At 42.3% G+C, this 72089-nt stretch overlaps 1 protein-coding gene and 1 long non-coding RNA gene across 3 annotated transcripts; both read right to left on the reverse strand.

Moving 5' to 3' along the window:
- Positions 1-5666: 5666 nt before the first annotated feature.
- pcdh10b (protocadherin 10b) lies at positions 5667-58209 on the reverse strand. 2 transcript variants are annotated; one of them, XM_071204673.1, is made up of 5 exons: positions 55254-58209; positions 54525-54583; positions 54129-54235; positions 22258-22415; positions 5667-6943 (listed from the first exon to the last, which is right to left on the reverse strand). In XM_071204673.1, exons 1-5 carry the CDS (start codon positions 57765-57767, stop codon positions 6890-6892), a joined length of 2892 nt encoding a protein of 963 aa, XP_071060774.1. In that variant the 5' UTR covers positions 57768-58209; the 3' UTR covers positions 5667-6889. The 2 variants fall into 2 exon arrangements, with proteins under 2 accessions (XP_071060774.1, XP_033949258.1); XM_034093367.1 differs by having other exon boundaries at positions 54108-54235.
- On the reverse strand, positions 29709-30984 carry LOC139434631 (uncharacterized). Its single transcript, XR_011643966.1, has 2 exons — positions 30543-30984; positions 29709-30297 (listed from the first exon to the last, which is right to left on the reverse strand). It is a non-coding gene; the product is annotated as an uncharacterized lncRNA (long non-coding RNA).
- Positions 58210-72089: the final 13880 nt, after the last annotated feature.

The following is a 72089-nucleotide window of genomic DNA, read 5'->3' on the forward strand; positions in this document are numbered from 1 at the left end:
GCCTCGGAAAACGAAGATTGGTGGAACAGGCTAACAGGTGTGCAGGTGTGCGTCATATGCCTTAAATGGAGTGCGATTTCCGCCAAAGGTTTTGGAAATTGTTCCGTGCGCAAAGCATTGCGGGGATTTTAAGACCGCAGAGGATACCATGTGCAGCCTCGAAAATTATTTTTAAATAATAATTATTAACATTAATTATTAGATATATGTTTGAAAATAACACATAATCCAAAGAAATCAATTTCAAAATGAATATATTTACCCTACACTTAAAAAATAGAAAGCAGGTGGGGGCAAGGTCAGCCTTCCTCACACTCATGGCGCTCATCAATTAAGTCTTCAGCACCAAATCGGATAATCAATCATCTCTGTCCAGTGCATTGTTCCTTACTCCAAGTACCAGTCCACGCTCCATTTTTCGTTCTGTTCGGGGACTTGAACCAGCGACCCTACGGCTTCCAGTCCAAGCCCCTACTGACTGAGACCCTGCCGGACAGGATGTTCAGAACGTATTCTGCTCTGTTGCAGGGATGTCTTCTAACTCACTGTTTGACTGCCTTGTGATTTGATACATATGATAATGTGTACGTTCTCCATTTTCTCTGCTCCTCATTCGGACATTTCACTCATTTTCTTTGCACCTTTGCACATCCTGATCATGTATGTGCAAAATTGATAAAACATAGTGTAACCATTGTAATTGATTGTAGTTTTTATCTTTTGTGTGTGTGTTGCATTTATTTTTTGTAAGTCAATGACAGTGGATTTCAGGAGGAACTGTATATTGTATTTCCCAAAGTCCTATATTTTTCCAGAATGTGCCATTATAGCAGCATCACAGTTTACTACTCTGTGTCCCTCCTGACCTGTTTTTCTTTGAGATTTGTTCAAAGGCCATCTCCCATTCATCCACATCTGAGGAGCCCATAATCAACCTTCATGCGGACCATGCACCCGCCTGAGGCTTTATTTCCCTCCACACTGACCGAGGGGAATTCATCGCCATGACTCTTTGTGTGTCTGACGGCATCTGCAAAAGAGGAGAGCTCCGACATGAAAAAGTTTAGCCTCCTATAATCCGCTTTGCCTTTGTCAAGTGAGTGACTTTGAAACTCGCTATCACATTTACCCCCCCCCCCCCCCCCCCCCACTCAGTCTTACCCAACTCACCGGAAATAGAAAGAGAAACGGTCTCCTTTACTGTCCGTCTCTCTCCAATTCCTGCTGTTTGTTTAGGGAATTGTAAGTCTCTTTTTTTGTTCTTAAATAATTTTTCATTATCCTCCATTGCAGGGGTATTCAGCTAAAATTCAACGAAGTCCAGTTAGAAAAAATCTCCCCATGCAAAGGTCCGGAGCTTCAAAATGTCTAACTTGCTTTATGAATTAGTGTGATATATATTGAAGTAGCCTGTAGTTTTATCAACGTCTGCATGTATTCAACAACTGACTGCCAAATAAAGAAAGTACAATTCATAAACAACAATATTTATATTTATTTTATCAATTAACATTGAACTACACAGATATACAGTAAAATACTGTGGATATGTGTAATGTTCCTCTCTGGCTGCATTTAAAAATGAAATAGAGAAAATAAATAAAATAGCTTTTGAAAATGTGTGCATCTCAAGAGTGCTTAATTTGAGATAAATAAAATAAAGTGTAGCAGCAGCTTGAGTTTCTCTTTTTCTTTGTTAACCGTTTCACATCATGACTTAACAGTTTCAGACGATTATAGAACAATATCAGTCTTTACACATTATAACAATTGAACAGTTTTAAAGTTTCTCTTTATTTCCCTCTTATATTGCAGTCCCTCACTCACTTTTTTGTATCCAGTGCGAGAATTGAGCTGGAGCTTGTCCTGCCAGGAGTTTAAATCTGGGCTGAAATGGTGTCAGGGCCATTCTCATACACACATGCAGGTGCTCATTGGTTAGCCTGCGCTGGAACGATATTTAATTTGTGTGACCTCAGTTCTGACTTGAGAGGGAATGTTTGGTCAAACAGTTTGTGTTTTGTCTCATAGTGGCGTTTTGGCACTTTTAATGAGCGCCACGGTCTCTGAACAAATGAGACACACTGGTTCTGTGCTCCCAGTGGGCAGGATGAACATGAAGAGTCCGTCCACTCAGCTCTGTTCTCACTATCCACTTTCCTCTTCTTGGAGAGCGCCATGTGTAATTATTTGTCTCTCCCTGTCTGTCGCTAAAACGCCGGTTCACTCTCCTCTCCGCTTCTCTCCCTGTATCGCTAATTATTCTCTTCACACTTTCCTCTCCGCTTCTCTCTGCCGCACTCTCGTCTCTTCTTCTGAGTTTCTCTCTCTGTATCGCTCACTCGTCTCTTTCGCCCTCTGTCGGCGGCGGTTAAAATAGAATCGCCCCGTCAAAATTGAAATCCCCTATTAATGTATTGATTATAGGTCAGGGTCCGTATAGGTCGGCGTCCGGATCCGGACCGTGGTCCACCTGTTGCCGACCCCTGCTCTATTGGTTTTCCTCATTTGGAGCCATCCTGGTGTGCATAAATGCATGTGGAAATTAAAACTTTTTGGTTTATGAAAGAGATTAGTGTCCAGTGGAGGTCAAATATAATAGCTTTCATTTAGCAGGAAAATAGATATGATTATATGCATGCTCTCCGCTCAACTTTTGTCCTCAATCTAAACGGCGCTGCTCCGATAGCTGTGGCCTCGTTACGCAGCAACAAAAGGGCCCACAGTTCACCCTGCCACTGTTCACTTCCTATATTTAACATCACAGTGGGATTCTCTATGAACAGACATGCTTTTTACTCCCCTTCCTTTCTGTTTGCTGGTAATATTTATAGTGTGAAACCATCAAAGGCTTTATCAGACAAGCAAATCGATGAATATTCAGTGTGCACTGGAAGATTAGACAGGTCTACAGATGATTAAGCATGTGTTTCTGAACTAGTGTTGCACGGTGTACCGATACTTGAAAGGTACCGCGATACCCTGCCGTTAAAAACGGTACGATTCCTCCGTTTCATTAGTATCGGTACTTTAAGAATGACGGGGGAAAGTACTCCCGTGAAAAAACGCCGTTTAATAAGAGCCGTGTGTGTTCAGCGCTCTGCTTCCACTCCCTGCACTGCAGCCGTGCCTGCAGTCCCGCCCCTCTCAAGCAGCTCTAAGTGCCTCCCCTCTCTCGTGCACGCGGCCACGCGCTAGCTGCCAGAGCATGTGAGAAAACGAGAAGCATGGCTGCAAGTGGGAGTGCAACTGCCGCTGCGCCTCGGCTTGTTGACAAAAAAGACGCCAGAAGTCTGTGAACGGGCCGTTCAGGTGTTCAGAGCAGAGCTTCCTGTCGGAGCAGCAGAGCGTGATCTGCACTGAAAAGTTTTTCTGTCGCAATATTATCGTTGAGCAAACTTAACTAGCAAACTAGCATCACTATCTGCTAACGTTAGCTTTAGCCTTCGTTTTCTATTAGTTTTTTTCATAGGCTATAAACGGAGGTGGTATAAGTAGCCTATATATCTTGTACTTGAGTAAAAGTAGAAGTACCCAGGTCTTGTACTTGAGTTAAAGTAGAAGTACCAGAATGTAGGAACAATCCTGCAATTAAAATGTTCCTCAAGTAAAAGTATTAAAGTAGCGACAGTAAAAGTAGTCATTGTGCAGATTGGTCCATTTCAGAATAATATATATGATATGTTTTATAATGATTGATCATGAAAGTGTTCTCAAAGCTGGTAAATGTGCAGCTAGTCTGAAGTACTTTGTAGACTGCAGGGTAGCTGGTGGATTTACTCCAGGTGGAACTAAAGTCTGATTTAACACTTGATTATATTTCACATCATTCATCCAGATCTGTGAAGTAACTAAAGGGATTAAATACATGTAGTGGAGGAAAAGTACACCATTATTTCTGAACTGTAGTGGATTAGAAGTACAAAGTAGCAAAAGAAACATTGAAATACTTAAATAAAGTACAAGTATCTCAAAATTGTACCCAAGTAGTACTTGAGTTTATGAATTTAGTTACTTTACACCAGTGGCTATAAAGATAGAAAGACTAAGCCTTGCACAGAGGCATGAAAATACATTTTCAAAATGCTCAACAGTGCTGCCAAATTGTTAAACTCACTGCTACACAATTAAAATAATGTGACTCTTTGGCGTTTCTGTTCTTAGTAACACTGCTGCTTTAGTTGTTCTGCTAAAATCATCTGTTATTCCTAATTTTAAAGCCGATATTCCGTGTTTCCCTTTTTTTAAGAAAAGTATCGAAAAAGAATCGGAATCGCAATTCTTGACTTGGTATCGGTATCGAAACCAAAATGTTGGTATCGTGACAACACTATTCTGAACTCCAATGTGGTATTGGTTCATCACCATCTGTAGATACCATAATCTACCTCGGATTACAGGCTGATAAAAACACACAACAACAACATCTCTAAATCTCCACGGCTGCTGTAAAAAGGACTGAGTGGATTACAGATTGTGTGCACTGGACAGAGGAGACAGTGAAGGACAACAAAGATTATTTTCTTCTTGAATTGTAATTAAATTCTGAACACATTGGGGTCATGTTTTAGAGGAAGTAATCACAAGTGCTCATTTCATGCTGACACTAATCTGCGGAAAGGCTTTCATCACTTAGCTTAATCAATACACGTTGGTGCCACTGATGGAGATAATTAAGAGTTTTTATTTATGCTACCTTGTACGGAAAACTAAAACCTGCTGCAAGGTTACAAATAAAATATCAATTTGTTTAAAGGTTTAAAGCATTGAAAGCTTTGCCGGCCATAACCCGAAAGACTGTCTGGGCCTGTAATAAATAAAAGTCTGCCATATGTGTGTCTCTGTAGAGAGGTAAACGCTGCAGAGCACTGCAACATCACCCGGTGGTTTGTCATGCGCACAATATGCCTCATATCTACCGACTGTACCCATTCGGTAGGTGGTTTTGGTGCAGTTGTTAGAGGGTTGATCATCAGATCGAGGGGCGTTAGTGAACTAGTTCGAAACCCGCCACTGCGTCAGGCCGTTGTGTCCTTGGGTAATGTCCACAATAATGACTCTTACATGTGTAATTGTAAAGCGCTTTGAGCACCTGTAAAAGCGCTCTAATAAAAAATGTAATGCATTATTATTATGTATTATTATTATTCCTGCACAGATTTAATTGTTGAGAGTTAATCAGTGCAAGCATTTGAGAGAAACTTAACATGTCTGCATACGTCTTTCACCTCTAGTTATCTGAAAATTGATTAGCAGCTCATTTAAATCCCTATAAACACATTTGGTAATGTGCCAAGAGCACAAGCTGCATTATGTGCATGTATTGTTTCTGTTGCCCTTCATGTTCTTTCGAGTGCTACAGTGGTCCAGAGAACTACTTTGTCATTTTTTACATTTTAAAGCAGGAGTGGCATACAATCAGCTTTTGATGACCTGTCCTTGTTGGTACACTAATTACATTTCCCAGAGGAATTACCAAGTAATCAGTTCACTTAAAGCAAATTGTGACACTGAATCTAAAGCTTTGGGTTTAAACCCCCCGTTTGTTCGGGGGTATAAGGCCATGCATGTTGACCCATGAACAATACAAGAAAATAGAATTCCAATAACCAGGTCAACTCAGTCTTTCTCTAATACCAAAATAAAAACACATACGACGGTCCTTTTCACAATTGTTCTGTTTATTGTTGGCATATTGGTGTTTTTGTGAGAAAAAAGTGTGTGTATACTCGAGTCCACTGAATTGTGGACAACAACTTTTGCATCTGGCCCTGTTTTTGTTGTGTTTCTTTATAAATGGACTCTTAACGTTTTGGTTACAATGACACAAAATTACCATGGTTTTCAATCTAAATTATTACCTCATTTTTATTTATAGACATGATCTGTATCAATATCCCAAAGTGGAAAACAGAAATGAAATAAGTCAAACAATGAGAACTTGAGCTTACATCTGCTAAGGCTATTCTGTGTCTCTGCAACCTCCCCCCCCCCTCCGGTAAAACAAGAAGAGTCAGACCTGAACCAGAATGTGGAACCCAGCAAATGGATAGCACGCCTTCAGAACAAGAAGATATAGAGAGAATTATATATAGAGTTGTATATTCAGCTTGAAACTTTGAAAGAGTACAGTAAACACTTCTCACACATGATAGAAACTACTTGACGCCTCAGAATCAGAAAAGTGTAGGAACTTTGTCCAAGCCTACAATGTGAAGGAAAAAACAAAGCCAAAAAGTGAAAAGGACAGAAAAAAGAAACACAAATCAAAAGATATCCTGCCCACAATCTTTTCTTACAAAGTTTTAAGTAGATCTGAATAGAGACACCTGACCACATGAACAGAATAGAAAAATCTAAAACAGTGGTATTGCATTTTGAAATGCACAACGATTCTCCTGTACAATTTGGCGTCACTCTTTGAGTACAAACGCCTAAAGGGCTCAGTGGCGGTTTTCTGAGTGGCTCTCCTTTGATTAGTCTGTCAGTACACATGTTATCTTGGAGTGGTTCTATTTTTCTCATAGATGTATACATCAGTGCTGTAAACAGGCACACGCAGATTGGAAAAGGATGGAGAGATCAGAGTCCAGTTTTATCTCTCCGCCATCGCTGTCCTTCCTCCTCTGTCCGTTTCTCAGTCCCGCTGAGACATTAGGCTCCTCCATGTAAGGCTATCAGCACCCCTCCCCATGGACCACCGTCTCCTAAACCCTGGAGTAGGGTGCTCCAAAGCCCGGCATTGCTCTTAGGAATTCCAGCAGGGTGTTGGTTTCTCATTTTGTGTGAAGTCGAGTGTGATTTTCAATGTTCGCTGCAGGGTGAGGAGGGCGAAATGGGTTTAACACTTTTACTGTAGCCTCAGTCACCGGGGAGTGATTGTGCAAAGTCACGCGGTCTCCGGTATGTCCACACGAAAGGAGCTAGCAAACTCTTTTCCGCGCTGAAAGAGAATAACACAAAGCCTGGTTAAATTAAAGATTTAAGATTCAAAGGCTTCATTGTCATTAGCACAGTAGCTACACTGTAGATATGGCAATGGAAATCTGAAGTCCCAGGCTCCTCCAACAATGCAACATAAATATATATAACACATACAACAATTAAACCAATTTAAAGCAATAATAGGAGTGCTAAATGAAACAGAAATTAAATTGTACAGATTATGTGGCAGAAACTAAATACATGTAGAATAAAATCCAATAAGCTAAATGTTAGTCAATGCAGGAGTCTATGTACATGTAAATAAGTGTGTTTGTGTAGGGGAGTATTCAGGTTTGTCTGAGAGGGATGACAGAAAACAGAAAGAAAAGCAGCACTTTAATGGCCTCATTCACATATAATGAGGGGGTACACACACACACACACACACACACACACACACACACACACACACACACACACACACACACACACACACAGGAAGTCTCACATCCCTCGGCTTGATTCAGTTATGTGAAATGACTCATGGATAATGTGTGTGTGCGACCATGTGTGATAGGGGGGTGGGTGGTGGGGCAGTCATGAGAATAGTGACACTGTGTGTGTGTGTGTGTGTGTGTGTGTGTGTGTGTGTGTGTGTGTGTGTGTGTGTGTGTGTGTGTGTGTGTGTGTGTGTGTGTGTGTGTGTGTGTGTGTCCACATGTCAAAAACTATGCCCTGTGAAGGTTTCAGGGTTGTCCCCAAAAATCACTTGGACAGTGTGTATAAGTGTGCTAACAGGAGGTAACTCAGTATCGGCCTCTACTGGTCAAAGCAGGTACAGCATCCCACACATTCCATTCTCCATACACACTTGGCTGAACTGCACATGTGAAAGCAGCCATCTTCCAAGGGGACTAGCTGTTTGATTAGCTCCTTAGCTTAGTGTCTTTAATGAAATACAGAATTAAAAACACAAATGTATACATTTTTGGTGAGTTTGACTCGTGTTGTCACAATAACAAGCAATGAATCATTAATAATTAATTAGATGGATGACATAAATATAAAAAGATTTGTGAGATTACAGTGCATTACATACTACAGATAATTTAACATTGAAAACGCCATAGAGAGGCTAACAGTTAGCAAAATGCTAACCTAACATTGAAAAATCCACAGACAAGATAATTGGATTAGCATTGCGATTATTTTACAGCTTTCTATTCCTAACTATTCCAGGTAAGTATTTAAATCAAATATAACCAATTACTCACAAAAATGTGTTATTGAAGGTTCAACAGAGTAAAAAAGGGAAACACTGCTGATTTGCTTCTTAGACTTTTCCATTTAAATGAAGCTACAGCAAATCTACATGGACAAACAGTGCTGCACAGCCAACACTCTTATTCCCTTAAAGGGGCAGCACACCTTATTTAAATCCAAAGAAAAACTTTAAACTTTTGATTTTATGTTAAATGCAGAGACTATTAATCACTATCAACAATGAATAATAGGCAAACGTAGTTTTATTCAAGCTTTCTTTCTTTGCAATATGCACATTAAATGGAATACTTTGTACTGTAATGTTTTGAAGTATGAGAAGGTGTTATTGACAGATGTATATAAATAGATGTATGAGCATGTATATTTAAACAGATACATAGAAAGTATGGACATGTTTTTCCCGGGTCGCCGAGGGTGCTGGCGTTGTTTGTTCGCCGCTCCTCCGCCCCAAATATTGTTCTTTAGTCCAGATCAGAACCTCTCCTGTCTGGCTCTCTACTTTTGAAACGTCAGTCATCAGCAAAAATAGCAGCATCTCTATATCGAATCGACACAGATCTTTGTGTTGTCATCTCCTACCTGCTGGCTCTTTCCTGCTCACCGGTCCCTAGCCCGCTAGCTAGCTAGCATTATCGGACCTAGCAGGCTGCTACCGAGATGCTCCTCGGCTCCCTGAAGTCTGCTGAGCTAACATTTCTGTCTCCACCCCAACTCCACCCTAACTCTGCGGCTCATGTGGGTCTTCCCATCCCACTGCGATCAGCCGGCTTCCCCGCTGACATCGTCTCTCCCTGCCGCCTACAGCCGGTGGCTATCAAGCTAGCTAACCAGCTAGTAGGCTGGTCACCCGGCTCCCACTCTGCACCAGGCTGTCAGCCCCTCCTACGATTCTCCTCTGGAAACCACTGGAATTATTCTCCTGATATGCTGTGGATTATAATTCTCATTTTATCTGGACTCACACCGCTCCTTCTTCCACGGTCATCCGGCTCCTGGTCTCTGCTGCCCGGGTCCACAGCATTAGCTAGCTCCGTGCTAGCGCCACTTCACCGGATCATGCCGCCGCTCTACTCCCTGTCAGATCTCCACTCCTTTAATAACCGCCTGCGTCCGGACTGCATGGACATCCTCGCAGATAATGAAATACTCCGCAAACGCCGTCCTCCACACAGACGCTCTGGCCGTAAGTTTTTATTTCATTCCACATCTCCACACTCCATCCCATCCATTCGGTCCTGTCACACGCCCACACTACGCCATCACAATAAACAACACGTGAATCTGACCAATCTCCTTCCACTCCCCCGGTCCACACAACCCCCCCCAATGCAACGTCACCTCAGAGCAGCCCTGCTCAACACACGCTCCATCCACAAAAAAAAGCCACATTCTAAATGAATTTATTAAAGACAATATCCTGGACTTTCTGTATCTGACCGAAACATGGCAAAAACCCCTGGACTATTTTTCTTTAAATCAAATCACCCCAGCAGGATTCACATACATTGACAAACCTCGCCCACAAGGGCGGGGTGGTGGTATAGCTGCTATTATCAGAAAGGAAATAAAAGCTACCATAATCCCCATCCCTGATGTTTCTTCATTTGAACACCTGATCTTTAAACTCTCTGGTCCCACTCCCCTGGTCACAGCCATCATCTACCGTCCCCCGAAGCCAAACCCCTCCTTTCTCTCCGACCTCTCTGACATTCTCACTCAGCTTTCTGCCATATCCCCATCTGTTCTCCTCTTAGGTGATTTTAACATTCATGTTGACGACCCGACCTGCAAATATGCCTCTAAATTTAAGGAAACCCTTCACTACTGCAACTTCTCTCAACACATCAACTTCCCAACACACAGCCGTGGTCACATCCTGGACTTGGTCTGCTCCACTGGTCTCTCATCATCTGTCCAGCCTCAATCTCCACATCTCTGATCACCTGGCCATCATCATGGACATCAACATCCCCATCCCCGCCCAAAAGCAAAAACGCACAATAACCTACAGAAATCTCAAATCCATCTCACCTTCAGCAATCACTGCCTCCATTACCTGCAAGATGTCTGTCTCCCCCCCCCCACTTTCTGAAAACCCATCTGAACTTGTGGACTATTATAACAGGACCCTCTCCTTCTGTCTCAATGAACTGGCCCCCACAAAAACAAAAAATGTCTCTTTCATACACTCCGCCCTCTAGTATACCCCCGAACTCCGCCAAATGAAATCACGGAAACGTTAACTTGAACGCCAACACAAGAAAACCACACTAACAGTCCATCTTCAAATCTACAAAGACTATCTCCAGCAGTACAGTAACGCACTCAAAGCAGCCCGGTCTAATTACTACTCACAACTCATTCAGTCTGGCTCCAGCAACCCCAAGCGTCTGTTCTCCACCATCAGCAAAGTTCTCTAACCCTGTGACAACGCCACCTCATCCTTCACCACCGAACAGTGCAACTCCTTCCTCTCGTTTTTCCAAACCAAAATCAGCAACATTTACAGCAATCTGACACCCTCATCAGCACCCCCCACCTCCCCTCCTGGCTCCCCCCCTTCACCTCACAGCCCCTGTCCCACTTCTCCCCTGTGACCCCCATTCAACTGTCCGACTTCATGACTGGAATTAACTCCACCTGCACACTTGACCCAATGCCCTCCAAATTTGTTAAAGAGAGCCTCCCTGCCATCTCCCAACTCATCGCCACCATCATTAACTCCTCCCTCAGATCTGGATCAGTTCCCCCCTCTCTCAAACTGGCTGCTGTCACACCCATTCTCAAAAGACCTGGACTCACACCTTGAACATACTTGAACGTGTCGTTGCCTCACAACTTAAAGCCCACCTCAGCTCCAATGATCTCTTTGAGCCATTTCAATCCGGTTTCCGATCAAAACACAGCACCGAAACAGCTCTTCTCAAAATCACAAACGACCTCCTCCTCTCCTCTGACTCCGGCAACCTGAACATCTTCATCCTTCTCGACCTCACCGCAACATTCGACACCATCAACCACGCCATCCTGCTGTCCCTCCTCGAATCATCACTCAACATCACCGACACTGCACTCTCCTGGCTGAAATCCTACCTCACCGACAGACATCAGTTTATCAACATCAACAACTGCACCTCCTCCACTGCTCCTCTGTCCCAAGGCGTCCCCCAGGGTTCGGTGCTTGGCCCCCTCCTCTTCATCCTCTACATGCTCCCCCTTGGCAAAATAATTCGTCGCCACAACCTTCAATTTCACTGCTATGCCGATGACATCCAACTTTATATCTCAACAAAAACCATCACCCCCACAACACACTCCACTTTCACCAACTGTCTCTCAGAAATAAAAGCATGGATGCAAACAAACTATCTCCAACTGAACAGTGCCAAATCAGACATCATCATCATCGGCCCCCCATCCCGTATCAAAGACATCCAGAATTTTAACTTCACCATTGACAGCCACACTCTATCTCCCCCCCTCACATCCGCAACCTCGGAGTCATCTTCGACAGTCAACTCAAATTCAACCACCACATAAATCACATCACCAGGACCGCCTTTTTCCACCTCAAAAACATTGCCTGTCTCCGCCCATCACTCTCCTCCTCTGCTGCTGCTGAAACCCTGATTCATGCATTCATCACTTCACGACTCGACTACTGCAATAGCATCCCAGGGGTGCCCAACCAGTCGATCTGGGAATCTCCCAGACTCCCAGCCGGCTCGGGTCCGCGGACGAGCCGTTTTTCTTTTTTTTTTGCGGAGGGATCTAGATCGGCATGAAGCAATGTGCACATTATCCCGCTTATTACATGGCCACATTCTCAACAAAGTAACAACATGACTCCCAATATTAATTGAAATGCTTTTATGGATTTAGAAAATGATTTTATTGATTAGCATTTTTTGTATTTATTTAAATTGACATGCATCCGCTAAGAAAAATAGTCCGTTGTTTCTGTTTGAACTAACGTAGCAACGGCAGGAACTGCTTCGATAGTGTTTTTGATGAGCTTTTTGATTACAGATTTGAAAACATCGTTGCTTAAATTCATTATGTCAATCCTTGTAAAGTATCTAGATATCCCTGCCCTAATAGCAAAGTAACTGGCAACTGAATATGTGTCGCCGTTTGATGTCTATGTCTGGCGTAAAAAGGAGGGTTTCTGCCCCATTACTTCTCTTCTAAAACATAAAACACGGAGGACGGAGATCTCTTTTTCTCCCCCTCTTCTGAGAGCCCATCAGCTGATCTCAGAGCACGCTCTCCTCTCCTGCGTGGTTTCTATAGCTAATAGTTACTGAAAAAGATCCCTGCTGTTTTGTCTGGGCCTTTTCTTTAAATATAATTTTAAAATGTCGATACAGTAGCCCCTTTTTTAAAATAGCCTAGTTTTTATAGGTGTTGCTATCTGTTTTGTGTAACGTGGTTCTACAAGCAAGTCAGTGCATTCATTGGGTGGTATCAGAGAGTTACAAGGGTCTGTAAATGCAATGAAAACATTTGGCCACAGCAAATCATTTATATTAAACATGCAATTTTTACTTTTGAATACTTCAGTACAAAGGATGTATTGAATCATTTAAGTGATATATGTGTACACATATACATCATTCATTAGTCAAAACAGGGCGACATTTGATTTAATTAAAAAGGTATAATATGTGGTAAATTGAAGAGCCGTTTGGGAGCCGAAAGAGCCGGCTCTTCTTGGTGAGCCGAGCCAAATGATCCGGCTCACCAAGAAGAGCCGGAATTCCCATCACTATAGTGCACTGCCCACCAGCCACGCCCCGACACATGGGGTCACGCCGGCCAATCACAAAGCTTTGATGCGTTCAAGTGCATTATTCTGGCACAGGAAGATTATGTTATAGGACATTAACGATAAAACAGAATATTGTTGTTCTATTTTTAGACACATCTCACGATCGACTGGGAATCTCCCAGCTGGTTGGGCACCCCTGATCTACAGGAAGTAAAAGTCGTAACAAGTTGGCAGAGTCCGGGATGTTGTAATTTAGCCATGTTGACAGGCTAATGGTGATATCTGCACTCTGGCTGACTGAGTAACAAGTGAAAAAGAGTGATGTAATGTTAATGTTATAGCTAGTAAACATGGAGTAACCACACTATGTATGCCCTTATATGTTAGTATGTATACAGAACATGACTCAAAATTATCCTAAGATTTAATGTTAATCCTTCATACCTCAGTCTACTTTTAAGACACTAAAAGAAGAAAACAGGATTAGAAGAAGGGAGTGAAGAACAGAGCTGTAAAAGACAGCAGAGGTGCCAGCCAGCATCACATGTAAGAGACTAAGATACATTTCATGTTTCTTATTTACATCTGAAGTGTATGAGGTGCCAGTCAGGATCACATGTACTGTAAGAGAATAAGATGCATTTTATTTTATTGTTTTACATATTAATTATATGCTAAATCTTAATTTTGTTTTATATTTTCTTCTTTCAGTGGATGTGAGGCATGTTCCCTGGATCAGTGATCTGAAGTGACTTCAACCAGCTGCTGACTGTATTTGAGTGTGTTAAGGCATTCGTTTGCTTCATTAAAGGGTGTTAATGAATAAGTGTTCTCCAGTGCCTTTTGTCCGCTTTAAGGTAAGTTTAATTTCGCTCTCAAAGTGCACCAGATTGATGCTTTTAACTTCAATATTTAAAAAAAAAAAAATCTTCCCGGGGGCGAGGACCAACCTAAAGGATGTTCGGTCCGCCCCCCACTTGTAAAAAATAGCACTTGCAGATGATTACCCCTGCACCAAACCCCCCGCTCAACAACTTCTGTCGGCAACAACACATCAGGCTCCATCACACTCAGTACGGGGGTCCCCCAAGGGTGTGTGCTCAGCCCCCTTCTCTTCACCCTGCTGACCCACAACTGCACACCCACCCACAGCTCCAACCACTTCATCAAGTTTGCGGATGACACAACCGCATCACCCGCTAGCACTCAGCATCGCTGGTGACCCCACCCATCCTTCCAACTGCCTCTTCACCCTCCTGTCTTCAAGTAGGAGGTTCCGCAGCCTAAAGTCGAGAGTTTTTTCCACCAGGCTAAACTCTCTTCCCTCCCTCCCTCCCCCCTGCTCCCACTGGACTATAACTCCCCACACACACTCAGACACTCAAATCAAGCACGACATATATTTTTTGTTACGCTGCTATGGACAATCTTGCAATAAATGCACATTCTATGGACAATCTTGCACCAAATATATTGATATTGAAGTGACTGTTATTTTGTATATATTGATTGTTTTGTTTTTTATCTTAATGTGTGCATATGTGTAAATGTGTCTGATTGTGTATATAGGATATACATATTTTCTACATATTTGTATTCAAATCTGTATATTGTATAATTGTATTTTTGTATTCAGGATTGTTGGAAACGTCATTTCGATCTCTCTGTCTGTACACACAAACTGAAAGATTGACATTAAAGTTGACTTTGATCTTGATCTGGTAGTCCTCCATCCACACCTTGATTGACCTGGCTGAGTGGCATGGAGCATTTTCCTGCCGGAAAAAATCATCCTCATAGTTGGGGAACTTTGTCACATGAGATGAAAGTGTGACTTATTCCATGTTAACGTTGTATGTCGCTTGATTAATAGCTCCTTTACAAAAACAAATCTGCCCTTATCTATCTTTTTGCTACTTTGATGGCTTGATTTCATCCTAAAGTTGTTGAGTGACATTTTAATGACTTGAAGCCCATTTAAAAACTCTGGAGCTATTAAGCTATCAAACAAGACCAGTTTGCTTAAATTTTTGCTCAATAAGTGGTATAAAGTCACCCAGCAGCAAAAATATTGATTTCTAAACTCATCTTTAAAACTTTACCATTGTGAAAATTAATTCAGTCACCTTGGAGAGATGGAGACACAGACTAAGCCACAATATAAATCTTATTTAGGAAGCTATAACTTCCCTCCAACACAAAGTTCAACGACTCATCAAAAGATCACATCGAAAAACCAAGCCAAAAAACCCAAATCAGACCTCAGTACAATACAAGCTAAAGGTGTAATTGTGTAGATATTCAGAATCCTTATTTTAGTTAATGGATTAGAGAGATGACTTGCAGTCTAGCATTTGACAAACTGACTTACTTAGTAAGAGGTAATATTATATATATCATGTTCAAAGAGTATTTTTTACAAGGTTTGGAGACATTTAATGAACAGTTAGACTATAGATGCCACTGTGACTCCCAAGATAGCTTGTAATTTGTACTACCATTTTTTAAAGATAGAATCGGAGGGATGAAACCCTCTTTAATGGTCACACATGCAGAGCACACAGCACACACAGTGAAATGTGGCCTCTGCATGTAACCCATCCTAGTACCAGGAGTCTAGTAAGATGGTTAATATAGCAAGAGAAAATATATTCTAATAATGTATGTTATTATCCATCTGCAATTCATATATTTGTATACATATATGCATTTTTATTATCAGTATTGATATGTTCCATTTAAATATATATACATATATTTACATTTAAATGTACTTCTACTGTGATTTCCCTGTTTGGATAAATCTTTCTATCCATCTATCTTATTGACATCCAAGTAGTGTTTACATTTGTTATCACACTGGAACCTTAAGTAAGGTAGAGAGTTTTGCTAAATGTATTTACAATATGTTACTGTTTATTTTTTTCCGGGGCAGTGTTCAGCCATGCTGTCCTCTTTTCCCAGATTAGTTTCAGTGACATGGATGGGTTTGTATTTCATTTTACTAAGGCTTAAAACTGAGCTAGAACCTATTAAGGCTCAATTGTACTAAAGTGAAACCAGCAGCATCACCCTGCCCACAGTGTCCTAGATGTAGTTGTCTAATACATAAAGGATTTTAATGAATTGGAATAATTATGATGGTGTCTGGTCACATTAACCCTTCATTGTTTTTGATTATAGGACAAAACATTTCGGGACTGAGACGCAGGAAACCCCCGCTCACGGATGCGATCGAACATGCGAGCAATGCAGTTGACAAGACTGCAAAATTGGAGGTGATGTACATCAACTCTTTTAAAAGGTATGCATTGTTGTCATCAGTACAATTTGTGTTTTATGTTCAAAGTTGTATCAGATCCTACACCCTTACTAGTACTTAGAGTTCCTTGATTAAAGTAATGTTGCATGAATTGCATCCTCATACTATTGATATATTTTGCATTGAAGGGCCTGATGGAAAAGCTGAATTGTTTGCCTGGTCTAGTGTGCCAGGATACTGTATAAACCAAACCAGTGCAAATAACTATTATTTCTATAATACTATATAGTTTTGGTGGATTTTAAAACCATGGCCAGAAGATGAATCACTGTACATTTAATCATTTTAATAATAACCTGTAATTGGGATAGGTCGAGGGGTCTTTTCCACTGCTCATTTACAAAAAGGAGACTTTGTGGTGGAGTACAGAGGGGAATTAATAAATTCTGAAGAATTACAAAGTAGGAGGAGGATATATCATGTCAGCTGTGCTGTCTTTATGTTTGACTTCTACTGGCGAGAAAGAACATCGTGGTAAGACATAAATACTATATTTACATATTTGAAATTGAGTTGTAAGTTGTTATTTTGGGAACATAAAACGTGGTTTATTTTTATTTATTAAGTGTTGATGCAGCACAAGAAGATTCCAGTCTAGGAAGATGACCACAAACATCAATACAGCAAAATGAAGAAGGTCGTGGCAGAGAACAAACTTTCAAATAGATTTGACAACGATTTATTTGCTTATGAGTATGTTAGTAAATATTAGATTAGGAGTTATTCTCTTTCCTCGCATTTAGACTAACACAGTTGTTTCTACGTCTGATAACTTTTGGATCAGGTAAATGCACCGTCTTCTCAATAATAATGTTGAATTATTCTTCAGGTTGGAGAGCAATCTACTGCCACCGAGTCTACTGAGGCTGAGATCCCGAGTGAGCCAGCTCCTCAGAGATCTTCAATCTCCAACACACAGGTACGTCTTCAATGGATTTGTCCCTTGACTTAATTTCCCTAATAAATCAGTATTTAACAATTTCCTGTTTTATTGATATTTGGTATTTGATGGTTCAATTGGCTTTTCTGTAGATCAGTGTATCTCTGAATTTGTGCTGCCGAACACAGTCAGGTTTTTCTGATTAAATGGGGTCCAGTCAGGGGCCTTTAGCAGAATACTCTCATACACACATTTTAGGGGTGCTGTTGTTGTGGGGTCCACGTTACTGTGTTACTAGAACCACATTAAACTGCACTTCTTTCTGTTTTTCTGACCATAAACTGAAGGAAACATCATGTTCGACATGTGTGCTCTAACGTTACTGTGTTACTAGAACCACATTAAACTGCACTTCTTTCTGTTTTTCTGACCATAAACTGAAGGAAACATCATGTTCGACATGTGTGCTCTAACGTTAGCTCAGTTTACTTTTTACCAGTCATACCAACTGTTGGTGAGAGGTCAATTCATGCTGCCAGACTTCATTAAATGGGGTCCAGTAAGGGGGTGTTAAGCAGAGTAGTCTCACACACACATGTCAGGGGTGCTGTTGTTTTGGGGTCCATGGTAACTGGATGATAACGTACACATTTAAAAGAAAGATAATTTCCTATTTTTAATTCATGTTTTAATCCTAATGAATAATTGAAACGTTTTTCATACGTTTTATATCATCAAGACATTTAAATGTTTTTTTTTTAAAAATGATATCCCATTCAAGTTTGTGGTATATGATCCTGATATTTTGTAATGTACCATTTTGTATCAGCTTATGGCAAGTCAGATTGTCGTAATTAACATCATTTCAATTAGATTTGTATCATGAGCTACTTCATAAAAATACATTAAGTATTGCATCATAAATACTAAATTGTAAGACTTAAATTACTGATGTGACATGAATGAAAGATTACTTTGATATTACAAACCAGTTCACCCTGTAGATTTCAGCTGTAAATAAAAGCATCGTAGAAATACAAGTGTGTTTGGGTAAACAAAAGGAGGGAGAACACAGTAAAGAAAGGATCAGATTTGTTTTTAGCCATTATACACCCATTGAAAAAAGCCGGATCAAATCTTCGAGTTTTAGCTTGGGATATATCTAATTTTCTTTTGCATCACTTGCAACACATAATTGATTATTTTGTATATCTAGTTTTCAGAGGGTCAAGTCACATCCACTCAGATGGAGGAGAATAAAACAACGATGAGAGATGGGAGCAATACAGATTAAGTGAAATGTGTTTTCTCACACACATTTTTCGAACCATAATACTCTCATGTAGTTCCCATGAATTGAGGTCAGCATTGACACCTCCACCAGCCGCTCAACCACAGACCCAGATAAGGCAAAAAGGTCAACTTTTTAGACCACACTTTGTTACTGAATGTTCTTCCATGGTTGATGTAATGTTTCATGGTTCTACACTGATATATTTTAGATCTGCTTGTGTATAATGTTAACTGTTTTGAATATATAACATTATATATTGCATCCTCTTATTTGCTCTCTTGCATTTTCAGTTACTGGTGTAATATTGAAAGCAATTTTTCTTTGTTTCAATCCAATGTAAAAGGGTTATTTCAAACACATTACAAAATGTATACCTAGTTTACCACCAGGCTTATGTAGTTAGTTTGTGTGCACTCATGTGTGAGGTTTTGAGATATTCTCCTCTGAAACTTCTGCCACCATGCCCTTTATATCAAAGGTCAATGGAATCAGTTTTATTGCTGACATTCTGGAAGAATGTCGTAAAACTACTTAAAGAGCTTGTGACAGCCTCCCAACAACTGTTGTGCAATGAAATATTGGGCTACTAGTAATCTCGAACCATCAGCTTAAAAAAGAAGGTGCGATACCGTTCCGATAAATATCAATAATTTCGAACATCGCGGGGAAATTCCTTCGACTCATTTTGAAGTTTTGGGGGAAGCCGGAAGTGACGTCAATGCGGGAATGCTTCACTGTGCGGCGAGAGAGCCAAACACGGACTTAGTGTGTTGTCATGTGTAGGTGGTGAATTACTGAGTTTAGGCACGTTAATAACGTTTTAATGATGTTGACTACATTATATTCATATTTGTCAGTGCTTTCATGTCAATTCGGCGAACATAAACATAAATGATCGTGGTGAAGATGATGATTAAATTAGGATTAAAAATCCCGTCGGATGTGATATAAAAACAAATCGATTATTTTTGTAGTTGGAAACTCAAGTGGATTAAACTACATTTATTAGTGCTTTCATGTCAATTCGGCGAACATATGATACATTACATGATCGCGAGGATGATGATTAACAATCGTTTGTTTGAGCCGGTCTGCATTTCCTGATGAAAAAACAAACCGATGCTTTTTGTAGTTGTAGTACACCAACATGGATTAAACGTGTGTTTTTTTTACCACAATGTTGGGGAAATTAATGGATAAAATGCACGGATTATGATTATTATTATTATTCCCACTCCGATCGGGACACCGTTTCCCCGCAGCGCGGCTCCTCCCGTTGACAGTTTACGTGGGGCACCAACCGCCTGTATACGTGCCAGTGTCACAGTGGGTAAATAGACTAATAAAAAACATTACTATAATAGCTTAAATATTAATTAAAATGCTATCAGTACATTGTCAGTGACCTCTACTTTCTCTGATTGATAATTTGAAGTAAAATCTTTGTTTGAGTCCACTTCAGGATTCTGCCTGTTTTTTTACAGTGCTGGACAACCTTCAGAAAGGGTGGATCCCAAAAGGGATGGTCAGGTACCCCCAGAATGCAATAAAGACAGGCATATGTGTGTGTGTGTGTGGGGGGGGGCTGGAGAATATTGCATGGCCAATTTATTTAGGACACCAACAAAAGAGTCTAACCAGTCTAACCTCCCCCCCTCGCCTCCGTGGAGTCTAAGTTTGATGACGGTAATCAACGGGCTGTGGCTATCAATCTCCCACCTCTCTCTCCTCTGTACCCCACCCCAGGCCGGCCCCCCCAGCACAAAAGGCTCTCTGTGTATCACTCGCTCACTTGATCAGATTAGGGAGCTTCAGCCTCTTGGCATCATCTTCTATCCCCCTCCCCCTCCCTCCTCAGTGGCCACCCCCGCACTCATTACCATAAAGGCCACAGTGATCTACTTTGGGAGGGAGTGAGTGGAGGTAGGAAACAGAGATATTGAGCCCTTCACTCTGAGCGCTGCATCAGAAGCCCATAATATCCATGGTAACTATTAGAAGCCGAGCAGCGCACAACAACACAAGGTGCTTCAACTGAAGTCTGGGCAGCATTAGAGGAGAACGTGGTGATGCTAGCTTCTGGTTTTGTGGTTGCAGGAGAAATGTGTCCTTTCTCTCCACTGTGGGACATCAGCAGGGTTGGTGCTGCTCACATTCCCAGAACCGGTTTTCTTGCCTTTTATATAAATATGTCTCATTTTCATCGCAGCAATGGCTTTATAATAGTTTTTTTTAATGAATGAGGCATTATTATTTATTTTATTATTCTTATTTTTGCATCAGATAGATAGAGCAATGCTTGTCAATGCTCATGTATATTACATTGATATTAAATTGTATTTATTTTTTCTGTTAGGTTGATTTGTATTTCTGATTTGATTTGTATGATGACCTATTCTTTTTTTGTCGTACCATTGCTACTGCGCTAACCTGGAATCCTTGCCATAATCATGATAATGTTATAATAACCTGCTCAGAATGTCCTTTGGTCACCTGAGGTGATGATGTTATTATTACATAACTCGTTCCTTGTCAAATATATCTCATTAATGTATATTTATGGTAATACTTTTTCAGATTTGTCCATGTTTTGTGAATCTTGTTTTGTATATCTTTTTTTTTTAAATGGTTTGTAGAGCAACAGTTTGAGTTATTTCTGAGTTTCATTTTTATTCATTTGTTTTGCTTTCTTTATTTTGTATTTCTTTCTTTTACTGTTGTGGTTGCTTTTTCTTTATTCTTTTCTCAACATCTGAAATACAGTGTTGCTGTAATCAGTAGGATGTTATATTGAATAATATTATCCAGAGAAGAAATTATGATGTTAGCGAATGGTAGCTTTCTTGACATAACTTTTTGATCCAGGAAGAAACAAAAACTAAAAAGCATAACAAATGAATGAAACATCAATTAAAGGGAAATAAAGACTTCCCAGCTGTTGCTACATCACGCTGTGGTTTTAAACGCCGGCAAGGGGAGCAGCGGTGCTCTGACAGTGAGATAATTCCTGCTAGCTGTGCCGGATGATGAGAGGGGGGGAGGCTCTTCAGGCGCTGCTTGACAAAATTATAATTAAGCATTATCACCAAACTGCAGTGATTGAGGATGTATCTCTTTGTGGCCTTTGAATGAGAGTTAAGGAACAGTAATTCCCTGGCCTAAAACAATGTTTTGATCATCTGCTCCTACGCAATAACACCCGACAGATGAAGAGAGACGTTAAGCTCCCCGCTCTTCTTCTTCACTGAGAGAAAACAACCTCTTTGAGGCCCCCCCTCAATGAGGGGGCAGTGTTGCTTATATTTACGGCAGCCATTCTTCCAAACTGAGACAGAGCTTCCTCCACGCTGACGCCGTAGCAAACTTATAGAGAGATGGGAGAAGTACTCTTTACATTAGTACAAGTAGAAATACTACAGTGTATATACTATGTGTGTGTATGTGTAGTGTATATACTACAGAAATACTACAGTTTACTAAAAACTGACTTAAATACAGTACTTGAGTAAACGCCACGTTCCAGCAGCCAATCCAGGGGGAAATTGAAATTTGAATCTTTTTATTTTTCACCTAACTCGATCACCAGATCAGAGAGGGGGGAAAATACAGTACTCACTTAAATAAGCCGGGTTATAGGGCACAAACTCTTTCCTCTCTAGGGAGCCCTGCTGGTGGTGATGGTTTTTGAGGAGATGGTGGTGGTGGTGTTGGTGACTGAGAGGCGTCTCTTTGCCAAAGGTGGAGAATGATTGATCGGCCGTTAGCTCGGGGCTTTCAAATACCTCTGTGTCAGCGACCGAGTCCATGCCGGGCACGTGCAGGTTGCTGCGGTAGTCCGGGCCCTGGCGCCCATCAGAGGGCCCGAAGCTCGGCATCCAGCAGCGGTCCGAGTGGCCTAGGGCCTTACACTCCTCTGTGCAGTTAGAGAAGAGGTCAGCGCCTGGGGGGGAGGGAACAGAGGGGGAGGGACGGAGAGAAAGAAAACATAAGCTTAAGGCGAGACACGGCAGGCAAAAACATCATTTTTCAAGTACTGGTCAATTTTGAGATGTTGTGCTATTTTGATTCCATAACATGTTTTCTTTCAGGCTTTTGGAAGGAAAATGTACAAAATACACATTTAAGTGTTTATTTTACTATAGTTTGTCTATTTGCGTCTGTAGATTTCTCCTAAATTCACCAAAAGTTAGCATTCTAACGTAACAAAGTACCGCGACTGCTGTGTGCACCATGTCAACAGAGGTATCGCTGGAAAGCTGTGTCTCTCCTGCACAATCTCATCGGATCCAGATATGGTCATTTCCTTTGTATCAGCAACCGATTATGAAAGCACAAAGGGGTCTTAAACCAAGAAACAAAATCTCATTGGCTGGTGTCAATTTCTGACAACGTGATTCGTTCAGATGCGTCACGTGTTGTGCTAAAACACTTCTTGGTTAGCTTTCAGCTAGAAATTGAAATCTCAAAATGCCAAAAGAACGGTGAAAAAAACGTTCACAGAGAAGACGACAACAATTGTCACTTGCACGAAGCAAGGTTATACAAAAAAAAATTACCCCGAACATGAAATACCTAAACGGAGTGCGTCGATGCGCAAGCTGTCATCCAAAGAACAGGAGGGTTTAGCTAGCGCCTCACTGCAATCTTTAAAGGTTATTTTCTCAAAATGAGTTTTTTCTCCTACTCTTGAGTTCGAAAATTCAACTTCAGTAGCACGTAGAGACACCAAACCTTACAGTTATATTCCTATCAATATTATGAAGGCTTTTACAGAAGGGTTTGTTCATATATAATTCATAGCCTGAATTATACAACATTGTATACCTAAAAACATGGCGAAAATGGATATTTTAGGGCTGTTGACAGTATTTTCTGATTTATGGAGTGATAAAAAGAGATATCCAATATCCCTTCTGTAAAAGCCTTAGATACTAATATGACTACAAAATGAAACAATAATTTGTAATCTAGCTATATCCAAAGTTCAGATTTCAATTCCTGAAATGTGTTAAAATATGTGCATATTTAATGAGATAATGGGTAATTTGCATATTTAAACATGCTATTTCAGAAAACTTGTAATACAAAAGACAATTGCCTTATTGTAAGTAATTAACTGGAGAAATGTCTAGCTGATACCTTTAAGTTAACAAAAATTACCCTATTCACCTGGGGTGTCTCGCCTTAAGTCTTTTGCATTTCTTATGCAAGGCAAACATGATACCTGCACACACACGCACGGACGCACACGCACATACACACACACACACACACACACACACACACACACACACTTATATGACACTGTCTGACGAATTTCCGCGAGACTTTCATTATGTATTTATTAGTGCTGTCAAAATTATCGCGTTAACGGCGGTAATTAATTTTTTGAATTAATTGCGTTAAAATATTTAACGCATTTAACGCATGTGCAGAATGGCCCGCCCCATACGTGCCACCAGTGGCAGCGCCAGGGTATGGCTGGGGTAGGCTACACCCATACCAAGAAATGGCTTAGCCCCACCATGAACAATGATGTTAAAGTAAGCAAAATAAAGTCTGCCAACTCGCGCGGAGTAAATTGCACAGACAGCAGTTAGTAAGATTGATTTCAGTACCCACGGGTTTGAAAACTTTTGTCACGTAGTGATCGTCTTCTCAATAGAACATCTTTGATAACGGCGTGGTGTTGTTGCAGGAAGTCCCGACGGAGAATACTGTTGCTGTAGTACAGGGGTGCACATAACTGGTACGCAGGTTATGTGCTTAATCTGAAATGCGTACCGTCACTTGTGTCACAAAGCGCATTTGCGTACCGACGTACTTGTGAAACTTTTCCAGAAGGCGGTTAGATCACCGGACGACAGAGTCGGTCTCCGTATGCACACAGACAGGGTGTTAACGTCGGTCTGTACAACGGAATTGTGCCAAAACTACGCCAACCGGCTGCAGAGGGAGACTCCTCCCTTCACTGGAGAGCTGCGCTAAAACAGCTGATCACAACGTTCACACACTGTGGTCACGAAGTACTCCACTAGCCGCCGCCGCCCCCCCCCTCTGTCGACTTTCCTGAAGTAGCCTACTCCCCCGTTGATATCAACACGTAATGAATTAAGACCCCACGATTTGATGATTGATAGGTGTGTGGGCTGTCTTTCATTTTGACACACAGAACAATGTTATAATAAACATAGATAGGCCTACTGTATGTTAAATGGATATATCCGCCATCTTTCACTTATCTTTCCATTCCCACAACAATATACATACATAAATGGCATATTTTGGACATAGTTCGAATGGTGATTAATCATGATTAATTAATTTTTAAGCTGTGATTAATCTGATTAAAATTTTTAATCGTTTGACAGCCCTAGTATTTATGTAACCTGCTCTTTGAATCCTCATGTCAAGGCACATGAGGATGTTTTAACATCGATACGATCAAAGCTGCCCGCACAATTGAGAGAAAAACTGCTCTGCGCACGCACGCGCGCGCACGCACGCACGCACGCACGCACGCACGCACGCACGCACGCACGCACGCACGCACGCACACACGCACACACACACACACACACACACACACACACACACACACACACACACACACACACACACACACACACACACACACACACACACACACACACACACACACACACACACACACACACACACAATGACGGTTGAACAAAGTTACTCATAGGACTGTTTCCCATATACTTTGGGAAAGCATGCAACATATAATATTTGCCTCTACGTAGTTTGAGTATTTTCATTCCTTTTTTTTCATTACATTTAATAATAATAATAATTTATTTTATTTCTATAGCGCTTTTCTTGAACCCAAAGACGCTTTACATTTGGGAGGGAGGGTAGACAAACAAAACAAAGACAAAGACAAAGCCAAAAAGAAACGAAACAAAACAGAAAAGCAGTCAGGAGGAAGTTGATTGAGAGGGGGGGGGGGTCTTATGGATACAGAGTTTAAGAGGTGAGTTTTGAGGCGGGACTGGAACAGGGTGAGGGACTCAGACTCACGGAGGTATTGGGGGAGGGAGTTCCAGAGCTTCGGGGCTGTCACAGAGAAGGCTCTGTCCCCGAAGCTCCGGAGTTTGGCCTTGGGGATGGAAAGCAAACCGGCTGAGGTGGATCTGAGGGACCGGGGTGGTTGGGAGAGGATGAGGAGGTCAGTGAGGTAGGGGGGGGCCAGATGGTGGAGGGCTTTGAAAGTGAGGACCAGGAGTGTGTAGTGGATGCGGTGTGAAACGAGGAGCCAGTGGAGTTCTTTGAGGACCGGGGTGATGTGATGCCATGATTTGGTGTGGGTGAGGAGTCTGGCGGCTGCATTCTGGACACGCTGGAGTCTATTCAGGGATGTAGTGCTGATGCCGTAGAGGAGTGAGTTGCAATAGTCAAGGCGGGAAGAGATGAAGGCGTGAATGAGTCGCTCAGCTGCAGGGCGGGTGAGAGAGGGACGGAGTTTGGCAATATTGCGGAGGTGGAAAAATGAGGTTTTTACAACTTGACGGATGTGGGGCTCGAGGGAGAGGGTGGGGTCAAATATAACGCCAAGTTTGCGTGCCTGGGTGGAGGGGGAAACAGGGGTGCCATCAATGGTGACTGTCAGGTTGGGGGTTTTGCTGAGGGTGGATTTGGAGCCGATGAGGAGGAGTTCAGTTTTATCGCTGTTGAGTTTGAGGAAGTTGTGTTGCATCCAGGATTTTATTGCAGTCACACAGGATTCGATGTGGGTGAGGGGGGGGTTGTTGGGGGATTTGGTGCTGAGGTAAATCTGGGTGTCGTCGGCGTAACAGTGAAAGTCCAAGTTGTATTGGCGGAGAATCTGACCAAGGGGGAGGATGTAGATGATGAAGAGGAGGGGGCCGAGTATTTCTCTTCATGTAATAAAATACTTACTTATTAATTACAAGACTCAACATACAAAGCATAGGATCACTTTTTAAATGCTCAACCCTGTTTAATTATTTGAATAACCTGTGTTAGGGATTTGTTAATATCATGTCAGTCAGACTAAGACTAGAGAGTGACATATATCCGACTCGATTTTAATGCAGCCCTATCATTATCACAATGTCTATGTGTGAGAGGTTTTACACTGTTCAAAGGAATAAAGGCATGACTTTTAAATGTGTAGCATTACATTTAAATAATGTCAGAATGGATTGTAAAACACAGATTGCTTCACTGCAAAAAACACCCGACTCAATTCATTCAAATATTAAAGCTAATTATATTCAAACGTATCAAAATATTTTACAGTATATCGCAGAAAGCTAGTGTTCAAATAATAAAAATAATGAAAAGAAAAAGCAGCATATGTTCACATTATAGAAACTGGAACCTATTATCTTTGACAGAATATGTTCATGTTTTATGTATAAAACTCTTTAATTTGTAAAGCAACTAGTTACATACGATTATTACACATTTTTGATTACTTTATTGGCTGAATCGAAACTTTCCCAAGGTTCCTACAAGACAGTAATGATGTGTTAGGCCCCCCAAAGTAAATGGTGAATTGGGGTTTGTCTTGCAGGACTGACAGCCTCAGATTTCTCTCAATGACATCACAGCATCACGGTGTGTATGTGTGTGTGTGTGTGTGTGTGTGTGTGTGTGTGTGTGTGTGTGTGTGTGTGTGTGTGTGTGTGTGTGTGTGTGTGTGTGTGTGTGTGTGTGTGTGTCTTCAAAGTCGTTGCCAGCCTATGGGGTTATATTTGTCTCAATAATATGTGTCTGAAGTCTGAACATACAAATTATCTGTGTGTAAATGTGTGATTTGTAAATGTAAATGTGAAACACCTTCCACAAATGCATTCGACATATTTGCAAACACAAAAAAATTAGCTAATGTAAAACGGATCTGCAAATACGCAAAATGTTTTCACAAATTAAAAAAGATCTGTGAATACTATAATTAATTTACAAATAAACTAAAGGAATTTGTGAGTCTCTCTAACATTGACAACTTTCGATCAGGCATTTGTGAAACCATTATTGTATTTGTTGACCAAAAATGCGCTTGTGGATCGTCTTTTTACACACAAAGAGTTTTGAGACAAAGTTTCCTCAAGGTCTTGGCTAAAATCTGCTCGTGTCACTCGGATATTTTCGGAAACAACGTGATGGCCTGCTGATGACGACATATCCGCATTTCATGGTTTCAAAGTAAGATCATGGTGGTTTGTTTAATGCACTGTTTTTGTATTACTATAATGAACAGCGGTACGTTAGGTGCATTCTTTATAACCATCATAATGTTATAGTGATACAGTTAGTTTGTGTTAGTTTATTTGTTCACTACAGCCTATATTGAGCAAATTCGTATTGATGTTGCTACAGTAAGTACTTGGGCCACGCCACTTCCGGGTCCCGGGGGGCTACAGCTGGCAGCAAAGCAGCCCCAGAGATAACTCTTTCTTCATATTTGTATTGTGTATTCATTGAAGCGAGTCAAAGTTACTAAACACTTCACATCTTATTAAATCGGCCTAGTTATACCTTACCAGTGCAGTGGTAAGGTAATCTGTAGAAAAGCACCGTATTTAGGTTAGCCTTCATAGTAAGGCTGCTTTAAATGTTGTAATATTTATCATGTCCTTTCTACTTTATATGTATATACACAACACTTACTGTTTATTGCTTTTAATTGTTTTTTATTTTATTATGTTCTATCTATCCAGTGTGAGAACAAGTTTTTAGAGAGTACTTGTCCATGGACAAGTGAGTTTGGCAATTTACTTGTCCGAATACATTTTTCACTTGTCCAGAATGGACACAAATTGGGGCCACTGGAATCTTCTTCTTCCCCATCGTAATTTACATTTTCCCACGGTTTTTACGACACCGCTAACGTAAGTGAGCGGTAAGATTGTACTGCATCACACATAGGGTTGGGTATCGTTTGGATTTTAACGATTCCGGTTCTGCTTTTCGATTCCGGTTATTTTTGGTTCTCGATTCCGGTTCTTTGAGAGGGTAAACATAAGTCAAACTGGGAGACAAATATATTTATGAAAACATTACAGTGCAAGTCAAATCTGTATTCCTATTTACAAATCACTTCATACTGTTTAATTTCTTACAGTTATTGAATACAATTATATAAAAATAATCTATGCATTATTTAGTTAGTTCTAAGAGGTGCAGTTTGAGAATGTACAATTGGCCCAGTCTCCTCTGATGTCACACTGCAACCTGCCTGTGAGACAGAGTCCAACCACACATGTGTGGTTGGACTCTGTCTCACAGGTCCAACACATAGGACATAACCTAATAATAATAATACATAATATTTTCTACAACTCAAAGACACTTGCACGCTTACACATGTCCTGCAATACACATGCTGCAGCTGCTCACTGTTTGTAAAAGTAAATACATAGTATTTTCATTTCAATAATGTAGATACTTTCTATACCCTGCTTCATAAACAATACTGACATCCCTGTGCCCCTCCGAGACTGGGGGTCCGGGGATGTGAGGACAGCGCGAGGACACAGACAGGGAGGCTGCTTTACTTCATAAAGGAAATGGCGGTCAATATTAACAACACAGGAGCTAAAACCATGGATGTATAATAAGAACTGGATACAGCGTGGGAGGCGGGGCCTCATTCATTCCTATGAGAGTTGCTCATTAGCGCATGATGATAAAATGGCCCAACTTTTGAGAGAGTGAAACGTCACAGATTACCCGGCATGCCTGAGAAGTACCCGTATGTCCGCTCATGCGCAACTTTAACCAAAATGCTCGTTCACATCAAGCACGTCAATTTGCGTACACGTAACAGCACCGCACGTTCATGACAGCATGGTAATGATTTGTTATTATGATGGATTTGATATTAACGAGGCGGCAGTTAGCGGCTAGCTAGTCATTATGCTAATGTACACATCAATCGTTATGTACTTATATTACGCTGTAACAGGATCTAGTGATATCCAAGCAACAGAGCTTCATTTAGCATGAAATAATTATTGCACTGTGTATATATATATATATATATTAGGGGTGCACCGAATGGGAAATTCTTGGCCGAAACCGATACCGAAAATAGGAAACAGTTGGCCGAAAACCGAATGCCGAAAATGATTAATAGAAATATATATATATAATGTATACATTTTTTACCAATGTTGTTCAGCTACCTGATTATGGAAATAGACATGATTATGGCAAAACATAACTTAAATAATAATCACTATTATGGGTCCATAAAACATTTATTCAGCACTTTTGAACATTTGTACATTTATTTTCTCTGTAGGATAATAACTACAACAAAGTGCATTCAGAACAAAGCCAAGGGGCTTTAAAACAGCATAAACATCTAGGCCAGTAGGCCTACAACAAAATAGTGTCAACAACAACAACAACAACAACAACAACAAATGCACCTATAAGTGCATGCATACAAATGTGCAAACTGGATAAATCCACATGAATGTAACTATAGTATTTACAAATGAAAGCTTATGATAAGCCTATGATAAGCCAGCCTTGTCTACTTATTAAGGAAACGTGGGAGGTTCTTTTTAATGAACAGTAGCTTCTCTGCTTTATCAGCCATGAGTCTGTTCCTCTTCTCATCAAGCACATGAGAGGCAGCGCTGAACAGTCTCTCGCTGTCAGTGCTTGTGCATGGAGCACTCAAATACTTGCGTGCCACCTTGGCCAGGTCAGGAAAGCGGTCTTGTTTGTTTCTCCAGTATCCAAGAGGGTTCTCGCTTCTGGGGATGGGTACTTCTGAGAGATAATCATCTAACTGTTGAGCGGTTGAGCTTGTCACCAGCCTGGCATTTGAGAGGTTTGAGAGAATAAGATTGTATTTAAAATAGGGACAGTGCATAATGAACATTTAGTCAAATGTATATTTACGCATGCCAGATCACTTGGCAGACAAATAAAATCATCTGACATGTCAAAAGAAATTACAACATTAAGAGCATATTACATAGCAGCACATACAGTACTAATAAATATCACATTCAGTAGCACATAGTACAGTAAGTAACCAAGTCAGAACAGAGTAGCCTACCTATTTGGGGTAGTATTCTCTTCCATGATCTCGTTGAACATATCAGACAACGAGGGTGGTTGCCCCCTCTCCTCCTCCTCCTCTGCTGTAGACAGACGAGCCCTTTTTTCTGTGGTCTGCGTCACGTCTCCTGTGCTGTGCGCAGCAGCCTCCTCTCGTGGGTTCTCCTTATCCAACACAGCCTGGATCATGTCTCGTGCGCTTTGCTTTTTCCCCGCATCAAAATAATTGTCTTTATATCGCGGGTCAAGTACAGTCGCGATACAGTACAGGGGATCAGAGTAGATATCAGCAAAACGTGTGTTGACAGACTCCAAGAGTGTACTTTTCATAGTTTTTACTCCACGGTCCGGATTGCAAATCGCAATCCGCGACTCTTTATCTGATATTGTGAAGTATCTCCAAGCGGCAGACATGTTGACTGTGAGCCAGCCGTGAGCATGGTCCCTGCCTCGCCGCGTCTTTATTACGTCATCACAACAACACGTTAGGTTGCCTGTTCTGACATTCGGTGATATTTTTTCGGTGCTAAAACCCTTTCCGCCGAAAGGGCCTTTTTAACCATTTTCGGCCGATAATTTTCGGTGGCCGAATTCTCGGTGCATCCCTAATATATATACTTATAATAATAAGTAATATTAACTTTATTTAATACAACATTTACGGTACAAGATGTAATCATACAGCCCATGTAGTATGATAATGAATTACAGCAAACATGTGCAATATATCCATTATTACAGCTCCGTGGGATGGCAGTTGGGTCCGTTCTTATTGTGCATCCATGGGTAAAGATAAACGCTACTCACATTGGTTTCTCAAACAGCATCTCTGTAAACTACGTGTATTCAGTGAATTTCACTCTCTGCCTTTAACGGCTCGTTGTAGCTCCAATAGCTCCAGCCCCCACCCTCCCTGTGAGCACAGTGTGCTCTGATTGGTCGGGACACGTAACATGAACGTGCCGGGCGGCGCGGTCCCGTGGGTTAGATGCGCGTTCATAATGCAGAGGGAAATAACTCTCAGAATAACGTTATTAGCACATTTTTACAACTTGAGGAACGAATGATTTTAATAAGGGCTATACAAGTGTTCATACTGGGTAGTTTATTTAGTTTAAAAAAAATTATCCAACGATTTACAGACCACTCTTTCCCCATATAAGTCAATGGGAAAAAGTGTTTCCGGGCCTGGCAACCAAACGGAAGTGTAGTACCGCCGTTTGGCCAGCACGAATATTTTCATCTGAGTCCGGCGCACTTCTTGGGGGCTTGGCTAAAACGCTTAATAACCTTCATTACGTGTTAGAGAAAGAACATAAGAAAGTTTGACAAAGATGAGGCTGTTAAACGGGCAGTGGATCTGCTGTGTGTAGAAAGAGAGAGAGAGAGAGACGCTGAGCTGCACCATGCAGCGATCAGCTGATACGGAGCATAGAGAGAGCTGCAGTCCGCGGGGCTCGGCCTCGCCTCCTGTCCTCACAACTCTTATTAATCCCGGTACCGGGATTAATAAGAGTTGTGAGGACATTAAGGACATTAAGGACATTAAGGACATTAAGGACAATTGTTATTTGTTCCTACTCGGAACCGAGTTTTGCTTCCCAACCCTGCCACTGTGCTACACTTCCCGCCCCGCCCCCGTCTAACTGTACAGAAAGCGGCGAGATGCATTTCCTTAGGAATCGACAAGCAGAATCTAAACTAACACTTCTAAACGAACAATGGCGGACATGTACCATTTGCAAATGAGTTCTGCCTTTTCTAAACTGAATGTATCAATAATTTGTCAATAAATCAGGCCGAAAAACGTCACTTGTCCGAATGTCCGCCGGACAAGTCAATTGAAAGATCTACTTGTCCGATATTGTAAATAACACGTCCGGTGGGACGTGTACTTTTTCGCACACTGTCTATCTATCCGTCCGTCTGTATGTCTGTCTGTCTGTCTTTCTGTCTGTCTATCTATGTATCATCATCATCATCATCTTTATTTAAAGAGACTCTTGGTCCATTATTACAAAACATACAACACTCAAATACAAACTAATGTATGTATGTATGTATGTATGTATGTATGTATGTATCCATCCCTCTCTCTATCTATCCATCTATCTACCTACCTATCTGTCTTTCTATTTACTTGAAATGAAATGCGGAAATGTCGTCATTAGCAGGCCATCACGTGGTTTCAGAAAATAACCGAGTGACACGAGTAGCTTTTGGCCGAGACCGGCAGAAAGTTTGTCTCAAAACTCTGTGTGTGTAAAAAGACGATCCACAAGCAGAGATTTGAGATCCACAAACGCATTTTTGGTCGACAAATACAAAATTGATTCACAAATGCCTGATCGAAAGTTGTCAATGTTAGAGAGACTCACAAATTCCTTTTGTTTATTTGTAAACTAATTAGAGTATTCCCAGATCTTTTTTTAATTTGTGAAAACATTTTGCGTATTTGCAGATCCGTTTTACATTTTTGTCAAATATAGCCCCTATAGGTGTAACGGTTCACAGAAGTCACGGTTCGGTTCGTACCTCAGTTTGGGGGTCACGGTTCGGTACAACAACAAAAAAGCAAAAAAAAGTCCCAAATGCATAATTCCAGGTTTGTTGTTATTTATGTTTGAACAGTAGTGCAAGTTTCAGTTTAAAAATAAAGAACTCTGACATTTTAAATAATTAACTGTATTAAACAGTTAAAGACAAACCATACACAGTAGACTCAGATGGCCATATTATCTATAATGGCTGATGTCAAACAAAAAGGTTTCATCAAGCTGTAAAACTAAAAAGGATGTCTTGAAAATATTACATCATAAATAATAAGAAAGTGTTTCAAGAGCGCAAAGTCGTTGAAAGACATATGCCAAAAGCTTCCGTTATTTATTTTTGGTCTCTCAGCTCTCATGTCTATTGGCTTCTTAAAAACAGCGGGGATCAGCTGTTGAACAGCTGTTGTCTTTTGCCGGGCTCCGGTGATTGGCAAATCTGGGTGATGCCTTCTGATATGATTTAGCATGTTTGGCGTGTGTCCCATTAGCATTAGCATACCGCACCGCTGTAGAACAACGCCGACACACCGTCCTCGTCCGATCCACCACTCGCACACCTCATCGTTATTGTAGTCCACGGGAACCTGAAATGTTCCCACACAGCTGATTTAAAAGAAGCAGGTGGGTTCTAGCTCCTGTGTGTTATCTGAACTCACCATACTAACTTTTCTTCTTCTTGTATTTTGTTCGTTTTGTTGTTGTGTTTCTTCTTGTTCTTCATTTGTTGTTTAAGGGCGGCTGGCAAACAGCTTTTAGGCGCAATACCGCCCCCTGGATTATATATTGTGTAGTGGATACTGCCCTGAATTACTTTTTTCCCACTCGTAAAAGAAAAAGGCGTATTCGCCGTGTGACTGCATGTGCCGAACCGTGACGGTACGGGACAAATATGGATACCGTTACACCCCTAATAGCCCCATACCAGCCCGCTGAACATGCACATCAAATGAACCAAACCACAAACTCAATAGTGTTGAATTACCCAGCCTGCCCCTGTCCCGGGCCCTCAGACCTGAAAACGAGTTTAAGCGTGGAGTATTACTTTGTGAGGAGTCTTAACGGCTGGAATTCTCTGTGAGAAAATCACCTTTTGTCAGAGAGCAGAGGGGAACGGAGTTAACAGTAAACAGCTATTCAGGCCGAGTGTGAGCCTTAAGCCAAATTGTGTTTTCATTGCCCCATATGTTTTTCTGCAGCAGGGCCCATATCTAGCATTTGCATGTGTATTGAAACTCTAAATCCGCTTGTTGTGTATGTGTGTGTCTGAGTCGCTGTTTGGAGCTGCAATCTGAACTGTCCAGCTATCTGCTACTAATCCCTCTGAACACAGACTGATTAGACTAAGGTCTGCTCTCATCCCAGTAAGCACAAAGTGTGTGTGTGTGTGTGTGTGTGTGTGTGTGTGTGTGTGTGTGTGTGTGTGTGTGTGTGTGTGTGTGTTTTGCTGAAGTTGTATGCGGCGGTCAGCAAAGGGGGAATTTGCTTTGTTACAAGGCGGATTAATTTGGCTTGCTGTCACTAACAGCTTGGAAAAGTACCCAGTCTCCTAACGAGAGGGTTTCTTATTAAATATTAACCAACATGCCATAAATACACCATCACATTATGTTTTAATAGGGTCTTTTACAAGGGAGGAAACAACTCAGTGTACAGCCTGGTGGGGGAGGGACCAGAACGCATGCTGGGGGCTGACATACCTTATCACTGCACCTGGACACGCAGGGAGTGATGCATTATGGGCAGCAACAAAAGAATGAGAACACACAGGTATGTTTCCGTTACAAAATGGATGCTGTGTTAATTCTTAAAATGGGAAAGGGGAGATGTGGCATTTAGACTTTATCACAGAGATAAGACTCCCTCTCTGACACGCACGCACACGCACACACACACACACACACACACACACACACACACACACACACACACACACACACACACACACACACACACACACACACAAAATGGGAGAGGAAGGGTAATTTAAGCCACAGAGCCAGATTAAAACATCTTGATATTTTTTGACATTTTTGCCTAAACGAGAGGTTCCTCTGGCACACCACACTGTAAAATTGAACACACATACACACAGACAGAGCGTGAGCAGTGCTTAAATTGAGAATAAAGGTTGTGGCTAATGCACTTATCTCTGCACCACGTACTTCTCTAACAATTTTCTCAGAGCAAACAGTGTTCTGCTGCTCAGTCTGCCGTCCACTTCAAGCCGGGACCAAGAAGACGTGTCATCATGTCTCACACTTAGACAGAACAGCAGAGAAACCAGCAAGCAGACAGGGGGGGGGTAATGTGATTTTGGAACGCGCTGACCCTCGTTACTGCTAACGCCTCATCTCATTTTAGCATTCAGCACGGCGCTGGCGCAGGGCAAATGCAAAGTCTCGATAATAACCTTCATTTGGTAATTGGTATGCAGGGATCTGAAAAATGAATTACTGATCAGCGAGCTGTTTCCACAGTGATAACATGAAGCGGGCCTGAGGAGGAATCCATCATGGCAGCGGGAGAGATGGGGGATAAGCGCAGAGACTTAATCTTCTCCATGTGCGTGACATTGGCTGTATTGATAATATGTACTTTACACGTGTAGCAGGACTGATGGGGGCCCCAGAAGAGGCTCTACAGGGGCCACGGCTAACACTCAGAGCTTTAATTCCAGCAAATTACAGAATGTTCATTAACATTAACTCACCATGACTACACAACACATTTTCTAGTTTGTACATTTAAATTATTATGCCAAATTCTATTTTCAAAGTAAAAAAGGAAGTTAACAAACTATGAATGTGTCATACTCACTTAATGGGAACCCAGCTATCAGACAATATTAACAATTTTTAGCTAAATGAAACATAAGGGTAATAACAAAGGCTCTGAATTAGCCCTGAGTGAAAAAAATGCTAACGCACTTAGCACAAGAACTCACGGTAAAATACCCTTATTACTTATCGTATCTGCACAAACAAGATATCGATTAGCAAACTGAGATTGCACAGATTCGACAGGTATTAATATCATTACTGACCGATCCAAACTCGTGACATGAGAAGCTAACAAAGACATCACACCACGTAGCATTAGGTAGCCAACATGGCAATATGTCTTACCTTTGTTGTTTTCTGATCAAAAGTTGTCTTCAATGGCATTAAAACGATAAAAACGTTGCTGAAGGTTAATCCATAGTTTAATCCAATGTGTCTGTGTCACTTTGAAATGATTTCTGATAATCCATCAACAATAAACCTAGTTTTCAGTTTTCATAGCGTAAGATAGGTTTCGCTTTGGGCAAACTGCGTGCGCATAGCTCTGACTTCTCAATGGTAACGTGTGTGTGTATGTGGAAATTCCCCTTTGATTCTATTGGCTCTAACGGTTTAAAAGAGATGTCAATCATCAAAATCGACCAATGGGTTCCAGAGAAACGGCAAATACACCCATTTCCACCCAAATTACGCCAGAGGTGGGGTTTTTTTTTGCTAAACCTCTCTAAAAAGGTAATATGCCACTTGTTTTGCATCAATCTTGATACAGGGTACTTATTATATGTTATAGTTTGGATTCATAAAGCTTTTAGTCTCCGATCCCATCATTCAAGGGTGGTTTTCACTATAAGTAATGGTTTATTTTTGGACAGACACTATAATTTACATTTCTTTACTATGTTCAATCTGAATTTACTTTAAAATAAAAAAAATCTATATTGATTCTGACTTTTCTATATCCAACTCACAGGTTTATCATTGCTTTGAGAAAAAAGATTATTAATTTACCCCTTTTAGAAGGGAATATATTGTCATTTGTTCTGGGAATGTCATTTTCGAGCCTGAGACCTGAAAAACAGGCTTGGGGCTTAACAGGTTAAATGAGTACCATGTTGACCAGATACAGCATTAAAACGATTTACATTCTTTGTAATTGTTATGCATTTATGCTGTGTTTCAGCAACATTCATTATTGTCTAACGCAGCACACAGAGGAACATGTTTAACAAGACACACATGCATCAAACTGACACATATTATGCTATTAATGTATTAATGCACGTTTCTACGGGTAATAATGGGTATCAGAAAAATATATATTATACGAGAGGGTAAATGCATGCAAGGGTAGAATAAAGTATACTGTATATTAAAAACATGTACCCTATATACTACATCTATATATTTTGTATTATTTGAAATGTTTTTTGCAATATGATATTTACAGTATATTCTTGCTTAAGTAAAGGATCTGAGTTTTTTGGCACTAATGCTTAAAATTATAAATAGAATAACCATGGCAAAAAATAAACTTTCAGGTGGTCTAACATGTTTGATATGATTTATTCGGTGGAGCATTCACCAGTTAGTTTCAAAAGCGAAAGGGAAGATTTTGACAGTGAAATGTTGAATAGTAGTTTCAGTACAAGTATTGGTGGTAGGTTTTAAAGAAATAATAGCAGCAGCAGTTATGTACCTATAATGCAAAACGTATGCCTTCAATCGAACTAAAACATGTATTCACAGTTGCATCATGGGGCATCACATCAACACTGCTCCTCCTCACATATCTGCACACGGGACCGTGTTACGGGACGTAATGTGCAGTATTTGTACATTTTAATCCTGCTTTTGACCTTTACTGCAAATCCTCCTCTCCCTCTCACACACTCTGCCACACACAGATACGCCTCGGAAATGGTCTTAATAAGGATTAAAAGGGTCAGAATGTATATAAAGTAAAAATAATCAGTGTGAAATAAGAGCAGAGGTACAGCATGGTATAGATACAATAGAAGTATATATTTCCTCCAATTCCTATGAGATTTGTGATTCTTTAAGTGTGTCCTCGTTGAAAATAAGGCTGAGTAGTTTAGGTCGGGGATGCGTTGGCACGACAACGCAGGCAGCAGCAAGCAAAAAGAACAATCTGGTATTGGTGTTTTCAGAAATACAAAGACAAACTGTGGGGCAATGAGGGCAAACAGCAGCACCCTCCCCTGAGAGCACACAGTCACACTAATCATGGAGTATCTGTCCATGTGTAACGCTTATTCATTGTTCAGTAAATGCAGCCCACAATTAAAACAAGATGCATTATTGGTCCCACTACATGGAAAAGCGTCTCTCAGAAAAAAATAGAAAGACAAATTGATTTCCTGGCCCTGCCATCCCCTGTCGTAGTGAAGAGGCCTGTGACGGCTGACATGGACACGTGTGTATTTAACATTAGCATTTGTGAAACACTGACTGTACCCTCACTGCTGACAAACTAAATTAGCACACAGAGAGTAAAGCCGGCGCTGTTTTTGTCAGCGTTGTGGGAGCACAACTGCGGGACGCTTAGCCACACTATCAATTATCATAATCAAACAAAGATTTAATGCCAAGCAAATAATCTGTTTAAGGGCCCTAAACTGGCTGATAACTCTGCAACAAAGTAACAGCATCCTTTCTGCCACACCAAGCCAAGGGTACTGAATGTCAGCAGAGTGCTACTGGGCCGATGCACCACTGGAGAGAGGAGAGTTGAACAGCCGCACGAGATGAAATGTAACCTGTAATGGAACGGGTTTAAGGTAACTCGGCACACATGTACTACAATGATCACCCTCTCCTGCAGAAGGGCCCTTTGTTAGAATAACATTTAAATACCTTAAATATGTGAGCTTTAGCAATTGTTTGGACAACATCTAACTTTCGACAACTTTTTGTTAAAATCATGTTTATTTTTACACTGAGCTAGATGGATGGATGGGCTGCATGGGAAATACTAAACTGATTTAGGAACCATGAAACTACTTTCACATAGAGAATCAGGACATTGGTTTCAAATGTGTGCTATATTCAGGGTATATCTAGTTGTATTTTATCAGATTAATCTTAACCAGGCAAGGATCTAACATTTGGCACCGCGGCATATTTTGTTAAATGATACAGAAAGGGATTATATTGCTTAAAGTAAGGCATCAAAGAATGTCCCTTTGCTGTTAAGACCAGAACTCGTGTATACATTCCTTAGCCTCACACATGACATGCAAAAGCCCCAAAATAGGACACCCACACAACTGGCTCGGGACCCGGTTAGGAGAGATCTTCCACAGTGGGGACAAAGAGAGACCTGGAGCTGGGTGACCCCCTAAACCAGGGGTCGGCAACCCGCGGCCCACGGGCCGCATGCGGCCCTTTAAGCCCTCTGCTCTGGCTCCCTTGAGCTTAGACAAAAATAAGAAGGAAATAAAATAAAAGTATTTGTAGGACAATTTATATTTTGTTGCATGGTTGAAAATGTTTCGTATGTTGTATTTTGAGGTGATACTGTGAGACATGAATAAAAAACAAAACGGTTTTAATTAGGTCAACTAAAATATACGTCACATCCTGCTCCGGTCCCGCGCGAGCGCCTTTTCTTGGAGGCGAATAACCTCCCCCGCGAGATGGAGTTCATGACTTTATGAGCTGTTCATGAGCACTCATGAAACATTCATGAACAACTCATTATATGTTCACTTGTCATGTTCATGAACCAAAATTCTTAAAATGCTCATGAACCATTTTAAAGAGCAGTTCATGAATTGTTTATGAACATTGTTCATTCATATAAAGTTCCTGTTTTGCTCATGACAGACTTTTATGAGCAATTTATGAACTTTTCATGATCCAGCCAATCACAACATTATAATTAAAACCCCAAAAAGTGTGCATGAGTATTTCATGAACTTTTCATGACTATGAGCATTTCATGAATTTTGGATGATTGTGGCAAGTTCAGAATATTTTGGAATATTCATGAGAATTTTATGAACTTTTGATGATCAGTGTGATGTTTTTAAAGACCTCTTGAATATTCATCTACTATTTGAACATTTCTTTATTTTTTAAAACTTTTAATCTTAAAACAAAACAATAGTGAATTTGAAACTGAACATTATCTGTATTTATTTTGGTGACATTTATATCATTTTATGGTTTATCTGTACTGTTTGAGAAGCAGTACGAGTAAGTAGCGCCAAGGTGGAACCTTTGGCAGGTGAGCGGTGACATCTGGGTTACCTTAGGGGGGACACTTCCGCCCCCTCCTCAGAAGCAATCCAGACGATCAACCGGATCCTGTGTATAATTATTGCTGCTCCACTTTTCTGTTTTCTACAGGTCAGTACATAATGAAAATGATCGATGTTAACTTGTGTGAATTAGATATGATGTTGGAGATGTTTAGGAGAGTGTGTCAGAAGGTTGTGAGCATGTTTGACATAGTAACGGTATTTTAAAAATACTAAACTGTCGGCAACAATAGATGCCATTTTCGCGGGCTTCAGCCGCACCTGGGTAAATGTGACCTGAGCGAAGGCTCGCAGGCAGGTTAGCTGCTGCGCCCCGGTAATATTTTTTGTTTACCTGAGTGCAGTCTTGCAGGCACATTGCCTTGTTTTTTGTTTATTAACATTGACAGTGTATTTTTGTGATCTCCATAATATGTTATATTTGGTAAAGATAGATATATTGATAGAAAGTATTATTTGATAGCGTTATGTGTTTATAGATAACAACATGTCCTTCACTGCAAACATAGCTGCTACAACCCGCTGCTGCAGATACACGCTTTACAACATCAGGAGGATGCGTCCCCAGCTGACCCAGAAAGCGACGCAGGTTCTGGTCCAGGCTCTCATCATCTCACGCCTAAACTACTGCAACTCCCTCCTGGCTGGTCTACCTGCATGTGCCATCCGACCTGCAGCTCATCCAGAATGCAGCGGCTCGTCTGGTCTTCAACCTTCCTAAATTCTCCCACACCACGCCGCTCCTCCGCTCCCTCCACTGGCTTCCGGTAACTGCTAGAATCCACTTCAAGACAATGGTACTTGCGTACCATGCTGCGAATGGATCTGGCCCTTCCTACATCCAGGACATGGTTAATCGTACACCCCAGCACGTGCACTCCGCTCTGCATCAACCAAACGGCTCGCTGCACCCTCACTGCGAAGGGGACCCACGTTCCCATCAGCAAAAACACGTGGGTTTGCTATCCTGGCTCCAAAATGGTGGAATGAGCTCCCCACTGACATCAGGACAGCAGAAAGCTTACACACCTTCCGGCGCAGACTGAAAACTCATCTCTTTCGACTCCACTTCGAGCAATAGAACTATTAACAAAGCACTTATGGACTGGCTTACCTAAAGCCAGTTGAGTAGCACTTGAAATGTTTTTGCTCTATGAAACCTGATGTACTTATATGATTCTGTTTTCTTCAAGTTTGTATTTTGTTGGTCGAACGCACTTATTGTAAGTCGCTTTGGATAAAAGCGTCAGCTAAATGCAATGTAATGTAATAATTTATATTGACTATGTTGAATTTCTCCTTGAGATACAGTAATTGACTGTGACAGACGGATAACTTAAATGGAGAAATGTGATGTTTGTAAAGTTCAGCTATTTGAATGTAACTGTGTACTTTGAATTTTGAATAAGAAGCATTCCAGACGATCAACCGGATCCTGTGTATAATTATTGCTGCTGCACTTTTCTGTTTTCTACAGAAATCATTTATTGTTGCTGTGGTACCCAAGCTTTTGGGACCCGTAACAAAAAATGTTGTGCAGCTGTGTCAAGAACTGCTTCAAATAGTGATAGGATTAATTGTAGTGCTCCACCTGTATACATGTATGTTTGTTTGTTTGTTAATTTGAGTAAAGTTCCATTGTGATTGACATAATTGTTGTTTTCTATGGTTGCCAATTGACCCACAGTCAGTGGTTCATGAACAGTTCATGTACATGAACAGTTCATGAACAGTTCATAGCCAGCCATTGAATTATATTCAGTGACTGGGTATGAACTGTTCATGAAGTTGTTATGAACAGTTCTTGATATGTTCATGAACAATTCTTGAAATGTTCTTGGTTGAATATCCCTACACACTCACTGAAAACTCCATTTCATGAATTGTTCATGAACCTGCCTAAAACCATATTCCATGAATTGTTCATGAACCATTCCAGCACAGGAGTTTCATGAGTAGTTCATGAACTGCCCTAGTGCCATTTAATGTTCATGTCACTTTCATGAACAGTTCATCAACTTTGTTATGAGCTGTTCATGAATATGGTTCACTAATATTTCATGAACTTTTCATGACAAGTTCATGAACAGTTCACTATCATCTCACTGGGGCTGACCCCCGGCTCGATGAGCGAACTATGGACAAATCAAAGAAAAGTACCGGAGGAACACAGGATTTAATTCTGCGTGGACATAGTTATCTGCTTTCACAGCAAACAATGCTGGTTTACCGGGATGTCTGATATGTAGAGAGAAGTTGTCAACGGTGGTGCAGCCTTTACGAGGGAGAGGAAGACAGCTGACGATCGTCAGTCATAATTCAATGGGGTATGTAATTTATTTCAGAAAACACTTTTTGTTATATTCCATGGAATGCTCTTAACGTCCCGATAGCAATGAATATATGAAATGCTTTGACAATAAATACATACAAAAATTAATCTCTGGAAGCCGTAGCGCTGTCAAAAGCACGACCAATCATCTGAGCCGGCCCGGCTAAAGTAACTGGATGGCCTACCTGCCTGTCAGCCTTCCATCTGTGCACAAACTTATCTCGTGCCCTCATTGGTCATGTGCGCGTTCGTGTGTGTTGGAGGAGGGGCTCTGTAAGAAAGTCTGAAGGAAGAGGCATATTTTTTCCGGTTGTGTACTTTCAAATTCTAGAGCACTCGAGCTGGTTTCTCCATTCTTATCTTTAACTCTTTTTAGGGTGCAGATATATGTTTTATTTATTTCAAAGTGGGCCCATTTAATAATATTTTTTTCCCCTTCAAATGTGCAGAGGACTCCCCAAGTGCTGTGTTTAATTTATTTTAAAGTAGGCCTGTGTATTATTTTTAATTCTCCTTATAAAAGTTCTTTGTTTCTTATTAGAGGTTAACAGTTTTATATCATGTAATAAATAGCCTAATAAATGCAAAAAACCTGTAGTTTTTGTCTGATATAACAATAAAAAACTATGAAATATGTTTTGCGGCTCCAGACAAAACATTTTTTGGGAAAAAGGAGCGAAATGGCTCTTTTGGTCAAAAAGGTTGCAGACCCCTGCCCTAAACGCACCAGGAGCGTCTGCGCTGCGTTACGGCTGCGCCGCGGCGTTCGCAAAGATCGCGGCCACTCTAGTCAATGGGTGCTGTTCCACCAGACGCGCCGCGCCGCGGCTCGGCGCGTCCCAGAAGCTCCTCGCCGCAAGGAATTTCTAAAATATATTTTTTTACCACTAAAATACAGCAACACATCTTTGATTCATGTCGTTTATAACTGGAATATTACAATTATTATTAACTGTGTCTGTAGTCTACAACACAACAACATAGGAAATAACAACAATAAACCCGATTTAAACAGACACAAACATAAACCATTTAACTACGTAGCCTACTTACTTGTAGAAGTACAAAATGTCCAGGAAATATTCCAAAATCAACAACAACTGCGAGGCTGCACACACGACGCTCCGCTTCCGCAACATTTTGAAATGCGCCTGGTGTGTTAGGTCGCAGGAGGAGGTCGCAGCGTAGCGCAGCCGTAGCGCAGCGTGGCGCAGACGCTCCTGGTGCGTTTAGGGGGTGAGGGTTTGACTGCGCTGCAGCTGAAACACACTGTTCACTGGTGTGACAGTGGAGGCTCCATTAGGCCCGGTGAGGCTGACAGGCTCGTCCACAGAGAGCTGCTGCTGAATGGAGTCATACAATCAGCATTCAGTGGGGCCCTATTGTATGAGCTAAGATAGGCTCCTTTAGAAATAAAAAAAGGATGGGTCGGAAAGAATGTGGTCAGGGAGGATAAAGAGAAGTGCAGAGGGAGTGCAGTTGAAGAGGAGCTGCATGAATGATTGCATTAATTAATTAATTCAATGAATCGTCTGTTTTGTTTGCTGCGGCCCAACCTATTTGGTCCACTTCCCAGCACTACAGAGCACGCGGCCTCATTAAACAGCCTGTCACGTTCTGCGGAGCGACTCTAGCACCGAGTAACCCGGCACACGGAGCAGCTCCTCATTAACACTGCCAGATATTTACCAACAACACCTTTCATTGAATCATCACATGTCAGAAAAGAAAATATTAAGAAACATGTTCCTACTGCAGGCAGCTCACAGAGCCCAAGCCATCTTAAGCTTTTTTCTTCTTTAATAACATAAGAGAGACATCAGAATGTCTCGGAATACCATTAACCCCGCTGTCGTGTTCGGGTCAAATCTGACCGCTTTACTACTCACATCAATCATAAATATTGTGTTTTACATTGTATTGCTTCAAGGCCTTATGATATTCTCCACTGTAGACATTTGAACATATCAACTTTGAAACAGCTATGGTGTTCCTGGTCCAAAATGATCCCTACAGGACATGAATGGGTAACCGTAGATCAGGGGTCTCCAACCTTTTTTAGGATGAGAGCTACTTTCAAAAAATAAAACATGTCGTGAGCTACTTTTACTTTTTTTTGCCAGAGAAAACGGAATCTAAGGAAACAAAGAAGGATTTGGGGATGAACACTGGCACCATCTGGAATAGATAAGTGAATTTCGGGAGTATATTCATTTTGATGGAGTTTACATTGTGAGAGGAGACCACAGCTGTAGCAACGTTTTCACCTGGCCGAATAAGGTCATGAAGTTTTCTTTAAATAGATATTTAAATTTCCGTGTAACTGTCACTCCAAGGTATGTAAACTGCTCACGTTCAAGTTTAAATGGAGAGTCTTTGTAGTCTAAATGGAGTGCTTCACTATTGATTGGAAACAGAATACTTTTGTTTAAATTTAGCTTGTAACCAGATATGGAACCGAACTGCTCTAGCAGAGATAATGCTGCTGGCAGAGAGGTTGTTGGGTTTGAAATATATAGCAAAAGGTAATCTGCATACAAAGACACCTCATGCACCGAGCCCCCCCTTGAGATACCGGCAATGTCTGCACTGTTGCGGAGAGCAATCGCTAGCGGTTCAATAGCCAAATTAAAAAGGATTGGACTTAATGGGCAACCTTGGCGTGTTCCATGGCCCAGGGCAAAAGGTTGCGAGAGTGTACCGTTTGTTTGGACTGCGGCGGTGGGAGAAGCATATAATAGATTAACCAAAGATATAAACGATGATCCAAAGCCAAACTTCTCTAAAACTGTAAATAAATACCTCCATTCAACTCTATCAAACGCCTTTTCCGCATCCAAAGCCACAACACATTCTGGGACGTTTCCAGTTGGTGAATATATTATATTAAAGAGACGCCTGTCATTAAAGAAGGAGTAGCGGTTTTTAATAAACCCAGTCTGATCGGATGATATTATTAGTGGAATGACACCTTCCAATCTGCGACCCAGAACCTTGGCTGTGTTCAGCAATGAGATAGGCCTGTAAGAGCCACATTCGGTAGGGTCTTTCCCTTTTTTAGATATAAGAGTAATTATTGCCTCGTTGAGAGACGGGGGGAGCGAGCCCAGCTGAAAGGATTTGGCCAGAACGGTTGTCAAGTATGGTGAGAGAAGCGTGGAAAACTTCTTAAAAAATTCGGAGGGAAACCCATCTGGTCCGGGGGACTTTCCAGATTGCATTGTGGATATAGCTATGGTTATTTCTGCTTGTGTTATAGGTGCCTCCAGGGCCTTTGACAAATCCGGGGGAATAGTTGGAATGGGCAGAGAGTCAAGAAAACTTGATTTTTGGATCGTCCCCATCAAATTGGGAGGAGTACAGATGAGAATAGAAGTCCTTGAATGCAGTATTTATCTCTGTAGGGTCTAGTGTGACATTGCCACTTTGTGTATTAATACTTGTGATTAGTGTTGCACGGTGTACCGATACTTGAAAGGTACCGCGATACCCTGCCGTTAAAAACGGTACGATTCCTCCGTTTCATTAGTATCGGTACTTTAAGAATGACGGGGAAAAGTACTCCCGTGAAAAAGCGCCGTTTTAATAAGAGCCGTGTGTGTTCAGTGTTCTGCTTCCACTCCCTGCACTGCAGCCGTGCCTGCAGTCCCGCTCCTCTCAAGCACGCTCTAAGTCCCTCCTCTCTTTTGTGCACGCGGCCACGCGCTAGCTGCCAGAGCATGAGAGAAAACGAGAAGCATGGCTGCAAGTGGGAGTGCAACTGCCGCTGCGCCTCGGCTTGTTAACAAAAAAGACGCCAGAAGTCTGTGAACGGGCCAGAAGTCAGGTGTTCAGAGCAGAGCTCCCTGTCGGAGCGGCAGAGCGTGATCTGCACTGAAAAGTTGCAATATTATCGTTGAGCAAACTTAACTAGCAAACTAGCATCACTATCTGCTAACGTTAGCTTTAGCCTTCGTTTTCTATTAGTTTTTTTCATAGGCTATAAACGGAGGTGGTATAAGTATATATCTTGTACTTGAGTAAAAGTAGAAGTACCCAGGTCTTGTACTTGAGTTAAAGTAGAAGTACCAGAATGTAGGAACAATCCTGCAATCAAAATGTTCCTCAAATAAAAGTACAAAAGTATTATCATCAAAATATAGTTAAAGTAGCGACAGTAAAAGTAGAAGTACTCAGGTCTTGTACTAGAAGCACCAGAGTGTAGAAATACTCTGTTACAGTAAAAGTACTGCATTCAAAATGTTCCTCAAGTAAAAGTATTAAAGTAGCGACCGTAAAAGTAGTCGTTGTGCAGATTGGTCCATTTCAGAATAATATATATGATATGTTTTATAATGATTGATCATGAAAGTGTTCTCAAAGCTGGTAAATGTGCAGCTAGTTTGAATGGCTTTGTAGACTGCAGGGTAGCTGGTGGATTTACTCCAGGTGGAACTAAAGTCTGATTTAACACTTGATTATATTTCACATCATTCATCCAGATCTGTGAAGTAACTAAAGGGATTAAATACATGTAGTGGAGGAAAAGTACACCATTATTTCTGAACTGTAGTGGATTAGAAGTACAAAGTAGCAAAAGAAACATTGAAATACTTAAATAAAGTACAAGTATCTCAAAATTGTACCCAAGTAGTACTTGAGTTTATGAATTTAGTTACTTTACACCAGTGGCTATAAAGATAGAAAGACTAAGCCTTGCACAGAGGCATGAAAATACATTTTCAAAATGCTCAACAGTGCTGCCAAAATGTTAAACTCACTGCTACACAATTAAAATAAATGCTTTTATATATATTTATATTAGATGTGACTCTTTGGCGTTTCTGTTCTTAGTAACACTGCTGCTTTAGTTGTTCTGACTGCTAAAATCATCTGTTATTCCTAATTTTAAAGCCGATATTCCATGTTTCCCTTTTTTTAAGAAAAGTATCGAAAAAGAATCGAAATCGCAATTCTTGACTTGGTATCGGTATCGAAACCAAAATGTTGGTATCGTGACAACACTAATCGGATGTGGTATTTGTTTCTAGAAAGAAGGTGATGTGATCCTCCAAGTATTTTACAAACTCATCATCAGACAGTAAAGATGCGTTAAAACGCCAGTGCCTTGTGGACATCGGGACACCTGGGAGTGCCAGTGACATCACAACAGGTGCATGGTCAGATATAACAACACTCTGGTAAGAACAGCCCCTGCGAAACGTAACCATGGTTGATGATGGTCACCATGGTATTCCATTGCCAACCATGGTAATACCATAGTTGACCACAAAATACCATGATGGTCACAGTACCATGGGGAAGAAACCATGGTCTACCATGGTCAGCCTACCATGGTCACAATGTCAACTCCGGAAACCATGGTCCACCATGGTCCACCATGGTCAACCATGGTCAGCCTGCCATGGTCACAGTACCATGGGGAAGAAACCATGGTCTACCATGGTCAGCCTACCATGGTCACAATGTCATCTCCAGAAACCATGGTCAACCATGGTCAGCCATTTGAATATGGGCAAGACCATGGTCTCAAGAAACCATGGTCTACAGAAACCATGGTCGACAATCATTCTAATGAGGCTCATGCAGGCACCGTCACCTGATGAATGTATATAAAATAGTCTTTACATTTTCACCAACTGTTTAATGAGCATTTAATGAGTGTGTGTGTGCAACTATAGAGTGACAGTGTACTGTAGATGAAATTAAGTACAATTAACATGATCTATACAAATATTTTAAAATTAAATGCTTGAAACTATTGAAAAGCTTGTATTAATTTATATTATTTCCAGTCTGGTGGACCATGGTTTATGTCCATGGTACTGGTGGACAATGGTTTATGTCCATGGTAGACCATGGTTTATGACCATGGTAGACCATGGTTTATTGTGACCATGGTAGACCATGGTTTATATCAGTGCTCTACCATGGTTGACTGTGGTGCCATATCCCAACCATGGTTATACTATGGTTAAAGGAACCATGTTCTATCATGGTAGACCATGGTCTACAATGGTTCATTTCGCAGGGGAAGAACGGACTCGGGAAAGTAGTCTATTATCAATGAGAAAATAATCTATTCGAGAATATGTATGATGAACATGGGAGAAAAAAGAATACTGTTTCTCTTTTGGTTGGAGGAACCTCCATACATCTGAGATACCACACTCTGAGAGAAATGATTGAATTTGCAGCGCTGATTTAGTCACTGCACCTGGCTTGGTGGAGGAGCGATCCAGCGCCTGGTCCAGCCAGCAGTTCAAGTCCCCTCCAAGTATCAAAGTATCAAATAGTGCTGGCCCAGGTCGGGAAGATTAGAGAAAAGGCGGACAAAGAAGGCGGCGTCATCTATATTTGGGGCATATACTTTAGCCAGGACAAGGTTCATGTTAAATAATTTCCCAGTGACGATTACAAATCTACCGTTCTTGTCAGCCGTAATATCGAGTGGTTCAAAGACTACGCCCCACAAGGATAGAAACCCCTCTTGCTTTTGCCTGGAAGGTAGAATGAAAGTGCTGCCCCACCCAAGATTCCAGAAATCTGTCATTGTCTGCGGAACGCAAATGTGTTTCTTGAAAGAAGATAATGTCAGCGTTGAACTGCTTCAGATGATTGAGTACGTCCCTTCTTTTAATTGGGTGGTTCAGACCCTTGACATTCCAACTCACAGTGTTAAGAGAGCGACTCATAATATGTTGGGAGAAAAAAGTACTGTTTGTATAAGGTTGGTTTGGTGTGGACTTGTGTCAACATTAGGAAAAAGGAAATAAACTATTTTATGTTTACTATCCACACCAGACCATTGTAAAGAGAACAAAAACTATGTGCAATTATTATAACATCCCCACCCTGTCCCAAAACCCCAAAAAGCTTCCAAAGAACACAGAAGCAAAATAAAATTAACCATACCCCAGAAAGCAACTGTGTTAATCAGTTGCATGCTCTCTCCAAAACTTACCATCTGCAAATCATCTTCCCTGCACTTGCTATCTCAGCCCCACATTGATACAAGTACCTCAGTATTTTAATAACCTTACACACGAAGAGGTTAAACAAAAAGCAGTGCTCGGGGATGTAAAAAAGAAAATGCACACACACACACACACACACACACACACACACACACACACACACACACACACACACACACACACACACACACACACACACACACACACACACACACACACACATATACAAATATATATATATATTAGGGCTGTCAAACGATTACAATTTCTAATCAGATTAATCACAGCTTAAAAATTAATTAATCATGATTAATCACCATTCGAACTATGTCCAAAATATGCCATTTATTTATGTATATTGTTGTGGGAATTGAAAGATAAATGAAAGAAGGCGGATATATCCATTTAACATACAGTATCTATGTTTATTATAACATTTTTCTGCGTGTCAAAATGAAAGACAGCCCACACACCTATCAATCATCAAACCGTGGGGTCTTAATTCATTACGTGTTGATTTCTATCAACGGGGGAGTACTTCAGGAAAGTCAACAGAGGGGGGGGGGGGGGGGGGGGGCGGCGGCTAGTGGAGTACTTCGTGACCACAGAGTGTGAACGTTGTGATCGCTGTTTTAGCGCAGTTCTCCAGTGAAGTCCAGGGAGTCTCCCTCCGCAGCCGGTTGGCGTAGTTTTGGCACAAGTCCGTTGTACAGACCGACGTTAACAGCAGCCCTGTCTGTGCACACGGAGACCGACTCTGTCGTCCGGTGATCTAACCGCCTTCTGGAAAAGCTTCACAAGTACGTCGGTACGCAAATGCGCTTTGTGACACAAGTGACGGTACGCATTTCAGATTACGCACATAACCTGCGTACCAGTTATGTGTTACCTGTACTACAGCAAAAGTATTCTCCGTCGGGACTTCCTGCAACAACATCACGCCGTTATCAAAGATGTTCTATTGAGCAGACGATCACTATGTGACAAAAGTTTTCAAAACCGTGGCTACTGAAATCAATCTTACTAACTGCTGTCTGTGCAATTTACTCCGCGCGAGTTGGCAGACTTTATTTTGCTTACTTTAACATCATTTTTCATGGTGGGGCTAAGCCATTTCTTGGTATGGGTGTAGCCTACCCCAGCCATACCCTGGCGCTGCCACTGGTGGCACGTATGGGGCGGGCCATTCTGCTCATGCGTTAAATAGTTTTTTAAAAATTAATTACCGCCGTTAACGCGATAATTTTGACAGCACTAATATATATATATATACACACACACACACACACACACACACACACACACACACACACACACACACACACACACACACACACACAGACAAATATACATTTAAAAAAAAGGTAACTAGATAATAACAATAATGAAATAAGTGATACAAATAAACAATGGTATACAGCAATATTAATTAAAATAAGAAATAGTAATAATGAATAAATAAGCATTTGGAGGGTCAAAATGTGACTTTCTTTTCAGGACACACACAGCCGGTGGCATATCTCAATGCAAATCACTCCGAATAGAGTAACAGTGACTGGGGGTTTATTCATAACAGAAATTAATAAATAAATAGTCCCAGTAATGTGATGGGAAAGCATAAGACTGTACCTCAACATGTATAGTATGAAAAAAACAGCAAAGAGTGTCAAAAAGTCCTTCTCCACACCACAGCTTTATAAGATATATTAGCTTGTTATGGAGTGATGTATGAAGCGCAACGGTGCTGATGAAACATAGATCAAACCTGCTATTAAAGTTGGCCATCATTGCTCCTCTCTAGTCGAAGACTCCGACGTGTTACACTGCAGTGTTTCCAGGAAAGATGTAGCGTCCTCCACCGATGCAAAATGCTTTTTCCCCCCGTCCTTGGTTGTGATCCGTAACCTCGCTGGATATAGGAGTGACGGTCTCAAGCCGTGTTGATAAAGTGCGGACATCACCTCCCGGTACGCCGCGCGTTGCGCCACGATCTCTGGGCAGTAGTCTTCAAAGATAGCCACGGGCTTCCCCTGGAAAAACAGTTTTCCCCGCCGCTTCCGGGCCTCCTGAATGATCAGCTCTTTCGTCCTGAAATGATGGATGCGGGCTATTACCGCTCTTGGCTCTATGTGCTCGGTCCAGCTCCGGAGCTGTAGTGAGCACTTGGTCACCCAGAAGCTCCACCAGCAGTCTCGAAAAAAAGTCTGTGGGACGTGCACCCTCAATCGACTCCGGTAGGCCAGTTATCCTTATGTTATTGCGGCGGCTGCGTGACTCAAGGTCTATAGCTTTAGCCATTAGCTTGTTGTAGCTTCCCTCCATTGCTGTGCACTTAGCCTCCAACTCTTCAATTGTGTCGCTGTGCTGATTCGCGTTAGCCTCGAGGGAGGTCAGGCGGTTGCCGTGGTCTGTGACTGTCTCCTGGACAAAGTCTAATTTCGCTTCCAAAATATATTTTTTTGGGGCCCCAATGGCATTGACCGGTTCATGCAGTCTTCAAATTAACCAAGCAACCTAAATTAATTTGTCTGTCCAATGACCTTGCTCCTTTTCATGGAGGGCCGGTTTTTGGCATGGCGACATAGGCGGTCGCCTAGGGCGCCAGATCTGGGGGGGTGCTGTGCTGGCAGCTCTGGGAGGGGGAAAACATTTTGGACCGTTGGTGCTCATCCTAATTTTCAGCCTTGTACATCAAGGCTGAAAATTCATAACAACATTCATAATTAAGTAAAGGTAACACCCTTTTCACCCCGGTTACACTTTTCATTTGCCATGTACGATGGGCGCTGTCAGTAATGAAAGTGGGGGATTTTGGCTTATCTGGTATATATCTATACTTTTTTGTACCCATGGATGTATAAAGAAGAGTTCTACCGCTAAGTTATTCTACGTGGGGACTTCCGGCAACAATCTTGATTCTGATTGGACAGAAGACTCGAAAAAACATTAGCAAAGATATTTTATTGAGAAGATGATCACTATGTGACAGAAGTTTTCAAAACAGTTTATGGTCTCCGGTACTTCCAGTCCAACGCCGACTGCTTGCACAGCGTTAGAAAATCGGGCCTTCAAAATAAAAGTTTGACTTTTCCCCCAAAAAATGTTTTTCTTCACTCACACATCCGCGACCCACTCGAAACGGGTCCGCGACCCACTTTTGGATCGCGACCAAGCGGCAAACTCTGGGGAAGAGCCGGGACGCTAAAGTGTCGCGGAAGTGTCTCAAACTGCAGTTCATCTAGTGGCCAGTAGGAGCAGTCTGCAGAAGGGAGCAATTTCCATAGACCCCCATGTTAAAATGCCCAACTTTACAGCAGAAATAAACATGTTTACATCGTGGTTCAAAAAACCATATTCTCTGTATAGTTAGATCCCCCCTTCATGAATATGGATTGGGGGGGTGAATTTTTTCTCAACTCATCTGTTTAATTAATATTAAGCCTTAAATAATTTGCATAAATTAGGGCGTGGTCACTTTGATGGACATGTACATGCCTCACTGTCAGCTAACAGCAACTTGTCCACTCTGCTAAGCTACAACCATAGAGGCTACAATGTTAGTTAGTTGTAGTTACTGTACTTGACCCTTTAGCCGTGTTCGTGGTGATTGTGCCTTTTAGGGAATATTGTTACAAATACCAGACAATTACAATGTTGTGCTGTGCGCTTGAATGTACTAACAGAACTTCCAAGAAGTCTAAAATGATAATATTATACATGTTAACCCCGTTCGCAGGTGTTTGTGTGCTTGTTAGCTTAGCTTGCTACTTATTAGCCAGCTAAGGACGTAACCCTTTATACATACATATACATTTTAGTTTATGATTCAGCCTTGGGTAAGACTTTTATAGTCTATGGCTATGACACCCATAATGCTAAACGGGAGCAAATGTTAATAGGGGACCCAATTATCCCAGTGGTGGCCGCCGGAGCTAACGGAGCCGCAGGGGGCTAGCTCCAGCCGTGTTGGAGACCCCTGCCGTAGATTATGTTCATCCGGCAGATAATACACATCCAAATTGACAACGTTAATTTTGGAATACATTTTCAGTGTCCATTCTTTGTATATTCACTGCAGTTTTTCATAAAAAACAGTAATCTAAGACATTGTTTTGGGCGTTAAATAAAATGTGATTATGATTCGTGTTTTTTGTGTTAATGTAAGAGCAGATAAAATGGAGTGGGTAACACAAAGTAAGGGGGGAGAAACAAACACGACAGGAGGGTTAAGAAAAAAGTTTCCATCCAGGTCTCACAGGCTCCCAGCCATCATAAGCTTTTTTTCTTTTTCTTTAACAACCACACACCACAGTGTCAAAAGAGAGAAATCAGAATGTCTCAGAGTACCGCATCATTAGCATTAAAGCTCGGACGCAGTGAAATGCCTGGATGCTGCTGACTCCAGTCCTGTGGTACGCTGGCTCTAATTAAAATGGGCCTGTTTTTTTCTCCAGCCTACACAATGTGCTCCATCTGAGCAGAAGAGTCCAGTATACAGCCGCGGAGAGACAACCTGCTCCTAGAGCCACAGCCGTTTGCTAATCATCAAAGCCTACTCTATAGTGCTTCATCGATTTACCCTTTGAACACACAGCTTCAATCAAGTTAAGCACAGTGAAGGAAGAGGCAGGTCACACACCTGCAGCAGAGCGCTTCTTACCGGAGGAATGTCCTCGGTTGGTGGCGTCGTGGTCGCTGTCCCCCTGCTCACTGTCTCCGTGGCCGCTGTCTTTGGAGCTGACCAGGTCTGCCTCCTGGAAGGCCGAACTGAAACCAAAGAGAATGTTCCATTAAAGCCTCACACAGCTTACTTACTTTACTGTCGCTATTTTAACTATATTTTGATGATAATACTTTTCTACTTTTACTTGAGTAACATTTTGAATGCAGGATTTTTACTGTAACAGAGTATTCCTACACTCTGGTACTTCTACTTGTACTCAAGTACAATATCTGAGTACTTCTACTTTTACTCAAGTACAATATGTAAGTACTTCTCCTAGCTCTGGTTCTGAAACGATGAAGTGTTAAGGTGACAGGTGAGCAGCATATGTACCTGTTGACGCGTCTCGGCCTGTCAACCAGGTAGCTGAGTTCAGCTCGCTGGTGTTTGGTCTGAAAGAAAAGAGGAACATATCAGTGTGTGTGCTCGGGCCCCATGTGTAACACCATCACCACCACCCAAACCGAAGTGATGCAAAACACACAGTGCACTACTGATGTAAACTGTGAATTAGCCTGTGCTGTGTACAAGCATTACACATATCACTCACATCTGGTGATGGGGGAAACCATGGATTAAACAGTGTTATAAATTCAAAGAGTTGGGAGAGCTGTAAACATGCAGTGCTGTTTCAGGGCGCTGAGCACTGCTGAAGGACAATGTCTACTGTCAGTGTGCTACTGTGAAGCCTTTCCTCAAATAAGTCAGAGGATGCCGCCACATGCTGTTTATCAGCTCTCAATAACAGCCATTTCTAGACCTGACATCCCGCTGAGCTGAGGTAGGGCTTCTAGGCTTCTGTATGAACAATATTTCCTATCCAATATGTGTGATTTTAAACTGTTTAAAACAAGCAGGTTTCACGTCCTATGATGTGAATAACGGTTTGGACATGCTGAGGGTCTCTGAATTCTCTCTCTCTATCTATCTCTCTCTCTCTGTGTGTGTGTGTGTGTGTGTGTGTGTGTGTGTGTGTGTGTGTGTGTGTGTGTGTGTGTGTGTGTGTGTGTGTGTGTGTGTGCGTGCGTGCGTGCGTGTGTGTGTGTGTGTTTCAACTCTTACCTCGTTTGATAAAATGCTGCCATTTGATATGATGTCGGGCTGCTGGTCTGTGTACCCTGTCACTACGGCCCCGCACGGGTTGTGTTCGGTGTCGGTGCTCCTAGACGGACTACACGGCTTTAGGAACATGAGGTCGGTTTTGGCAGACTCTGGAGTCAGACATACCTGGTAGCAATAGTTCTGATTTTGATGGTGAGAGCCGAAGCTACCTGACTCCTCCACGGGGACTTGAGCCGTACCGGCCCCGCTGACGTTACCGGCGCTTTGCACCAGCATGATATCTGACTTGGTGAGCTTTTTCTTGCGGGCCCGGGCCTGCCGGGAGCAGCACGAGCTGCATCCCAGGCAGCACTCGCTGGTCAGGCAACTGTAGATGTTGAGCTTTTTATCCTTCTGGCAGCGCACGGCCAGCACGATCATGACCAGCAGGAATATGAAAGAGACGGAGCCCAGGGCGATGATGAGGATAAGGGTGAGATCCAGGGTCCCCTCTTTGGCCTTGGCTGTGCCCCCCCTGTTCCCTACGCCGCGGCCTTCAGCCACGCTGTCCACCAACATCACCAGCACGCTGGCGCTGGAGGACAGCGGCGGCTGGCCGTGGTCCCGCACCTCGATCAGCAGGTCGTACAGCTGGTGGGGGTCTCGTTTGGCAGACACCCGCCTAGCCGTACGAAGCTCACCTGTCCTCCAGTCCATCCGGAACATACCATTTTCGTTCCCCCTCTGGATGCTGTAGGATAAACGGGCATTCTCTCCGTCATCAGCATCCATGGCCACGATGCGGGTCACCAAGTAGCCCGGTTCAGCGGTGCGCGGCAGAGGCTCTTTGGCTGTGCCGTTCTTCCCCAAGGGAGCCAGCACCAGGGGGGCATTGTCATTCTGGTCCACGATGATGACTTTGACTGTGGAGTTAGTGGACAGCTCCGGGGTGCCTGCGTCTTTGGCCTGCACCATGAATGTGAAATCCTTCAGCTGCTCGTAATCGAAGGACCTGAGCGCGTACAGATAGCCCGTCTCCTCATTGATAGACACATACGTTTTCACTGACATGCCCTGGATGTCACACTCTAATATGGAGTAGCTGATGAGCGCGTTCAGGCCGATGTCCGGGTCCAGGGCCGTCACAGCGTGGATGTAGGCCCCCGGCACGTTATTCTCGGTCACATACACATCATATATGGGCTGCGTAAAGGTGGGCAGGTTGTCGTTCTCATCTGACACCTGGACTCGGATGGATTTACTGGTGGCAAGAGAGGGCGTCCCTTTATCCCGCGCCACCACAGTAATGGAGTAAGAGTCTGCCTGCTCCCGGTTCAACGGACCGTCAGTCACTATAGTGAAATAATTCCTGAAGGATGTTTTTAATTTAAACGGAACATCACCGATGATCTCCACGTGGATCTGTCCGTTTTCCTCTGCGTCCCGGTCCGTCACACTGAGCAGCGCGATGACGGTGCCCGGAGAAGCCTTTTCGCTCACAGACTCGGTGACGGTGCTGAAGGTGATCTCCGGAGCATTGTCGTTTAAATCGGTGACTTTGACCACCACTTTGCAGTGCGCGGCCACGGCGTTTGGCCCCAGGTCCTTGGCCTGGACAAAGATCTGATACAAGCTGCTCTCCTCAAAATCCACCTCTCCGCGCACCTCGATGCGCCCGGTGCGCGGGTCTAGGCTGAAAAGGTCCTTTACGCGGTTGGATATGTGGTTACTGAAGGAATAAACTATCTCCCCGTTTAGTCCTTCATCCATGTCGGTGGCGTTCAGCTGTATAACCAGCATGCCCACCGGTGCGTTCTCCGAGAGGCTCACCGTGTAAACGGGCTGGTCAAACACCGGCACGTTATCATTAGAGTCCAGCACTTTAACCACCAGCAGCGCGGTGCCAGTTCGGGGAGGCTGGCCGCCGTCCACCGCGGTCAGCACGTACCTGTGCGCCGCCTGCTGCTCCCGGTCCAGAGGCTTTTCCAGGACCAGCTCTGCGAACTTGTTTCCGTCGGTTTGGGTCTGCACATCCAAGTAAAAGTAGTTGTTAGTGGTGATATCATACGTCCGTAAAGCGTTAGAGCCCACGTCCGGGTCGAATGCGCTCTCCAGAGGGAACCGGGTGCCCGGGACGGCGCTTTCTGAGATCTCCACCGTGATGTCTGTCTCCGGGAAGCTGGGCGGGTTGTCGTTAATGTCTACCACCTCAATTTCGACCCGAAACAGCTCAAGCGGGTTCTCCAAGAACACCTCCATGTTGAGCTGGCAGCTCGCGCTCTGCTTGCAGATCTGCTCCCGGTCGATCTTTTCGTTAACGAACAGGACGCCGTTCTCTAGGTTCACTTCCAGGTACGGTGTCCGAGAGCTGGGCACCACCTGGAAGCGGCGGGATGCCAGTTTGGTAAGGTCCAGTCCCAGGTCCTCGGCAATATTCCCCACCAAAATGCCATGGTCCGCCTCCTCCGGCACAGAGTAGCGTATCTGGGCGAGCACTCCATCCGTGATGCACAGGACAACCAAAAGCACAATCATCGCCGGAAAAACAAGTGCACTTGGGTAAAAAATATTATAAATCTTATTATCTTCTGTTATTGGACAACATTTCCATTTCCATCACCAATTTTAGTCGGGAGATAAAGTCTCCAAATTGCGTAAAAGTCTCAAAAAAGGCGTAAGGCGTCCGGAGAAATGGGCCCCATAGGCATTTTGGTTTATTAAAGGAGTTTTTATAACAGCAAAAGCTATTTTCTATTCTCTCCCGTTGCCTTGTTTTTTCAGATGTGTCCCGGAGAAGCTCCAGCGCGCATTACGATGAGGCGTAGTGCTGCTTGGAAAAAGAGAAAATAAATATCCATTTATAAAAAAAACAACATTTTCTATTCTATTATTATCATCCCTATTTAGAAATAAAAGTCAGTGTTGTCCTCTTGCGTTCTGGCTCTGTGTCTTTGGCACCCTGCGCCCTCACTGCATCCCCTCCACTCCACTCTCTACTGACGATGTTCACTCAACTATTTGCTTTTCCCCCTGCATCGCACCTCCCCCTCTCAGCCCCCGCGGGTTTAAGTCACGCTGAGAGCTCCCTGATTGGATAACGGGGCTGCCTGTCAGTGCCCGCTCAGCCCATAGGCTACTCTCTCTGTATATGTCTCTTACCTCGCTCTACCTCCCATTCTCTTCCCTTTAGACTACCTGACACAAAAGCGAAGAGGGACAGAGAAAGACAAGGCTGGATAGATATGACTTTAACCCATCGGCTGCTAACCCCCAATCCCACCTATGCGTAATTTAAAGCGCACCAGTTGAACCTTTGCGTGCTCAGAGTGAGGAGGACTTGCTAGGTTAATGCATGCAAATGTTGTGAAGTGTATGCAGGGAATCATCGGCCATCCACGTGCTGCTCTTAAGGATGTGCGTTATCATTACACCCAGTAGTTGAAACGTTATTAACTCACCTCCAGCCGCAGCAGCGGGACAGGGAGGCATGCAGGGAGAGGGGCATATGCAGAGCTCATGCGACCCCTAGCGGCACACATGCTAACCAGAGTCTGACTCATAACAAGAAGCAAATAGACTAAATTATGTTAACCATAATGCTGTGCTTATTACAAAACAATTACAAGAAAACCCTTTCAGACCCAATGTAAGTCCACTCAATGTCAGTGTTCCTTACCCTATATCAAACACTGAATAACTAAATGTGTCAACTAAGGTCTTTATTAGATATCTGTGACATGGATGGATGGACACATGTAGGGCCACACAGGTCTATGTGCAGTCTATGGTATGTACCTGTCATTCACAGAGGTGCACTCACTGCTCTGGAAGAACTAACATCCAAATATAAATGTGCATGTCATTTGAATGAGTTTTAGTTCACATGAATAGTCTTATGAGGTTGGAAAACAAGCCCAATACTGCAGCCTGCTAAATTGGAGAGAAAATATTACAACATGAATAATACAACGGCATTAAAAGCAGACAATATTACTAAAAGTAGTCTGAGAATAGACTACCAAAGGAGTCATTTACATACAGCAGGGTTTATACTTGTGAATTTAATCAGAGAATCCAATTGAGCCATTTTCCTTTTGCAGACACGACTCCACATCTCTGTCTGTATATTCCAGCAATCAAGCAATTGCACATGACATCAAAGCCATAGTTGTTTGAATATTAATGTATTATTTATAATTGGTACATTACAAAGAGAGAAATGGGCCCTAGTTTTCCCAGCTATAGTGGAACTATTTACTTAAAAGGAATTCTTAATTTATTCGGATTTTTAAAACAACGGATGATTCTGATGTGGTTTAAGACGGATGAGTTATTAATGCCTTAACCACATTAACTGTGTGTTTCTCATGTTGAACTGAGAAGCGTGTTCATATACCTGAACTTTGTGAGTACATACTAGCAGGCAGAATGTGTGCAGAAGTTGTTTTGTAATCTTTTCTTTATTTTTGAATTTTATTTTGGACTCCTTTCTGTGAACTGATCTGTCCTAACAGGAAGTGTGTGATCTGAGCAGCAGCCCGAGTGCTCCCCCTATTGAGAGACTACAGCACCACACCCGCACACTGCTGCACCCTGACTGTGCTGTGCGGAGTCCATGATGGCCACACATCCACCTTCTGAGCTGCAGAGAGTTCAACACACAGTGGGTGATTCACTGTCAGAGCTCACAGAGGAGAATCATCACTTCTCTAAATCAACTTCCATCTGTTTTGGTTAGTGGTACAGTCAGACATGCATCATACATGCACACAGTAACCAAGATGAAGCACTGACACAGAAACCATCTTGGCAGTCATGAACAATAAATGATTTAACTATATAAAATGATTATAGTAGTCTCTCATACACACAGCAGCAGAGCAGCCTCTTATCCTGATTTACAAGGTCATAACATCCTATTCTCTTGTCCTTTTAAAGGTAAAAATAGTAGTGACTGTCTTTCGCTGGGTAAAAATAATGTCTCTCTCGCACATCAAGTTCCTCAAACATTGCAGTGGGCAGTTAGAACAGTTAGTTTTTAAATACAACTAAAAAGGGCGCCTCAAGCAATCGCACCCATTCGATCATCAGAGCTGGAGAAAGAGCATGTAATCATCAAGTGTTATAAAGCTACAGGCACCACAGAGTAATCTGAAACCAAGCTTTAACAAGCACACTATCAAATGTCCCTGTGGTGTCACATGGGGACATTTTGATGCTAGGATGGCAACATTGGGCCACATAAAGCACAACACAGTCTACTCGAAGCACGTCTATGGCAAAAATACACACTGTGTCCTACACACTGCACATGGCTGTGTTTCTTTTTAAAGTCTGACATTTAATCAGCTCCTTATACCAAAGAAAAGGCAGTTTTGTAATATGAAAGGACTCTGCACTGACACTTCCTGGGAATCAGAGGTGTGTGCTTATGCCTTATGACATGAAGTTGAGTTATATTGTAAAGTCTACATTTCCTGTCTTATACTTACTCAATCTCATGGCAGCCAAACACTATTCACAAGTAAGAGGCCAATGTGAGTCTGTAGATGCAGAGCAGCTGACTGAACACTTGGCTGGGGTCAACAACAAACTGTGCTCTACATGTCAGACTTCCTAAAAAACATGTTTTAAAGAATGACCTATGAACAACGCAGAGGGGGTGATCAGTGTTTACCTATGTCAATACGTTTCTGTTTTTGCATTTTACTTTAAAATGTTCAAAAGAAAAATCTTCCCGGGGGGGCATACCCGCGGACTCCCCTAGAGGATGTGACGTCCACCCCTCATTTCAAACATGTTCATACAGATGTAGCACTCCAGATCAGACTCACATATGGGTGTGTCCCAGTCAAAAGCCCAGCGGATGCCAGTGGCTGGGGGTGTTGCCAAATTGCTAGAGGGCGTTGCCCAATTTCCCCATTTGTTCAATTACAGGATTTAACCATGAGATGGCGCTTCATTCACAAAATACACAAAGACAACAATGTTTGCAGCTCTGCAGTTGTGTTTGCTGAATACTGTAGCATGTAATCACTTATTTGTTACTGTATGGTTTTCACAAGCTACTATAATGAAAAAACATCAATATTTTAGATCAAATAAAGTATATAGTTTGCTTTATGCAGTATATTTCTTGTAATATTGTTGGGGTGTTTTTACACAGTACAGTAGATTGAAGTAAATCAACTTATACATTAAGATAAGATAAGATGGACCTTTATTAATCCCGTGGGGAAATTCAGTAGTTCAAACAGCAACAGGGTGAGAGTGAAAAACAGGACAGCACAGATTCACACAGATTAATAAAATCAAAAATAAGATGAGCGATAAAAATAATAATAATGAGAAACTATGAAATAAGAAATGAATAAAACTAAAATGTTATTATCATATCATATATTATAATGTATTGAATTATTAAGTAATATCATACATTAACCCCATTATAGCAGATGCCACATTGAATGGATGAACACATTTATGCATGAATAATTACAACAGAGTATTTCTAAATACAAGTTATAAAAATACTTATATGTATTTAATATGAACCCTTTGGAGTCGACCGTCACGCCGGCGTGATCAGATCACATGACCTGTTCAAGCCGGTGCCGTATAAAAACAACAGTCCGGACAACATTGCCGTGTGTTTCTGTCGAAAGTACTGGCTTGAAACTATATCCCAGTCTTTGTTTCATGCAAAAAGACCCAGTAAACACGGAGATACGATGATATAAAGTTAATACATTTCAAAAGTATGAAAAATGGAAGCACATATTTTAATATCTTCCCCGTATTTGATCATTTTACGAAACGGAAAATACTGGAAACTGTACATCCTGCTCAACAGGATGTATATGTGTATTTCTGTCGAAAAGACTGGCTTGAAACTATATCCCAGTCTTTGTTTCATGCAAAAAGACCCAATAAACACGGACATTAGATTAGATTAGATTACTTTATTGTCATTACAAAAATGCAAGCACAGTGTAACGAAATGTAAGGATACATAAATGATATGATACGATGATATGTAGCTCAGCGTAAGTTCAATCAGGAAGACAACATCATCAGGTGTCACCCGTTATCTCAATAAGTGATCAGGGGCATTACGCCCCGGCTAGCCAATCATCGCACCTGCTAACCCCTTTAAATCTGCTCTCCCCTTCCTGTCAGTTGTCATTTCAGGTGTCAACGCACAAGGAGCAGCAGGGCTTCGTTCCAGCTGAGGGCTTCGTTCCAGCTCCAGGCATTATTCATTAGCTCCGCAGTCTTGCGGATTAAGCTAGAGGCGGCGTTCCCCAGTCGGCTAGCGGGTCCAGCCGGCCGCCCCGCAAACCCGGACGCGGGAGGAAAAGACAAGGAAATCGGGCTCCATGGAAGTTCCTCCGGCTTAATGGGAATGGCTACTTCACGCAAACAACTGACGCACGCTTCGGTCTCTCGGCTTCACGCGGAACGGGTCCTCATCGCATGCAGCGTTTTACCCATTCTGGCTTCAACCACAACCCTTCCTGCAGGCAGGCAGGGCTTAAGCTACATCCCATTGAAGCTACTTCCTCCTGCGCTCACTTTAAACAGGCGTCAGGGTAGGGCTGGCAAAAGGCAGTTGCAACAAATTCACGAGATGTTTCGTTTTATTTCGTTTTAAGAGCTCGCCTCTCTCCAGTCTTTCCGATAAAATGGGTTATTGAACCCGAAGCGTGTTGCTTCTGCCCTGGGAGACGACAGAGAGTCATCCCCCCCCGTTTCCTCGACTACGGTCTGGGAGCCGACGGGTAGTTCAACACTATGCATTGCTACCTTTAGTTCAGGGTTAAGGTGAGTTCCTGGCAGTGTGGGTGTAACGTGTTACAGTATGGAGTTTCAGTAACGTATTACTTGCATTACTAATGCAGTTCGGGTAATTACTACCCATTACAATGCTCAGTAACTAACGCAGTTTCAAGCTTCAACACAGTGTTACCTGAAATGAATGGTGTTTCGTAGCTTCTATTCCTCAATGACCAAGTCGCTGCACATTATCCTGTTTATGACACGACCAGATACTAAATAAATTAGGAATTTACTCCCAATATTAAATTAATGATTATTGACTAAATGATCGTATTCTTTCTCTTTTTCTTCTCCACTAAGAAATATTCCGTTTCTCGGTGCACCAACGGCTGGATCTGCGACAACAACATCTCCTCGGCAGTAGGGGTGCAACAACTAATTGACTTAATCGATCAAAATCGATTACCAAATTAGTTGCCAACTAATTCAGTCGTCGATTCATTGGTGAGGTCATCACGTGTGTTTTACGCGCCGGTAAGCGCCAACGTTATTGGTTTTTATCGGTACCGGAGACATTTATAAAATATATGTCATGTATTATTGCTACAAAAACATTATATCGCAGTCTTAGTGTCACCAACTCTCGTTTCTAATATGCAAAAGACAAACAATGCGCCAATGATGTATTTTCGATCAGACGAGATCTCTCTCCCCCGTCTGTGTGCGAGGGGGCGGGGCAGTTTACACACACGCAGCTGCTACATGCAGCGGAGCACACTGCAGAGGTGGCGGAGAGAACGCGCTCCGAGGTGTGGTTAAACTTTACCCGTCTCGATGTGGAGAATGCTCGTTGCCAAAAGTGCAATAAGAGTTTAGCACGTAGAGGTGGTAACACGAGCAATTTGTCTAAACATTAGCAAAAGTGCTCCACATTCAGACGGAGGAATGCACCGGGTTCAACTGTCTCGTAGCTCTGTAGCCCCATCCACGAGTAACGTTTCCACGTCAGGTGTTATGTATGCTAACAGCAACACACGGAGTTAACTACATTATACAAACATGGGTTAATGATTAGAGGTTATTTATTTTGTTACATTTTCAGCTATTCTGTTTACAGTTCTGTTATCATATTATTTAATACGATTTGTTAAATGCTCAGGGCAATCTCGATGACAAAGGTCAATGTTCCCCCTTTCTACGCACGGAGATAATGTAATCTTAATAGTGTGCAGGCCAAGGCTGGCTCTTCAAAGCAGATATTAACGACGCGCTTTAAAGTTCCCATCATCCGTTCAGTGGAACTCTTTCAGCCTTAAGCGGCAGTCAAGTAAGGAGAAACTACGTGTGCACCGGTATTCGGGTAAATAATATTAATAGCTGTCTCTCCCCAGTTCAAATCACCCACTGCTCAGGGAGATCTCCTCATGCGTTGCCTTTACGCCATCTAGTGTTCAAATACAACATTACTAACCTATAACTCTGCTCAACTGGGAAAAGAGAAGAAGAAAGAAAAAGAAAGAAGAAGAGAATCCTCCAGGAGCACAGCGTTCCTAATCATGAGGAACTTTAGGCCCAGTCACACACCTGGAGTTCCGAGCCATCACATCAAGCTCACGGTATTAACGTTCCTCTAACCAACTGCGTGCATCCACATAAACGTCTTCAATGACAGTTGCTCTTCCTCACCGGGCAACCGTACTTTGCATGCGGATATTCTTCGGCACGCATCATCTCCCGTACCTGGACGTGGCATCCGCCGGCCTCACGACGACCGCGTTTTCCCCAACTTAAGGACGTGCACTGCACATCCTCCGTTTTGGGGGGGGATATCTGCATGAGATCATCCGCCATAGCGGCACACTCAGATTTCCACTATTGCTACACATTTATTATCACACTCGCTGGATCTAACACTAGCGTCCCTCCATCATTCTCACTTCAGATGACAGAAGACAGTCTTAATCACTCAATCAGTTTATCAGCATCTATGACTCATCCTGGCGGACTTAACTGCTAATTAAACTAGATTATATCACAGGTCATGTCTCAGTGTTTAACTAAGTGTATGTTTTCTGCATGCATCCTGCACTTCATTCATATTCTCGGGTTTATGCTCACTTGGCTCGTGTCAATCCAGGTTATGATATTCATGCATCACTGTACTCCAGCTAACAGCTCTCGTGCTTATTTGTCTACATCTCCCTCCTCGCCCGGACATCGGCTCCTGCTGCCAATCCAAGATCTCTTCAGTTTACCTATGGTAAATATGCATAACTGGTGGTGGCGTCTTAATAGCACATCAGGGCTTTCGTTCAGATAGGTGCAGCCACCTCTGCTGCCAATCAAGGCATTTCTCCCTCATCCCTGCAACTCGGACGGTGGTCCTCCTCCGCCTTCATATCCACATTCGCCCGGACATCAGCGTGTGCTGGCTATCCAAGGTCTCTCAAACACTAAAAAATGGTAATTATGCCTATAACTGGTGGTGGTGGTTTCATAGCACGTCAGCATGTATACGTGTCACTGTGTTCATGTTTAACCCTGCACGTCAGGTTGTGACCTCCGGGTCCGTGTTCATGTTAACCCTGCACGTCAGGTTGTGACCTCCGGGTCCGTGTTCATGTCTAACCCTACACGTCAGGTTGTGACCTCCGGGTCTGCATTATGTTTAACCCTGCGGGTGCAGGTTGCGGACACAGGTCCACGTTAGGTTTAACCCTGCGAGTGCAGGTTGCGGCCAGTGGGTCTGCGTCATGTTAACCCTGCAGTGCAGGTTGCGGCCAGTGGGCCCGCGCATGTCTAACCCCGCAGCCCGGAAGCGATTCCGGCGCTCATCATGTCCCCATGTTAATCTCTCATTTCATCCATAGATCTCCGCAGCCAGCCGCAAGGTAAGAATTGCTCACAGCTCCGTACTTCATACTTCACTTCTTTTGGGGGTTCATCAGAGCGGTTCTTTCCCTCCTGAATGATCATCCTGCAAACCCGGGGCCTAATCGCCAAAACATCATTACAGTTACTTGTTGTAATACGTCAATCACTATTCCCGCATGTCATGTGTCCCGATAATAAACATGTACTCATACATCACGTCTCTCCTGATTGAAATGTAGCTCAGCGTAAGTTCAATCAGGAAGACAACATCATCGGGCGTCACACGTTATCTCAATAAGTGATATGGGGCATTACGCCCCGGCTAGCCAATCATCGCACCTGCTAACTAGTGCTGTAGCGACGTAGCGACGCGTCGACTTCAAAATATCGTCAACGACATATTTCCGCGTCGACGCGTCGCTACACACACGTGGGTCACCCAAAGCAACAAGCAGTTCGCAATCGCACTTCAAACACAATGGAGACTGAAACGGCTACCAGCTCCTCCTCACAGGATTGCGCACGAAGCCCCCAAACGAAAACATCTCGTCCTAGGTCTTCAAAAGCATGGGAATATTTTAAAGTTAGTCCAAAACGCAAAGATATTGTCATTTGCAGTCTTTGCCAAATGGAGTTGGCATATCACACAAGCACAACGGCTATGTTGGAACATTTAAAGCGGAGGCACCCCATTGTCTCTCGTGGAGGGAACAATGATAAGTAAGTACTAACTTTGGCTAAATTTACGTCTGCAGATTGTCAACTAATGGAGCCAAGCAATGTCCAGGCCAGGGCTGCACGTAAGCTGGTGCGCAGTTGTCATGAATTAATTAAAAACATTAAAATGACCACCAGCACCTCCAAGTGTGATAGGGCTCATGAGTTGCACTTGCACTACCAAACATTTTCACTGTGTAGATATAGTACTCTACAAGCTTTTAGATAAACATGAAATGCATTGTTGGACTTAACATTGTTTAAAAAGTAACCACGTTAGCCTTCAAGTAAGCTAATTATACCATAGCACTGCAATGAGTTTAAGAGTAGATTTAATATGCCCCACTCTCATAGCTGTTGTGTTTTCTAGGACAAAGCAAAGAACCTTGCCGTCCTATCTCGGGAAAGAGGCGCGATGCACTCCACAGAAGGCAGCCGAACTCAGCAAAAAAATCTTGAGAGTAAGTAATTATTTGCTTCCTTTGAGCATCTTCTAGGAGGGAATGGCTGTCGTGATCCCATTTATTGTGTCCTGATTTATTAGCTAGTTTATAGGTGTTTCTTCACTTGGCCTTTTTATTTGTGTCCTTGTTTGGATTATGTAATAATTAAGCTTCTTACACTGTAAGCAACATGGCTCTATGAAAGGTGCTGTGTTGTTATTAATAATAATAATAATGGTATATTTGTTTTATCTTACAGGTGATCGTCAAAGACATGAGGCCTTTGTCTCTCGTTGAGGGTGAAGCCTTCAGAGATTTGATTGAATATGCCTGCCCAGGCTTCAAATGTCCCTCCAGGTGGTGGTTTACGAAGCAGCTGGAGAAAGAATACCAATGTGTTCTTGATGATCTGAAGGGAAACTTAAAGAAGAGGTCCTCAAAGATAACGCTCACCACCGATGCCTGGACAAGTATTGCCACGGAGGCATACCTTGGAGTGACTTGCCACTACATTAATAAAAACTGGGAGATGGTCTCATTTGTTCTTTGCACAAAGCCCCTTGAGGACAGACACACTGGTGACAACATCGCTCTCTGGATTGAGGAGGTCGCTGAGAAGTTTGACTTTTCTCTCCATGATGATGTCCTGGCAATTGTCCACGATAATGCAGCGAACGTTGTGAAAGCCCTTAGAATCCTTGAGGAGAAGCATGGTGTTGCCTCACTTCAATGTGCTGGCCATACCACCCAGTTGATTGTCAACCATGCACTGAAAGAGCCCCGAATCAACAAGGCACTTGGGGCAGCAAGGAGCCTCGTCACATACTTCCACAGCAGCGAGGTCGCCACCCATAAGCTGAAACTCAAACAAGAGCAAATGGGCACACCGCAACACAAGTTGTCACAGGATGTACCCATCAGATGGAATAGCTCTTTTTACATGATCAAACGCCTCCTTGAGCAGCGGTGGCCTGTAACCGCAACGCTCTCAGACCCAGAGGTCACCAAGGCAGGAAAACACTACTTGGATATGAGAGCTGACCAATGGAGCATCCTGGGCAACCTACATCAAGCACTTGAGCCCTTCGAGCAAGCCATCGTCTTCCTGAGTGGAGAGGCATATGTCACGGTCTCTGTCCTGCCTCCGTCGGTGAAAGGCCTACAGAAGTCCACGCAGAAAGCCTTTGAGTCTGCTCCAATTGCCACCTTCCAAACTGCAGCCGCAGCAGAGATTGCTTCAAGGTTAGTTTAAATATGCAGCTCTTTAAATCTCTTAAAGTGAACTAACTGAATATTTGAATTAAACTTTCCCAGTTTGCATCAATGTTTTCCCATTATGATTCTATCATGTAGAGCTATGGATTCTACTGTTGTCTTTATCTTGAAGCACCTTGAATTTCTTTGATTTAAAGTGTGCACATTAAATCCATTATTTTTCAGATGGAAGGTTGAGACTACTTATGACGAGGACGGGAAAAATGTGTGCATCTTCGCCGCGGCCCTTGATCCGAGATTCCGAAAACTCAAGTTCCTGTCCACAGATGACATCCTGAAGGTGAAAAACAAACTTCAGACCCTTGCACTTGATGCCAGACGAGTACGAGTGAGGGAAGAGCCTGACTCCCCCAGTGGCCAGCTAGATCATTCAAGAGGACAGAAGCCAAAGTCTGTCCTGGACACATTGCTTGGGTCAGATGATGATGAGGAGGAAGAGATGGAAGATGACGACCCAGCCCATGACCAGAGGGAAGATGCTGTCAGGAATGAGGTGCTTCTGTACTTTGGGGGGAAAGCCATTCCAAAGGACAAAAACCCACTCCAATGGTGGAAAGAAAATGAAACAAAGTTCCCCTCCCTGGCTGTTGTGGCGAGATCTTATCTGGCTGCCCCTGCAACATCCACACCTTCTGAACGTCTGTTCTCAGCAGCAGGGAACATTGTGAGCAAAAAAAGAGCAAGCCTCACCAAAGAACACGTGGACATGCTCACATTCCTCCACAGTAATTCAAAGTAGGAGGAGTATAGTTGTGAGGGAGGAGAGAAGGAGGAAAGTGGCCAGTACTTATATTGCAGTAATTGCACACTCTTCATTAGCATGTAAGCTGCCAGAATACTAGTAGTTAAGAGTCAGTTTCATTGTGCATCAGGTTCTTGTGTTGTTATATTGTGTTACATTTCTGTACCGTGCACGGCACAGTGTTTGTTTTTGCACTACATTTTTTATATTTTGTACAGAAGATATTTTTTGTTGGACTATGGACTGTAAGAGTAAACAGGGTGGCCTTTTTATTTTGGATACATTTATTCTATATTTCTTATTTAGCTGTGCAATAAAAAAAAACTATTATTAACCTGTTAAACCCCGAGCCTGTTTTTCAGGTTTCAGGCTCGAAAATGACATTCCCAGAACAAATGACCATATCTTCCCTTCTAAAAGGGTTAAATTAATAATATTTATAATAAACCTGTGAGTTGGATGTAGAAAAGTCAGATTCAATATAGATATTTTTTATTTTAAAGAAAATTCAGATTGAACATGGTAAAAAACTGTAAATTATAGTGTCCGTCCAAAAAATATGTTGTACTTATAGTGAAAACTAACCTTGGATTATGGGTTAGTAGACTAAAAGCTTTAGGAATCCAAAGTACAACATAAAATAAGTACCCTGTATCAAGATTGATGCAAAACAAGTGATATTTGACCTTTTTAAGACAGATTTAGCCAAATAAAACCTCTTCTGGGGCCATTTGGGTGGATTTTCCATATCTCTGGCCCCCCTTGCTGGATTTTGACATGTGACATCTCTGTCTGACCGTCAGAGCCAATGGCATTTTAATGCCATTGAACACGTCTTTTGATCAGATTGACAGCTACGGTGGTGAGACGATCTCCCTAGAAGCTCTGTAAAGGTACGTGTTGTGATGACTGTATTTGCTTCCCCTGTCGCGAGTCCGGATCACTCAGTGATGATACTATATACCTACATAATCTGTGGAGTCTCAGCTTTAATCGGATATATTGTATGTGCAGCTACGATAAGTAATAAGGGTACTTTTATCTTGAGTTCTGTGCCAATGTCCGTTAGCATTTTTCGCTCAGGGGTCATTTAGATGCTTCTTATGAGACTTGTGTTTTGTTTTGGTAATGTTATGGAAATCTGAGACCCAACACTGTGGAGAGTACAAGTCAAAGTGATCAAAACAAATAAATGGTGAATCAGACAGAGTTGTCTTTCTGGTTATTTATTTGAAGCTTCAAATACATAAGATACAATAACAATAGACACAGGTCTCACAGAGCATAGAATAGTCTGCGTGAGTGTGCGCCATACAATATGGTAGCAAAGCTTATATACAAGAAAGAGTGGGAAGTTCAGAAATCTGTCTTCACAGTCACATATTGTTATTAGACATCTGTCCTTGAGCTATAGATAGCATAACGGTTCCCAGAGTAGGGAAGTTCTTGTGTGACTTTGTGTGAGTCTCAACCCAGTAGCCAAATCAGCTCTGTGGCCTTGAAGCGCTTGGGAATAAACCCAAAGTAGAGTAAATAGAAGAAAACAGCACATCTCAGGAAATGAGAAGCATTTGGTTTAAGCATATAAGGATATAATAAAAAATGTCCACTACATTCTCCCCTTTTGATCATACTTGATCAATAAAAAAAACAAATGACAGGATAGACTGATATAACACATCAATGAATACACTCCATCGCTGGTTTTAGTAAACACATCACAAATATATCATAGAAAACTGGCTGTTTTTGTGGAGGACAGACTCCAATATAATGTAAGCATAAGAGAGGAGGGTACACATGATTATATTGTAGTGTCGGAATCAGACTCTTCTGATTCTAGCTGGTCTATCTCACTGTGGTGTGAAGGATAAAAATAAGGCAAAAAGTAACTGTGAATATAAGATATAGTAAATCCTGTTATAGGAAACGCTAAAAACATTGAGCTGTCTGAGTGGAAAAATAACGTGTTAAAGTTTACTGCTGAGATGCCTCAGCAGTTTGGCCGGCTACATCCTGTTATCTTCAAGAACGAGAACACCATGGTACGGTATGTGGGGCCCTGACCTTCAAAAGGCGCAACCGTCTTGTGAGAAAACCAGTTAAAGCAGGTAACAAAGACACACCGAAATTAGGAAAAGGGAGTAGGGCCCTGGCCGTGACCTTAGCTAAAACTGTGTGTGGCTGGGCAGAAAAGGCAGATTGCAGCACAGAGAGCACCAAAGGTGGGGGCTTCACAGCAAATACTATAAAGAACAAGATATATTCAGAATTCGACACTCACTTCAACTGGGATCTCACACTGACGAGCTTGTCACGGTGGGAACTCAAGAAGGAGTCCAAGGCGCTGGCGTTTTGTGGTATAGTATGGATTGATATATCTTTGTTGAACTGTGTAATAAAGTGCTTATTTGAAGAAACAATCCATTGGAGTGCAAAGTCTAGTTGTTGTACAGCTAACAGAGAATAGTGTCTAGGACACAATTCCTTTTGCCTCAGAACTAAGAAAGGTCATCGGCAGATCCGGACGGCGACCCCGCTCTGGCCATATCCAAACGATCTGCGCGGAGGACGGACCTGGTCCGGTAGACTCCAACAGCTTGGTGACCCCGTGACGTGATGGTCTAGAGCGGGTAGTCTGGACACCGATGACTTTCTGAGAGGACACCAAAACACATTGAGTTTACGGATTTTACAAGAAACCATCTCACACAATCAAAAACCCGGGTAACTCAGAATCAAGGTAAGCATCTGCCTGTTACAACAAATAGATGTGTTTGAAATACCACTAAATTTTAGGATTGTGTGAAAATGGCAGAAATAATTGTCTCAGATAAAAAGTAAAGATAAAACGTAAATAAAATTGTGTGCACTAAATAGATCAACAAGGGTATAAACAAATCTGTGATGAGAAGCGGGTGAAACCCGTAATTTATGAGGATCCGCCGCGGTCCAAAGGGAAGGTATCAAACTAGTAAAACTAGTAGCCAATAGTACAGTGTAAAACTAGGGGAGACTCTAGTATCT

Source organism: Pseudochaenichthys georgianus, chromosome 10 (genome assembly GCF_902827115.2).
Source record: "Pseudochaenichthys georgianus chromosome 10, fPseGeo1.2, whole genome shotgun sequence".
Lineage (NCBI taxonomy): Eukaryota > Metazoa > Chordata > Actinopteri > Perciformes > Channichthyidae > Pseudochaenichthys > Pseudochaenichthys georgianus.

Excerpts from the sequence above, each read along its gene's own strand:
- pcdh10b (XM_034093367.1), bottom strand. The coding sequence starts at position 57,767 with ATGATTGTGCTTTTGGTTGTCCTGTGCATCACGGATGGAGTGCTCGCC. Across the intron at positions 54,584-55,253 it reads GCAGCATTTTATCAAACGAG|ACCAAACACCAGCGAGCTGA; the intron begins GTAAGAGTTGAA and ends CTTTTCTTTCAG. Across the intron at positions 54,236-54,524 it reads AGGCCGAGACGCGTCAACAG|TTCGGCCTTCCAGGAGGCAG; the intron begins GTACATATGCTG and ends CTTTGGTTTCAG.